General features: G+C 32.3%; 5 protein-coding genes across 7 annotated transcripts in view; 2 read left to right on the top strand and 3 right to left on the bottom strand.

Annotated features, from left to right (window-relative positions):
* The window catches only part of LOC108336354 (protein yippee-like), a 2,873-nt gene extending 1,528 nt beyond the window's left edge, over nt 1-1,345 (bottom strand). The window contains exons 1-2 of one of the 3 annotated variants that reach the window (XM_017572779.2): nt 1,219-1,345; nt 892-1,106 (exon numbers count right to left, since the gene is read on the bottom strand). In XM_017572779.2, coding sequence (XP_017428268.1) covers nt 892-987 — 96 coding nt within the window. In that variant the 5' untranslated portion in view covers nt 988-1,106; nt 1,219-1,345. Of the gene's footprint in view, nt 1-891 lie in introns of all 3 variants that reach the window. The other 2 variants (XM_017572780.2, XM_052879833.1) reach the window with 2 other exon arrangements.
* A 23,992-nt stretch (nt 1,346-25,337) lies between these two features.
* Nucleotides 25,338-26,634, bottom strand: LOC128197659 (uncharacterized). Its single transcript, XM_052879832.1, has 3 exons — nt 26,017-26,634; nt 25,779-25,892; nt 25,338-25,667 (listed from the first exon to the last, which is right to left on the bottom strand). Exons 1-3 carry the CDS (start codon nt 26,065-26,067, stop codon nt 25,527-25,529), a joined length of 306 nt encoding a protein of 101 aa, XP_052735792.1. The 5' UTR covers nt 26,068-26,634; the 3' UTR covers nt 25,338-25,526.
* A 13,702-nt stretch (nt 26,635-40,336) lies between these two features.
* LOC108336275 (cytochrome P450 90A1) lies at nt 40,337-44,902 on the top strand. Its single transcript, XM_017572665.2, has 8 exons — nt 40,337-41,036; nt 41,866-42,015; nt 42,108-42,353; nt 43,695-43,784; nt 43,902-43,980; nt 44,067-44,173; nt 44,260-44,390; nt 44,585-44,902. Exons 1-8 carry the CDS (start codon nt 40,515-40,517, stop codon nt 44,733-44,735), a joined length of 1,476 nt encoding a protein of 491 aa, XP_017428154.1. The 5' UTR covers nt 40,337-40,514; the 3' UTR covers nt 44,736-44,902.
* Nucleotides 44,903-46,255: 1,353 nt separating this feature from the next.
* On the top strand, nt 46,256-49,862 carry LOC108337371 (60S acidic ribosomal protein P0). Its single transcript, XM_017573889.2, has 4 exons — nt 46,256-46,462; nt 47,947-48,210; nt 48,338-48,406; nt 49,468-49,862. The coding sequence occupies exons 2-4, from the start codon at nt 47,965-47,967 to the stop codon at nt 49,717-49,719; spliced, it is 567 nt and encodes a 188-aa protein (XP_017429378.1). The 5' UTR covers nt 46,256-46,462; nt 47,947-47,964; the 3' UTR covers nt 49,720-49,862.
* A 3,130-nt stretch (nt 49,863-52,992) lies between these two features.
* On the bottom strand, nt 52,993-54,113 carry LOC108337857 (uncharacterized). Its single transcript, XM_017574460.2, has 2 exons — nt 53,685-54,113; nt 52,993-53,426 (listed from the first exon to the last, which is right to left on the bottom strand). The coding sequence occupies exons 1-2, from the start codon at nt 53,941-53,943 to the stop codon at nt 53,050-53,052; spliced, it is 636 nt and encodes a 211-aa protein (XP_017429949.1). The 5' UTR covers nt 53,944-54,113; the 3' UTR covers nt 52,993-53,049.
* Between the last annotated feature and the right edge of the window lie 17,976 nt (nt 54,114-72,089).

Here is a 72,089-nt window from a genome sequence, read left to right as displayed (position 1 = left end):
TTATATTCACAAAATCATGAAGAATCAAAATCCAAATAGCTTGGCTTTTCACAGCTTCTCTAAGAAATATGCTGTACCAGCCAAACCACGGTGGTTAGCCATTAATTTAGAGAACATCTTTCTCGGTTCTCCTCTGGGCATACAGCCAACCAGAAAAATATCTACTTTCACCCTCTCTTTTTAAGCAAAGTATCTATTATCTAAGAATACGCAGCAACGAGTTAATTGTTCAGAGTTAAACCAGCAAAGAAAGGTTACCTCCACAAGACTTGTGTCCATTAACTATTACAATTTATATACAAAAATACAAAACACAACAAATGACACAAGTATCTTCATGATTTACAGGATCTTAGCAATAAAGTTCATTTGCAAAAAGAATTGGTAAACAAGGATGCAATCCAGTCAAGGATTAAACTGTTAATCGCTTGATCGCAAAGACAGTGATACCACAACAATAACCAACCCTCCTAAAAGCTTTAACTAATAGCCATTAGGTGAAAACTCATAAGTGGTTTTACATCTATGCTATAGCCTTGGCACATGATGTTTCCCCCAGGAAATTGGGAAAAAGAATAAGAAAAAATCCCAAATTGAGCCAGAGGAATACAATACAAGTAAACAATAACTAAAAGATGTATATCAAATCAATCATTAAAATTAACAATTTGTACTCTCAAAATTGTATGGACAGACTATCAGAGGAAAAGAAAAAGAAATGCTTGAGAAGCAGATAAAGTGACTATTCAAACCCACATTAGTGCACAAACTCATCATCCAGCGGATAAAATTAACAGGGATGAGATAAAAACCCAGAACGAAGTTAGAAAAGCAGAAAAAAAAGTGAGTCATAAAAGTAGGGGAAAGAAAGAAAATAAATAAAAAGACAACCTTGGAAACGATGTCTTCATAGAGAGCAAGATGGGTACGGCAGTGTTTGCAGCTATAGACCTTCCCCTCGAGATGAACCACAAACAACCTCCCCATAGGTCAATTCGGAAAATTCTAGGCTGAAGATCAACCGGGATTTTCAGACGAAGGGTAAACTAAAGAAAGGACTCAGTCAAAGCGAAATCACGCAAAGGTCAAATTGAAGCGGTGATGATCTAGACATAGCGTCAATCGATGAAGGATAGAAGAAGAAAAAGAAGAAGATGAAGATTACGATGACGATGATGAAGAGGAAGGGAAATGAAAAAGGGAATCGTTGAAAATTACCTGAGAAGAGAAGAGAAGAGAAGAGAAGGAGAGGACTTGCAAGAAATGTGGAGAGAGAAACAATCAATCTTCGCTTTTTTCTGCGAAAAGAGAACCCGACAAGACGTGTCTGCTTCCCCCGTAATTATTTATTATTGTATTACGCTTTTCTCCTTTTTATTTCATTTTCTTTGTTTAATACAATGATAAAATACTAATGGAAGGGGAGAAAATTGTTCAAAGTGTAATGTTTAATGTTAATTAATATGTTTATGGTTATTTCTAATGAAAAAAATTGTTTATAGTTTTCTTTTAATATAATTGTAATGGCAGCGATTCACTTAAAAATAATTTAAATATTTTTAAATTAATTGCGATGAAATCAATAACCTTGTTAATGCAAGGTTCCTTTGCTTGCTTTACTTAACTACTTGCAAGACAATTTTGTTCGAAGTTCTTTTTCACTTTGATAAACTGTCACAGGATTATATTAAAACTTTAGATATTAGCTTAAGCAGTTTCAATTATTTTAAACTTATTTTTCAACAGAGTTTAACTTCCTTTTGTGAATACAACAAAAAATATTTAAGACTATTACTCAATTGCAACAGCAGTTAAAACATTTACATGCTCAAATCTTACATTATTAAAAGATTAAAAATATTTTTTAAGAATTAAATATATTTTAATTTTATAAACATCAATGTAAAATTAAAATTCATCAATATCTTAAATTTTATATAATTTGATTCTCACATTTTAAAATAAATAAATATAATTTTTTTAATTTAATTTAATTTTTTTTCATTTATTAAATAAATTTTATGTTAATATTTGAATAATTTATATTATTAATACATTTCAATTTAAATATTAATTTGAAATGTAAAAGAAAATTTTATATTATTAGATTAGGATGATATTTATTTAAAGGCTTAATACCCTATTTTGTCCCAGTTTCGTTCGAAAATGTCAAATTATTTCATCTTTTAAAAAGTGCGTCAATTACGTCCTTACTTAATAAAATTTATATCAATGAACGGCGTTAATTAACGTCCACTTAATTATTTTTCTCTCTCTACTTTTTCTGTTTTTTCTGTGTAACACAACCGTTTTTTTTCTCTCTTCTACTATTCTTCTTCTCTCTCTTCTACCAATTTTGTTAGTGATTTAATTTTATAACAAAAGTTAGTGATTTAAGCATAATAACTTAAAAAATATGTTTTATAGATAAAATTAAATAATTATCATTTTATCTTGATGATAAATATGATGTAAATTTAAATATAAATAATGAATATTATATTAAAATGAAATTGAAATTGTTATTTAAAATTGCAAATTATTATTATTATTATTATTATTATTATTATTATTATTATTTTATTATATTCTTATTATTTTCTTATTCTTATTATTATTATATTATTATTATATTAAAATTGCAAATAAAAATAATAATAATAATAATACTTTGCAATTTTAAATAACAATTTCAATTTCATTTTAATATAATATTCATTATTTATATTAAAATTTATATCATATTTATCATCAAGATAAAATGATAATTATTTAATTTTATCTATAAAACATATTTTTTAAGTTATCATGCTTAAATCACTAACTTTTGTTATAAAATTAAATCACTAACAAAATTGGTAGAAGAGAGAAGAAGAATAGTAGAAGAGAGAAAAAAAGCTAAAATGCTGCTGCGTTGCATAGAAAAAGCAGAAAAAGTAGAAGAGAGAGAAAAATAATTAACGCCGTTTGTACGGATTTAACGGAAGAGATTTCATTGATATAAATTTTATAAAGTAAAAACGTTTTCGAGCGAAACTGGAGATAGAATAGAGTATTAAGCCTTTTTAAAAGTAAAAATAATTTTGTCTACTAAGATGTTTTACATTTTTATATAGATGGATTCTTAAGCCAAAACAATATTGACAAAATACAACTATGTTAGTAAATCTTTGAAAACAATATTTGAAAAGATCAAAATAATATATTTAAAATTTATATATTTAATTATTCTCACTAATGCAAGATCAATATTCTCACTAATTGGATGCTTTTATCTGTTAAGCTAGTTTTATTCAATCTTCAAAGTACATAAATTAATTTAAAAAATATATTTCTTAATTATAATAAAACATCTTTAATCAACATATAAAACTAAATTGAAAGGACTACATGGAAATCACACACGAGCCATTTTGGACTGCATATTGCTTATGTTGAAGCTAACTCTTTTATGTTTATAAAAGAATTATTATACAAATGACTGGTGAGATAAAAAAAATACTGGACCATGAAAATAATATTTTACTATCAAATTGAATAAAAGAGAATTATTTTTTTCTTCAATAATGAAACACCATAGATGATAAATGAAAGTAGAATAATGAGTTTAAATTTATCTCTCCTTTTTTTTTACACATCTAATGATGCTTAACCTTATTTTAATTTTTTTTTTCAAAACACTCTAAGTGATTATTTTCAGCTAAAGTTTATGTGTTTTTCTTGGTTTTCTTTAACGGGGTGTTGTTCCCTCCACCACCCTAAATGCTTCTGCATCTCTCTACTATTTTTTTTATTCCAAAAATACTCTACATCTCTCCACAATTTTCTTTTATTCCAAAAATACCCTACACCTTCCCATTATATTCTAAAAATGTTTATATATGTGTGTGTTTTTTTTACATTTAATATCTATAAAGATTGTTGAATATAGTGGGGAGGTGTAAGGTATTTTTAGAATAAAAGAAAATAGTGGAGAGGTGTAGAGTATTTTTGAAATAAAAGAAAATAGTGGGGAGGTGCAGGAGCACTTGGGGTGGTGGAGGGAGCAACACCCTCTTTAACTTGGTACTTCGAATAATATGGACGTGCGGGCCTTTAAGCACATTGGGCTGGGCATAAGCTTTATCCATTAACCAGTAATTCTAGCAAGGGTGTTGCTCCCTCCACCTCCCCATCCTTCTACAAATTTTTTTTAATTACAAAAATAGTCTTTTTTTACTTTTAACCCTATTTATTTACTTTATTCTGAAACCCTAATTTCCTACCTATTTTTACTCACTCATTTTCACTGGCCTAGCCCCATCACCCACTCTCCCAAGTCTCACTTTCTCTCTTTTCAAATTCTCACTCCCTCCAACTTTCACTGGATCTGTTTCTTCTCATCTCCCAACTCTTACTTCTCTTCTCCATATCCGTTTGGTTCTTCTTCATATTCATGTCTCCATATCCGTTTGGTTTCGTGGTGCGGTGGTGTGGCTTTTCGTGGTGCGGCGATGCGGGGTGTTTGCAGTGATCATTCGACGGTGCAGCGGTTACAAGCGATAATGAATATTTTATGACTAACAATAATGAATATTTTATGACTAACATCATAAAAAATAATTTTATTGACATTGATAAAAAATTCTAAACGACATCAATGGAAACATATATCATTAATGTTGATAAAAACAAATGATTGCAAAATAAATCTGGAAATTAACCACAATCGATTGTTAACATGAGAGAAATATTCATTATTGTTAGTAAAATGTGTTAAAGTATATATATCCCAATTCCAAAACGATAACGGAATAAAAAAAAATGAAAAATGTATACATGAATTAATTAAAAAAATTTCAAAAGTTCAAAATTCTTACTATTTGATTATAATTTAAAATTTTCTAAATTTAAATTAACAAATTCCTCTCTTAAAGTTTTAAAATTTTCAATATTTTAATTTTTTATTTAAATGATTATATAAAATGTTTCAACCTTTTTATAAAATTAAGTATCCTCCACAATATTTTTTCTGACACATTGCAACATATATTTCTTCCTCACATATCAATATTTTTTTTATGTGAGATTGCTTAACTCTTCGTACGTTGGTGTGTGGGTAAGATAAACAATCAGAAAATTCAAAAGATACAACAATGGAAAGAAGCATAAAAAATAGAGAGATAGAGGAAAATGAAACATAGAAACATGGGTACACCATTAAAAATGGTTGTGTTGTTTGGGTGATGAGATCGAAGAGAGAAAGAAACAACATAACTGTCAATAACAAATGCTTGTTGGTTAAGCATAAACCAGACCATCGTATTCATGTAGGAGATTGAAGTGGGTAAAAATTAAAAATATTAACCCTAAAAATAAAATTGTAGTAAAAGATAAAATAGGAATAGAAAAATGGAGGGAGAGGAGAGGTGGAGGGAACAAAAGGTGGCGATGGAGGGAGCAACACCCTTCTAGCAAATGCATGGCCCAATTCATACAGAGGCGACTTTAATTATAGATAACGTTATATTTTTAGTCTTAATATATAAATAAAGTATATTTAAATAAATACTTATATATAACTATTTAATGAGATTCATTTGAGTCTCAAATTATGAATAAATAAAATGAAATTGTAAAATGTTTAATTTTTCTCATTAAATTTACATTGAAAAATCTTTTAAAATTACACTGTGTGTAAACAAAATTATACTACCACATGTATAAATTGAGTAATGTAAAGTTGTTTCGGCTTAACCTCTACCATTGATAGATTTGCTTATTTAGATCATCTTCATCAGTTTCTTCACAACTGAAACAAAATTTTCTCTAATGAAAGAGAAAAAGGTTACAATCTGGAAGACTTTTGTCAGACCCATAAAAACCTCAACTTAGTGGAGTACATGTGTAAGCGAAAAGGGTGTCTGAAATTCAGAAAGTGGAAGACAGGTGTGTGATGCAGATTGGACAAACGGTTTTGACGGTAGGAATAAAACTGAAACTTTCAAATTTTCGTGCCACTTCTTTGCATGCACCATTCATCTTCAACCTTATGAATCTCCTCCTTCTCTCTACCATCTCCACCTTCTCTCTAAGAAAATCTCATCTTTCTTCTTCCGATCACCTCTCAAGCACCGTTTGAACTCTCCCGACGTCAAGGGCTTTCGTTTAAACCGATCGAGTTGTGATTCTAAGCCGGTGAGTTCCTTTCTCCTTAGCACGTTCGTTTCTTTTCGCATGCAAATCCAGGTTTCTGGTTGCCTGAGCGGATCATCTTATTATGAGTATTTCTGGTCTTCTGTTTGGTTCAGTTTCTTAAAGCGTGACTGTCGAACGTTAAGGTCTTTGGTAGTGGTGAGCTATCTTCTGCATCTGTGAGCTTCGGTTACGTTTAGAGGTAAGGGAAGCTTATATAATTTGATTAAGATTCTTGTTTTGAACGTTTGTATGTTTGTATGATACTTTGTTTGATTATTTGATGAGTATGAAATATGCGTGTTACTGCATGTTTGGATGTGTGGATGGATGATTGATAAATGGTGTGAACTGAGTTGAAATAAGGTTTGATCTTCAAACTGCAGTATTCTGAGTAAATGTTGTAGTATGGTCGAGCGTCATTCGTGATCGTTCGATTCTCCATGGAAGTGCATGGTCTTAACTGATTTCTCATGCTTTAGGGATATTGTGTTAGCAAAATGATGAAGATGAAGTTTTGATGATGTCCAAATCAAGTCAAGAGAAATCAAGATTCAAAATGTTATGAAGACTTGTATTGCTATGGAAAGCTTTTGTAATAATTATAGTTTAGTATCTAGGACTTAGATTATGAGTGGATTTATGTTTGCATTCAAAAGAGATGTAAAAATAAGCCAAACAGCAAAATCTGTGCAGTGTTAATCGATTAACAGAGGGTGTTAATCGATTGTTCCAGTGCGCCATGAAGAAGCCCAGCATTGCAGTGTTAATCGATTAACACAGGGTGTTAATCGATTAACGTTAATCGATTAACAAGGGCTGTTAATCGATTAACACAGGAGCCGTTTGAAAAACTAGCCGTTTTAAGAGCCGTTGAAGTATCTGTTGGGTTGTTAATCGATTAACCACTGTAGCTAATCGATTAACACAGTGTGAAAGGCTGAAAACGAAAAATGGAAGAGTCTTTGGATGAGTCTATAAATAGACTCTCATTTCCTCTCAAGAAGAACCATCTAGAGACACAGAAACTCTTCCCTTGTGCTCAAAATACTCAGAAATTCTTGAGACTTGTGTGTTCTTGTTCGGCTTGTGAAACTCTTGTCTGTGGAGCTGGTGAAGTGCTGCTACGGTGACAGAGGAAATAGCCGGTTCATCCTTGGTGTGTCTAAGGAGGTGTTCGGAAGAGAATCATCCTTCGTGAAGTATTCGGAGGAGGTGTTCATCCTTCGTGAAGTATTCGGAGGAGGTGTTCATCCTTTGTGAAGACTCAAAGGAGGTGTAGTTTCATCTCTTGTGGTATCAAGAGAGGTGTTTTCTAAACTTTTACAAATTGTATCTTTGTGATTGTAGTTTGTAATTGTTTTGTGTTAGTGAAAAGGTTTATCTTGTTTGAGATAAACGACTGGACGTAGGATTGGTAAGATCCGAACCAGGATAAAATCATCTGTGCAAATTTCTCTCAACCTTACTCTTGCTTTATTTGTCTTTGTTAATTGCTAAGTAAGTTTAATTGAGTAGAAATTAAAAGGCACACGTTAGTATTAAAAACCCTCTTGGTTTGTTATTCCATGCTAACCATTCCGCTGCAGCCGATTCTGACAATTGGTATCAGAGCTTGCTTTGATAGTCATTCAAATGGCAGGATCATATCAAACATTTGCAGAGGGTGCATCAATCAATAGACTACCACTATTCACAGGTGAAAATTACGCATTCTGGAAGGTAAGAATGCAAATTTTTATGGAATCTATTGATATAGATATTTGGGATGCTGTTGCATTTGGTCCTTTTGTTCCAACTAACAATATGCAGGAACCAAAGCCCCGTGACCAATGGACTGCTCAAGATAAGAAAAAATTTGGTAATGATGTAAAAGCTCGTAATATTATTTCATCTGCTTTAACTGTTGATGAGTTTTACAGGATTTCTGTTTGTAAAACTGCACAAGAAATGTGGGAAGTACTGAAAGTAACCCATGAAGGTACAGATGATGTTAAGAGAGCTAGAAAGAATACCTTAATCCAGGAATACGAAATGTTCAGGATGAAGCAAGGGGAAACAATAGTAGATGTTCAGAAACGCTTCACCAACATCGTAAATCATCTTATTGGACTAGGTAAGTCTTTCGATACTGATGAGCTTAATATAAAAATTCTGAAATCTTTAGACAGGTCTTGGCAACCAAAAGTGACTGCAATTTCTGAGTCACAAAATCTCAACACCATGACTATGGCGGCACTTTTTGGAAAGTTGAGGGAACATGAACTTGACCTCGGAAGACTAGATGAAGAAGAAGCAAAAACTAAGAAAAAGAGTCTAGCCTTGAAATCTGAGGTTGAAAGAAGCAAAGGTAAATCGGAAGATGAAGACTCAGACGAAGAAGAAGAATTGAGACTCATGATAAAAAGGCTCAACAGGTTCATGAAGTCTAAAGGCAAAGGAAAATTTAGATACGAAAAGAAAGATAATCCAGTATCTTCCTCAAATTACCGATGCTATGGTTGCGGAGAAAAGGGGCATCTAAAAGCAGACTGCCCAAATCAAAAGAAGGGTGAAGAAAAGAAATTCTTGAAGAAAAAGAAGGCATACATTGCATGGGAAGACGACAATGAGACCATTTCAGATTCAAGCTACTCAGATGAAGAAGCAAACATCTGTTTAGTGGTGAACGACGACGCTGGAAGCCAAGTAAGTACATCTAGCGATTCTGATAATTCTAGTCAAATTAGTGAAAATGAGTTGCATGAAATTTATGCTGCTTTAATAGTAGAATCTGAAAAATTAGATAAAACCCATCAGAAATTGAAAAAGGATTTCAAAGAGTTAAAATTGAATTTTGAAAATACTCTTGAAGAAAATCAAAATTTAAAAACAAATTTTGAAACTATTATTGATGAAAATAAAACTTTGAAAAATAGAGTTTTACTTCTTGAAAAGGGTAAATTTACTAGTAGTGATGAATGTACATCTTGTGCTAATTATAAGAAACTACTAGATGAAACAACCTCAGGAGAATGTAGTAAAAATAATGAAAATAAGGTTGTTAAAAATAAGTATGTTCCTAGAATTAAAAATAAACATAATCATAGAACCCATAGAACTTGGGTAGAAAAAGGAACAACTTATAGGAACACAAATGTTATATCATGCTTTTATTGTATGAAAAAGGGTCATACATCTAACAAATGTAAAATTAAGCATTATGGTGTTCCAAGTGGTAGATATATTTGGGTTGTAAAATGATTTCAAATTTTCAAATTAACCCAAAGGACCCATACAAAATTGTTGGGTACCTATTGTTTAAAATTTAGAATTTCTTTAAAACAATATTTGAGAAATTTTTGTTTTAAAAAATTGTTTTTGTTCTAAATATTTAATTTTTATTCCAAGGAAGATGGAACATTTTTTTATACAAAGCATATATATAGTTTTCAAACGGAAAACAATTGAAATAGAAAAATGTGTGCATGTTGTCTTTGATGAAATTGTAGACCTTGAGGCAAAACCTCTTGAGTCATTTAAATTATTTGCAGGCAATGATGAAGATTTGTAGAAGACAACAAATGAAGTGAAGAATGATGTCAATCCTCAAGATAAAGATCTAAACAAAATGTGAAAACAACCTAGAGGATTCTCATTACGAAATTGAAGGCATATCTAAAGGGGTGCTTTATGTTTCTATGTTTTTATTAGTATGTGCCCTTTATATTTCATTGCATGCTTACCTCTTTAAAAATTCAATAAAATATATATTGTTTTTCCTTAATATGCATACATGCTTGTATTAAGGGGGAGTATATTTTCTAATAAATTTAGGGGGAGCAATTATACATCTCTTTTTAATAATGATCAAAAAGGGGGAGAAATATTTAAAGTCTTAAACTTATTTCTAAGTTTACTAACAATTGTTTCTTCCTTAAGTTGTATTTTAAAAACAGATTATTATCAAAAGCTTTAAATCAAGAAGGTTTTGATCATCATCAAAAAGGGGGAGATTGTTAGCAAAATGATGAAGATGAAGTTTTGATGATGTCCAAATCAAGTCAAGAGAAATCAAGATTCAAAATGTTATGAAGACTTGTATTGCTATGGAAAGCTTTTGTAATAATTATAGTTTAGTATCTAGGACTTAGATTATGAGTGGATTTATGTTTGCATTCAAAAGAGATGTAAAAATAAGCCAAACAGCAAAATCTGTGCAGTGTTAATCGATTAACAGAGGGTGTTAATCGATTGTTCCAGTGCGCCATGAAGAAGCCCAGCATTGCAGTGTTAATCGATTAACACAGGGTGTTAATCGATTAACGTTAATCGATTAACAAGGGCTGTTAATCGATTAACACAGGAGCCATTTGAAAAACTAGCCGTTTTAAGAGCCGTTGAAGTATCCGTTGGGTTGTTAATCGATTAACCACTGTAGCTAATCGATTAACACAGTGTGAAAGGCTGAAAACGAAAAATGGAAGAGTCTTTGGATGAGTCTATAAATAGACTCTCATTTCCTCTCAAGAAGAACCATCTAGAGACACAGAAACTCTTCCCTTGTGCTCAAAATACTCAGAAATTCTTGAGACTTGTGTGTTCTTGTTCGGCTTGTGAAACTCTTGTCTGTGGAGCTGGTGAAGTGCTGCTACGGTGACAGAGGAAATAGCCGGTTCATCCTTGGTGTGTCTAAGGAGGTGTTCGGAAGAAAATCATCCTTCGTGAAGTATTCGGAGGAGGTGTTCATCCTTCGTGAAGTATTCGGAGGAGGTGTTCATCCTTTGTGAAGACTCAAAGGAGGTGTAGTTTCATCTCTTGTGGTATCAAGAGAGGTGTTTTCTAAACTTTTACAAATTGTATCTTTGTGATTGTAGTTTGTAATTGTTTTGTGTTAGTGAAAAGGTTTATCTTGTTTGAGATAAACGACTGGACGTAGGATTGGTAAGATCCGAACCAGGATAAAATCATCTGTGCAAATTTCTCTCAACCTTACTCTTGCTTTATTTGTCTTTGTTAATTGCTAAGTAAGTTTAATTGAGTAGAAATTAAAAGGCACACGTTAGTATTAAAAACCCTCTTGGTTTGTTATTCCACGCTAACCATTCCGCTGCAGCCGATTCTGACATATTGTCTGAGAGTCATTCTGTAATACTCTGCAGAATTAGGTAAATTGTAACCGAGAGTCAGTATTAGCCGTTCAGTTTTCCTTTTTAGCGTCCGTCTAAAATAAATTCTTCTTCTGGAGAGAATTTAGTTAATGACGATCGTTTTATATTATTAGATATATGTAAATGAGCGTTCGGCCTAAGTGTAGTTCTCTTTTAGGTTTCCTAAACAGTTTAGTTAATGTATTCTATACTACTTAAAGTCGTAGATGTTATCGTTATTTTTCATTAAAAATAAGTGTGGCGCAATTGTGTGTGTGTGTATATATATATATATATATATATTCATTCATTTTATGTAAGTTTATTAATGTTCGGTCTTGGACCAAGCGTTCGATCTCAGTGGCACTCGTTCTTGATAAGTGCTTGGTCTTGGACCAGCGCTCGTTCAATAGTGTTCGTTTTCTACAGGGCTCGGTCTTAAACCAAGCGTTTGGTCTCGTTTCAGTAATCTATTATTACCGTTTTTAAAATAAGAGTCTTCGGCCAAACTCAATAGCGTTCGTTTCTTCTTAGTATCTCATCAGTTATTAGTATTTGGTGTCAAACAGTATTGGTCTTTAAAAAGGGTGTTCGGCCTAGGATCTTAGTACTCGGCCTAGGCTTCGTGGCGTCCGGTTTGAACTCTTAAGGGTCTGTTCATTGAAGTGGATAAATTAATAAATCGCGCTCGGTCATGTTAGTTTCTAAGAAGTGTTATTCCATTTGGACTTGTGCTATGATGAGAAAGTGTGATCTTATTTTAGTTGAATATATTGATGATGAAATATAAGAGAATTTGAAATGTGATGCGAATGAAATAGTTTGGTTATGAAAGAGTATTCCAGGGAGGAAATCTCAGAAAGTGGTTATTGATTGGTAAAGTATGAATGTGGGCAAAGCTTAGCGGGCGTTTATCCTGATATTTCGTGATTACTCATTCTCACGTAGAGAGGAGTAAGTCATATGTGAGAATGGCAGTGGAAGCTGTTGAGGGTATCCCAGTTATTACATCACCCGGGTGCACAAACGTCGTAGCTACACAAGATTCATACAGTCCGGACAGTCAGAGTCAAGTGGTCGGTCTTTGCATGCCATGATGTATGAATTATGATTTGGTTGTTGTTTGATTTAATCACGAAAATTGTATGTTTTATTGAATTAATTAAATTACATAAGCTTACCCTATTTCTTGTCTTGTCTGTGTTGTACGTTCGGTTGTTTGTCCTGTTGCAATGATCATCCATGTGAATGTGAGCAGAAGGAGAAGAGTTGCTGGAAGAAGCACTGGAAGAGGTGGAAATGAAGGTCGAACCTTAGGAACGTTTGGTTATTATTATTACTTATGTTCTGTAGAACCGTTCGTTATTGGTGTTTTTGGAAACCGTTCGTTTTAGGCGGTAGAATTTGTACAGTTTTAAATTCTGTAGGATTTTGTAAGGTCGTTCGGCCATAACTGTGCTTCCGATGTTTTGTAAGACTGATCTGTCATATTATTAATATGTGATTATTCTCGTATATGGTTTATACTGTATTTTTGGGATGTTACAATTTTTTCATACCACTTGTAGAAAGAAGAACGAAAACAAAGAAATAAAACAAAATTTTTTGTTAACTAAAATTTTGAGACTTTTTTTACACAATATTTATTGAATATCCTATAACCTTATCCATTTATAATATTTAAATAAGGACAATTTATATATTATAACTGTAAAAGTAATTAAACTCAATCATTTATTAGTAACATCTAAAACCATTTAACATATGATCGAATATATTTTGATATAGAATGAAGTATTGGATCTATTAAGGAGAAGATTCTACATAGAGATACAATACTAATAAAATTTAAATTCAATCATATTATACCATTTTTCATTCAAAACCTTAATGAATCTTTATTGTTCTACTTTGTATTTTTACCTAATGTAGAATTTATATTCATACTTGGATTCTTAAGACAAAACTCGCAATGAATGTTTTTTACTTCTTCGTGCCAAAAACAGAGTAAAAGAGAAACCTGAGCCGAGACCGTCATAACCAGACAAAGAGAAATGAAATAGTGATGTTGTGGGACTAAGCCGATCATGCAAGAACACCACTTTTTTAACTAGGACTATATCCACAAAATGCATAGGAAATGTCGGAAAGAAACAGAAACATGGAGCTATGATGGCACGTGAAGCAGCCCTTCCTTTTGTCACATGCAGTAGAGGTAGTATATGAACTGTTATGGCCCAGTAACATGTATGTGATTTCATATCATAAAATCAGGTCCAATTATTAAAGGAAAACCACTTTCCAAGCCCATCATTATTCGACTACTTTTTTGTGAATAGAGCAACATAATAAGCTAATAGGTTGTAAAGAGTGTAAGAAGAATGGGATCGATCGATGATCTATTTCGCTCAAAACAGTCACAAATCAGAAATTGCTTATTATCAAGTGTTTGATGTGAGAACTCAGAGAAAGAAAAGGCATTATTAACACATGTTGATGTCGGACTATGTCCCTTAAAATTCAAGGTCCCAAGATTGCACCCAAATGGAATATACACTCATCACCATCATCAAAAATGGAAAAAGCTTTGCATAATACCTACACATTACCCATCATATACTCTTTAGTAATGCATACATCATCATGATCTAACAATTTGTGTGCTGTTAATTATGATTTACATTCTTAATTTCCCTTTATTAAAAACCTGTTGCAAATCACAGTTATCAACGTTAGTAATGATTCCCATGTCTATTGCAAATTGTACCAGTTTTCCGTCATTAATATATATATGATAACTAAAATGAAAAATATTCCTATAGGAGTTGTTGAGATATTATTGTAAGACTGACACGTATTTTACTTGCTTTTCTTTCGTAATTTTTATGTCAATTTTCGGTTTGTTGTTATGAGATGTCTTGACCAATGTGAGAAGTATTTATAAAGACACTACACCATTTAAGTTAAGATCTAATAATGTAAATGACGATCTTTCATCACAAATAAAAAGAGTATTGGCTCTCTAAACTTTTTTTAAATTATTTTTAATATATATATATATATATATATATATATATATATATATATATATATATATATATATATATATATATATAAAGAAACTAAAACTGCATTACTATGGGTTGGATTATGATACCCTAAATCTGGTAAAAAGAAAGAGATGGCCACCATGAATGATTATTTATGAAACTAGCTAAATTTTTATTCTACCCATTTGTTTTTTTGTTTTTATTCCTTTAAAGATGTGGGAGGATATAACTAATAAAAGTGGAACCACGTTAAACTTTTTTTCCTTTTCAACTTTCAGTCACTTTCTATCATAAGTTTGGGAGAGGGAGAATAGAGAAACTTCATTGATTCGAAAAAAGAAATGGTAAATAGCCGACAAGAGAATGTTAAGAAGTGAAAGAACCACTTGGTGAAATTGCGGGTATGTTTGGCAAAGAGAAAATAAAGAAGAAGAAAAACAGTAAGTAGAAAAGTAAAATTTAATCCGAAATATAATTTTGTGAAAATTTAGAGATAAAAATGTAACATCCCAAATTTAGTAATATAAAACTACTAAACTGAACATTATATGTATAATGATAGAACAAAAATTACAGATTTGATGAATAAAAATTTCAACCTAAATAACAAAAGTAATTACCTATACTATAAGTTTCACTCCCCACCTTCAGCTGCGTCAACTGAAAAAACTGCATCCCTAAGCTCACAACATTAAGGTGATCATCGCAAAAGAGAAACAACATACAAAGACAAACCATAGAAAAATAAGGGTAAGCTAGAGTATCAAAAGATTTTACATACTATTTAAAACAATAACAATATACATGCATATTATGAATCAAACAACACATCAACTTGTCCAACCCACTTGAAACACTTTTTACTATCCGGATAAATGCATTGATATCAGACTTATGGGGAACCTTCACCTGTGTATGGTGGAGCAACCTAGCTCAGAAAAATAACCATAACCACATCCTCAACCACCACCAATAATACCATACACCAAGGTTAATCCGTCAAACATCTATGGCCCTAACTAGTGACTATAGACTAAGACCTCCTGCTACTCTCCACGACATAATCACCCATCTCTACATGAAATGGGGTTATTGAGAGTGTTAGGATCATTCCCCAATCAAGGAGCTCCTACATCGATACATAATACCACATAACCAACTTAGGATATTCCTCCTTGGAATTCCTTTCTCACATGTTACTTGAAATCCATACCTCACACATTACTTGAACATCATCATCACATCACACCCATAATCACATTCATAATTTTTTTCCATACGACATTTGCATACTATCACTGACCATATAATTTCATGAATACTTATACATCATTCCCCATGAATTAGAACATAACTCAAATCAAAGACAAAGAAGGAAAATGTGAACTAAAACCTGGACCAGTCGCTCAGCGCATGCACTCGCTGAGCGACTACAGAGTTCTCTCACTCAGCGACACAACTCGCTGAGCGAAAGTCCTCAAACAGAAAACTCATCTCTACAACCACTCGCCGAGCGAATCCACTCGTTATCCGAATAAAACTGACAGTGCTCCCAGACTTCAACCATTCGCTGAGCGAAAGTCTTTAGACAGAAAACTCATTTCTACAAACACTCGCTGAGCGAATCCACTCCCTTAGCGAGTCTGCATAATCTACAGAATTAATTATGCAAAATTACGCAACCTACACTAATTTTTACCAATTCTAACTATTTTTCCCAACTTCTAACTCTCCTAGATTGTGTTATACTCTCAATTATACTTAACCAAGTGTGTCTAAACCTTTCTAAACTCATTTTTAACAAATGACTACAAGATCTTAAGCAAAAACTCACAAAACTCAACTTAGAGACTCAAATTGAATTCTTCCACTTGTGGCACGATTCCAAGTAACTTAGGGACTCTAATAAGTCCCAAATGACTTACTAAAACTCTCAAAAATGACCAATTGAGCACAAAATCTCTAACTCAAGTTTTCACTAGTTCACTTCCTCACTTTGAGTTCTAAACCAAGTTGAACTCTACACAAACACCACCACTCACTTCTAACTGAAATCTATACCAATTACAGTGTTTGAACATAACTCAAACCAGTTCATAAACAACCCAAACTTCATCAAATCAATTCACCAACCATTCCTATCATTTCACTACCTTAAACCTCCATTTTATACCAATAACTTACAACCAAGACTAACCCTTTTTCTTTCACAATTCACTCAACACAATTAGTTTCAACTATACACAATTCAACATCAATAGCACAAACAAGCAGATTTCACATGTTCTAAACCATTCAACCTCACACCAATTATCAATTAACTCATCACCACAAAACTGCAATCAAATTCCCATTTTCTCAACCTCTTCATACATACACACATATACATTCTCACTTCATTCAACATAATCGCAATTAAAAGTAAAGATTCTAGCTTCCCTTACCTCGACTCAAATGCTCCAAAACCTCTAAACGCTCCACAGATTTCTTACGGCTCAAGGAACTTCAAGAAAACTTACATTGATTGGTGATTGGAGACCAGCCTTAGAACCACAAACGGACCGATAATCAAGGGAGAGGGATTCTTGATCCATGCAAAACAGAACCACTTTACATTATCAAGAACCCTAAACACTATGGAAAAGGGGTTTAACACTTACTTGCTCAAATCAACCAATTGATCGGTCAGATAGGTAACGCTTGACACAAGGATCGCCTAGACACCTCCTGATCGTCGAACAAATAATCCAATAGTGAAAAATTGTAGAGAGAAACGAGAGAAAACAAAGAGAATGAGTTTTAGAGATATCCTGTATTTTAGATAATGAGACGAGCTTACAAAATTCTATTTATATTATAAATTTATTTTATAATAAAATACTCGGTATCATTATTTTAATACACCTACCAACTCTAATACTATATTTTCTAGAATCTTAAAAAAACATAATGTTTTATTTATTTTTTGATGAGATAAATTTGTATGTATAGAAAATGAAATAGCTTTCAGAATAAGATAGCAGGAAAATGAAAATGTTGAATTGGAAGATGTAGCCTAAATGGGTAAATACATTGGAGTTGCAGAATGAATTTTACGGTAACAAAAATGGAAAGATGGAGAAATGCATAGAGGAGAAGTGAAAAGGGTGGAGAGGGATGATTGGCATATGAAAGAGTGAATGCATAGAAGAAAAGGTGAAAGGGCAATGAATATTAATGAGAAGATGTGATTGCACGTGAAGTGGTATTTATTTGGATAAAAGAAAGGAGAAAGAAAGAAAGAGAGCGAAAAAGGGGCATTCGTGCGGAGAAGTGGGTAGACATGGGAAAATGTGAAAGAGATCAGAGGATACGTATGGTGTGGAGCAGGCCCCGTGTCTCCTCACTCACCACAACCACTTTTACTTCACTTTTCAATTAAATTTATCTTCATACTACATAATGCATTTTTACAAACAACTACCATGCATTACACATTTCGCAAAACAACACACCATGAATCACTCCAACTATCACCAAATGGGTTTCTTTCTTTCGTTCAACTTTTTTTAAAACTAAATTTTTTAAGATCTTGTTTCACATTTTTAACTTTCCGTCTTTTTTTAAATTTAAATATCTCTTTTTATTTATCATATGTATAGTATGATTGTTTGATAAACTTAAGATTCGATTAACTAGTCGAATGGTTAGGTTAAACAATAATTAATGTTAAGATACTTAAGTAAGATTATTATCAGTTAGGTATAATAAAAACAGTATTGAACTGAAATTTATTTTAAAATTTATAAATATATATTTCAGATATTATAATAAGTTGATTAAATTTATTATTCATTTATTGATAGTATTCGAATTATCACAATTTTTAGTATAAAAGTATTTTTTGTAGGTAATTCTTTAACTTAACCGAAAGATAGTGCAAAAAAAAATAAATGTTGTCAATTACTTGTTTTAGATACTTAAAAAAATTTCTTAGAATCAGATAAAAAAACTACAACAAATTAGTAAAAAATAAAAAATAATTAAAAAAATCATTAGTAGTGATGTTCTAAATTATTAACAATCCTTTCGTATTTAAATACTCTTTTTTTTCATATGATAGTAAGTAAATATTACTACATATTTCTATAATGGTTGTACATTTAAATAAACAATTACTACTACATATTTCTATAAGTACATACATAACATATTTACCTTATCTTTTCATTATTTATAATAGTTGCGCATTTAAACAAACAATTATTACTGCATATTTTAATACGAAACAATATATACCTGTTTAAACAATTAACTTTTAAGAATATGAATATAAGTGTGAGCATCATTCTTATATCAATTAGAAATAAATTGTTTGATAATTAGTAAAAAATTTATAAATTTAATATCTTAAAATTTTAAATTACAAATTGAATTTATGGTAAATAACTTATGTTTGATATTTTATCTTAATTATAAATAAGACAAATTTTTAGTATTCAAATGAATATAAATCGAGTAAAATTTAAAATTTATTTCTTAAAATAATATCAAAAGTTTTTTAAGTTTATCATAATTATATTATTTTTTGTTAGATTTATTATGTCATTTATTATATAATAAAATTTATTATTTATTAAATTTATCTTTTCATCTATAATCGAAATATGTGTGAATAATTATATATATATATATATATATATATATATATATATATATATATATATATTAATGTAAAAAGATGTATTGAAAATTAAAACAAATTTATAATATAAATAGGAATGTAAATTTTATTTTACAAATTAATTTTGTAAATTTAAGATTAACTTGGATTTAAAGTTAGAAGTATAATAATTATTATAATGCGATATAATGTCGAAGTTGGAAGTGTAATCTCTCGAAATAGAAATTTGAAAAAAAATATTATAGTTTAAATAACACTTTATTGAAATAGACTCAGATTTGTAGATTCCCTTTCATTGTACAATTATTATACTCTTAACTACTCCACTAACATTATTATAGATACATTTTGCCTTCTTAGAGTGAGAAAATCGAGAAATTAAATTATATTAGATGATAGAATCATGAAAACAGCTATAAACGAACAGAGGAAAGATGTTGACAAAGGTCTTATTGGCGTTGCAATAACATTATATAATATAATAGGCGATTAAATAATAAAAGTAACATGGTTTTGTAATAGTATTGGTATAAAAAAAGATCAAAATTACTTGAAATAATTGAATAATTAATAGAAGTGATTGGAGCAGCATTCCCAATTTTTCAGATTCCTATGTTCCGGCAGTGAGAAAAGATGGTAAGCCATGGTTCCAACTCAAAAATTGTCTCTAAACCACAAACCTACCTATGCTACTACTCTACACATACTGTGGCAAATTACATAACCCATTTTCTATTCAACACCTATTAATACCAACAAAATATGTTTTTACTTTAAAATATAAATCAACTAGAAAAGTAAAAAAAATCCTATTATGTATTGAAAAGGAATATAAAAATTAAGAGATGTACATGGAAATTTCCAAAAAAACATAATGATCAATACTTAATATATATTTAAAGAAAGAATAAAAATAATAAATTTGTAGAATATATTTTAGAAGTATTATATTAATTAATAATAAAGACAAATTTATAGGATAAGAGTGAATGCAAATTTTATTTTATAAATCAATTTTATAAAATTAAATTAGATATAAAATTCATTACAATAATGAATTTAAACCTATCTTATGAAAATTATAAAATCAATTTAATATATATATATATATATATATATAAAAGTGGATACAAGTTTAATAAATAATATAAAATAAAATTATTTATTATTGTTCAATAAAATAAAAAGAAAGAGAGTGAAAGAATGTAATATAAAATGTTTGGTTGAAAAAAAAAATAAACGATGAAAAACATTACTCTCTCCCGTAAAATATGCTACATGTTCATTATTGTTTTCTTCATCTCACTTTCCAGTGACTAAATAAGAATTTTATTTTTTTCACGTAATTTAAGGAAGAATTAATTAATTTTGATAAATTTATATATTTTTAATTAAGTTTTTATATTTTTAATTGAATTTTTTTACTTCAATTTTTTTAAATGATGTGATTTCTAATTTCTTTTACATTGTTAAATAATGCTATTTTATTTGAGCCATGAAAGTTTGATTAAAAAATAAATCTTATTTTAATATTTAAAACTTAATATAAAAGTTAAAAATGATGATTTTATCGATTTTTTAAAATTTTACATAATCCTTTAAAAGGATAACATTTTTTTGAATTACAATGAGCCATTTTAAAGTGCATTTTGTCTCAAGAATTTGAGACAAAAATGTCTATCATTTTAAAATTTAAGACTTGATAATATAATATATTTTTTTGTTGTTGTGATTTTTATTTTTTGTACAAAAATTATTAATTACTATTTAAAATAATAAAATAGTGGATACAGATGTAAGTATAAATATAATAATTATTTGATGAGAATGAAAATGAGACAAAAAAAATCTATTATTTATAATGTATGAACATAAAGATAAGAATACATTTTCACTTTAAAATGATAATAAGATAATTACACTTACACCCGCATCCATCATGTTCCATTGCCATCTAATCTCATGAGAAGATAAAAACTCCAATAGCTAGTTAACCATAATGACATGCTGAATGAGGAAATTAACCATAATGTTTCATATTCATCAAACATGCATGTCATGAATCACTCATCACTTTATAACACGATGGTAATGCAAAATTTAGTTAGCACAAAACACAATTCTTATTACATTGGGATTAGGAAGGGAAGCATACACCATACGACTTTTGACTTAATTTGAGTATATCGTGATCTCTAACAAATGAACACGTATATATAATTATCAAACCTTATCAATGGAATAGAAAGAAGAGATTTTGATATTTCGATATATATGGATAATATAAGAACTTCATGTCTAGTGGGTAGAGAGCTTCATGTCTCTTCATGGGGACCATGTAGTTGAAGTAATATGTCATTTTTCTCTTCATCATATTTTTTTAAGAACTTTCGTGAAACTTTCTCCGTCACTTCTCTTAAGTTTGATTGGGTAATATGATTTGAAGGGTTGAGATATTACAAAGAAGTTGATTATTATATTTTGAAGGTTTGAGATATGTGTCAACGAATGTGATTCTTGGGTGAAAAATCGAATGCAAAATTGTCTAAGGTTATATATGTGACGGTAAAGAATTGAACGTTGTTGGTGCAAAATTAATATGTTGCAATATATATATCATGCGTAAGAGTACACAAAATCAGTCAACTTTGACAGGAAATAGGATAGTGTAGACTTAGAGTAATTAATTATTCAAATGGATTTAAAAGATGAATGTGCTATAATGGAAACGTAACTAAAATTTTCAATGTAAAGGAATTCTTGAAAAATTTATCCAAATATAAGCAAAAAAATATATTCGTGTATCAAATTTTGAAACTTAATGAGATTTCTTTGAAATCTTATTTATATGAAAGAAATAATAAAAAAATCATATTTTAAGAACCATATATTTTTAACGTTTTGTGTCTATATTATTTATGTGATAATGTTATTTGTTTAAATAACGCTGTTATTTGGTGCCCACATTTCATTCTTTGAATGTAAAAACAAATTATTAAGACACTTTATTATCTTTGATATTAATTATGAATCTATGTTTAACTTGATCAAATGTGAAATTAAACATGCATTTTTGTGACTAAATTAGATTAAGCATATTGTTATTTTGCCTAAGAAAAGTTTACACGTGTAATCACAAAAGCTGAAAAAATACAATAAGAAAACAACCTAAAAGAATCTGTTCTCAAACAAAAGTGTTACTACCGAGTAGGTTAGACCGACCGGACATGCTTAAGTTACTACTGAGTAGGTTAGACCGATCGGCCAAGGACGATGGAAGTGTTACTACTGAGGTTAGACCGACAACCGATCGGTCATACAAGGACGATGGAAGTGTTACTACTGAGGTTAGACCATACGCAGGGGCGATGGAAGCCAATCATTCCCGGTCGGACACTAGAATATTGATCGTCATTAAGAGCTAAATTAATGGATGATATTCCTTGAAACCCTATAAATAACAATGGATTAAAAATGTAAACTCTCTGATTTCTGATTTTGACTAAACTTGTGAAGATAAATTCTGACTTGAGAGAGGAAGACCCAGGAGGTAAGACCGGAGTAAGGAGGACCGATCGGCGAAGGCGAAACATTCCCGAGCGGAAACAACAGACATTTTCCTCGTCCCATTCCAGCATAAACAAAAAGATAAACATAAAATAATTTCGATGTATGAAAAAACGCACAGAAAGACTTTTATCCTTTACTAATCACTTTAAAAGATCACAACACAACATCGTATATAAATCATTCAAACACAAATACTCCAAACAACGTTGGATTTTTCCTTTTTTAACTTTCTTTACCAAAAAACAAACTCTTAAAATATGTAACTACATGTCTGCCGACAAGGAGAAGTTTTTTTTTTTTCTATTTATTTATTTACAGGTCACCGCTGCAAATAGCAAATAATTGAAGGAAGGATAGAATTTACTATTGTGTGAGATATCAGGGAAATAATTGTCATTATCCTATCTTTTTTTTATTTTTTATGATCAACTGTACACCAAACAAAACACTAGTGTCATCAAATCAAGTATCAATTAGGACAAGTCAACAACATTATATGAACATTGGATGAGAAAGTGTTTTCAAAAGTTTAAATTAGACATTATAGAAGGTTTATGATAGGTGTATTAATCCGGTTCAATTATTACAATTCTTTTTGGTCAAGCTTATGACTAAGATGCATTATATTTTATGAACTTTCTTTTACTATGAACAATACTATAGAACTTAAACATGTTACAAATAAGTAGATGGATATATGAGGGAAGATGATATCTAAAATAAATCATAAATATAATTGCCCCGAAGATTTAACAAATATGATGTTTTCATCATTTTAATCTCTCAAGTTAGTCTAATGTAAATAAATTTTTTATTATTTTTAGTTTCTTGGAGCAGACTAGCAAAATCTTTATCTTAACATATAAAATATTAGATTATTAATATTCTTTTTTAAGATAAGTAAATTTAATTCAACTTCACAAAATTAATATTAATTACATTTATTATATATTTATATGGGTTTGTTAATGCGCGTACGCCTGTTTATGTTTTCCAGGTACATTTTAGCAATGTGTATCAGGTTTTAGTAGACAAAAATACTCTTATATATTATGAGTTCTAAGTTTTAAGGTTAAGGGTATTTTACTAATTTTCATTCTCAAAATTAAAAAAAAAAGAACTTCAAACCCTAATTGAAAAAATCAGAAACACTTGTCGTTAAACAATTTGCCTTTGTAAAGAGTTGAGTCATTGACATATTCACCTTCAGACAAAAGGTTCATTCAAGATCTCTTCAATTTCACCATCTTCACTAACCTCTCTAATTTCATCATCTGCATATGAATCATCATCTCTAAAAAAAACCCTCCAGGCGAATAACCAATTCCTTCGGATGTCATTATGCTTGTGAAAATTAAATAAAATTAGATAAGACAAAAATTATAAAATGAAAACTCATTATATAATCATTTTTTGTAAGAAACTATTTAACAACGAGTATTTCTGATTTTTTCCAGGTCAATTACCAATTCCTTTATGCTTGTGAAAATTGGATAAAATTATATAAGACAAAAATTATAAAATGAAAACTCATTATAAAATCATTTTTTGTAACATTGTTTAACTGCCCCTGTTTCTGATTTTTTTCAATTCGAGCTACCATATAGGATGACAAAGAAAATGTTGGAGAGAGATGAAAGAGAAAGGGTTGAGAGGAACGAGGGAGGTGAGCAAGAGTTTAGGGTTTTTTTTTAGTTTTGAGAATAAAAATTATTAAAATACCCTTAACCTTAAAACTTAGAATTCATGATATATAAGGGGATTTTTGTCTACTAAAATCCGGTACAAATTGCTAAAATGTACCAACTGAAAAATAGGCGTACGCATGTTAGCAAACTCCTATATATATATATATATATATATATATATATATATATATATATATATATATATATATATATATATATATATATATATATATATATATATATATATGGAGAATGTATCAAATTTTAGTTAACAAAAATACCCCATACATTATAGATTATAAGTTTTAAGGTTAAAGATATTTGAATAATTTTTGATTTTTTTTTATTTTTTTATTTTAAATTATAAATAAAAATTATTAAAATATTCCTGTGTTTAAAGTATGTTTTTTCTTGTAAATAAGGATATTTTTGTCAACTAATATATATATATATATATATATATATATAAATATAATTAATTAATTAAACTTATTTCTATATAATACTTTCAACCGTATTTTTAATTTGATAATTTTTGTCAGTTTCCCTTATTTCTTCTAAATAGTAAATTTTGTTGACTTTTTTTTGCAATATTAAATAATTGTATAATGACTTTGAGATCTTTTTAACAAACATTCTAAATATGAAACACACATGTGTTTGGTCTTCTTATAAGACTTGCCATCAAACAATTGTACCATAGTTTAAGTGTTAGACATATACAAAAAAGATAAACTTTTTAAAAATGAAAAATAAAATCAAACTACAAAAGATGTTACAAAGAAAGAAAAAACATTTATACAATTGCATCTCATAAGTGTCGAGCTAAACATTTCGAGAAAGTTATACCAAACGCAAACTAATTAATTATTGATTTAGGCCTCTGATTTATTAATTTGATTCATTTTTATTTTTGAATTTAATTTAATCTTTCAAATTTTTATAATAGTTTAGTTTGGTCATTTTTATTAAATTGATGTACTTTCACATTAATTAAATGTTTTAGAAAAATGATAGAATAACATCCAATAACACACAGTTACATAATAAAATAATGGGTTAAATATGTTTTTAGTCCCTAAACTATTGGCCATTTCTGGTTTTTGTCCCTCTTCCAAAGTAAGGTACACTTTAGTCCTCATACTTTTCGAAACTTTGGTTTTAGTCCTCCAAAACTAACACCGTGAAAAATATGCTGATGTGGCTAACGGAAGACTGACAGAATTTTTTTTTTGTCAGAATTTATCAGCTTTTATCCAGTGTCCTCTCTCTTCAACTTCTCTTTCTCTCTCATTGCTCCAAACCCATTCCAATTCTCACTCTCATGGGTTGTTACTTCTCTTGCAAATGACCAATCCACAATCGGAACCTGCGACCAAACTAATCCGCCACTCTGCACCGGGAAAAAGGAATTAGAGGAAGGGTATCTATTTCGTTCAAACTTTAGCAATGATAATAATATGGTCAAGACAGGCAGCCAAATCAATTGCAGTGAGACTTGTACCTCAAAGGTAGGAACCAAATTAGCAATATTGCGAATCATGAATGCTTCTCCTGGTTGAAATCCCAGGACAGTAGAGGGGCATACCCTAGAATCTGCACAAGCAATAACCATGAACTGTTCTGGCAATTGTTAGTAAAGAAGGCTTATTTGTAAATGCTTCAGTAGACAACTTGATATGAACTGAATGGAATAAGAAACAAACCATAAATGATAAATTAATAAACAACCAAAGACTAACCGCCATTTGGTAAATCAGCGTTTGTATCTCTCTACAAGGTTCTTCTACCATAACTAACCGCCATTAGCAGAAGAACATAGCAGACGTTGCAGCAGTGTGAGCCGTGAAATGTTTCTTTGCTCTCTCTCTCTTCAATGCGCTATTGATTTAATTGTTGAACTTTATTTAATCGCTTCATGATTCTTTCTCACTTCATCAACGTTCTTCACGTACCACCGTTTCCTCTCACCACAAATGTGGCGTCGAAGCTTCTCCAAATTCGCCATTAGAGCTTCCGGTTTAGGGTTTCTAACGCGATCTTTCTCACGCGTGGCGGGAAAGAGGTTCGCTGCGCTGTGGGGGAACGGCGATTACGGCAGATTGGGTCTTGGCAACTTGGATTCGCAATGGAAGTAACAACCAGTGAGAATTGGAATGGGTTTGGAGCAATGAGAGAGAAAGAGAAGTTGAAGAGAGAGATGACACCGGATAAAAACTGATAAACTCTGACAAAAAAAAATTATGTCAGTCTTCCCTTAGCCACATCAGCATATTTTTCACGGTGTTAGTTTTGGAGGACTAAAACTAAAGTTTCGAAAAGTATGAGGACTAAAGTGTACCTTACTTTGGAAGAGGGACAAAAACCAGAAATGACCAATAGTTTAGGGACTAAAAACATATTTAACCCTAAAATAATTATAAAAAATTAAATTTTATAATTTTAGAAGTAAAAGTCAACAAAAAAATTATTAAATAAATATAAAAAATTTATATCAAAATATTATTTTTAAAATTTTGTTTAATCGTTGGTAAAGCAGAGCACAAAGAGATTTGCAGGCAGTGGAAGTGCAAACAGCGGAGATGCAGCAGAGAAAGTAAATCGGAAACGCTCTTTTCTTGGTGAGAAAGAGATCCATGATTGATTCTAGAAGCTTGCGCTGTTTGAATCTGAAGTTGGAATCTTTAGGATCTGACAAACGAATTTTGTTATTGGTGTGTTGGTTTATCAAACAGAAGATTCATGGAAAAGATACCAAATATTAATAACATCTGAACCTAACGTATAAGAGATTGATACTTTTTTCTATCTAAAACTTAAAACAATAAATTTTTCATTTTTATATAATATTCTTTTTTTCTCATTTTTATATTTAGACATTTGCAAAGGTGTGGTTATCGGTGAGAGCTTAGAACGCTCGCTTTGTGTAGGTGATGAGCGCAATGAGGTAGTTAGAATCTTTACACCACATTGCTTCAAGGCGGTGATGACTCAGTTGAATCGTAGTCTCACTGCAAGTCTTAACGCTAACAGGCCTCGACAAAACATTTCACAACGTTGATGTTGTTGGTATAGAAGAGGAGGTTGCAACATGACTTTATGCCGGTGATAGTGTCAGTGAGAGTGAGAACCTCCTCGATCCGTCTAACGAGTTTGTTTTCGCAACTTTTCTAGTATTGATCTGTTGTTTGAAGAAATTTTAATCATGCATTGACTCTAAACTAAAGAAATTAATGTCACAACATATTTTAATTGGATCCACAAGTACCAAAATCCTTAAAGAACACTGAATCAACTTCCCTTTCTAAATTACAGATACATATTTATATATTAATTTTTAACAATATATTGTATTGTATATATTTAAGTAATTAAATTTGTTTGAAACGCGAAAAGGAATGGAGTAGTGTGCATTCCACTTTTGAAGATTTGGGGAATACTTTAACTTGAACCCAGGTTGGCATTAATACTTTAATTAGAAAATATTGTGGAATATTTTGGACTAAAAAAGAAGCATTTTTTTAATAGATCACTACTTTGTAACACGTTAGATCTATGATGAATATATGGGCATTTTCTTGGAGACTATGATGCAAGCTGCAACGTGCAACGTGCAAGGCTCACACGTGCTCCCAAACTTGATGAACTATGGAAGGTCTGAATACACTCTTTTGTTTATGATGCTATAAACCATAGTACACAGAGAGGGAAAAGTGTGCACCCGCTTAGTGACTTTTCTACACTTACTTTCCTCCTTCCATGCCTTCAAGTGATGTGCATGTGTATGGTTTTGCCCCACAATATAAAAAATTAAATAAAAATGGTGAAAAGTTCAATGCACAACGCTTTGGCCTTGCAGCATCACACTATTTTTTAATTATATCTTTTCAATAATGTGTGTAATAAGCAAATGTTCTTTTGTCTATGTTTTAGTTTTAGTTGTTGTTTGTAGTCAATTCAAAATGATGATTTCTTAATTAGAAGTTTTGAAACAATCTCAATGGATGAAATTATGTTCTTTATCTTGATATCTTCACATATTTCATGATAATAATTTATTTGGATTTTTATATTTTTATCTTCAATAATATTTCAATAGTAATTTTCTATGATGAATTTTTGTTTGACAACATATCCAAAAATATATTTAAAAATCAACAAATTTCAAATGTCTTTTGCTTTTTAACAGGAATAATTTACATCGAACAAGTCATTAGACAGTGCACTAAGTAGAGTGTGTCGACATACCATGTTACATAAATCAAATTTTCAACTTGTTTTGAAAAGATGATGAAGTCGGGGTTTGAAAATGATAGAGTAGTAGCAACTTCATACATATTTAATAAGGTAGACATACGTTATGGCTAGTGCTTAAAGAAACTCCAATTTTTTACATATCCAGAAGGATTTCTGTAACATCCCTAAAATACAGTAAACACCATATAGTAGAATTAATTACATTTAATGATAAACAATCAGTCTTAATTAACGAAAGCAAAGGTTCAGGCCGAACGACCTTAAGAGAAATTAATTACAAAACCACGCTCGACCTAAGCGTACCCAACCAACGGTTTACAAAGCAAAGATACATACCGAACGGTCAAATAATATAAAGGTCGTTCTAAAATCAGTACAATGAAATATCTAATCTAAACATATAACCGAACGTCTACTATTCGGACTTCACTTCAACTTCCACCAGGTTTGCATCCTCCAAATTTTCTTCTTCTAGCGTTTCCTCAAGTAACGCCTCCCCATCTGCTCACATCCACACGGATTGTAAGACCCATTTAAAAAAAAAATATAATAATTTATATTTGTTGTGGTTTTGAATAATTAATTATGGTGTGAAAAATGTATAGTGAAAGTTGTTTGACCCAAAATTATTGTGATAAGATGTGTTATTTCATTTTGTTGCATAATTAATAAATATTTATTGTTATATGATAATAATATGATGTTAAAATATTGAATATATGATTTTAATATTTTATTTTAATCTATTGTATAACTAGAGTATATATATCAATATTTTTTCAAGTTAGAATATACATCTAGTATATGAGTTTTCTATAGTAAAAATACTCATTATTTTGACTAATGAAAATATACCATATTAATTTTCTCTCTTCCATAATGAGACTTTATCTTCTTTTTTTTCCATTCACTCATAATGCATTTCTTTTCACCTAACAACTTTGAAATGTTGACTCCACTCCAAACTTCTACCCAATGAAACCAAATAGGACAAACTTACAAAAGTAGAAATAATGGTGTGGTGATCATTAAGCATAGACTAAAGGGTAGTGGTTTCTTTGTGGTAGGAACCACCAAACACTAAGGTAGGCTGCTGATTTCAAGGTTAAATGCATGGTTTCTTACCTTAATAAAACTTAAGAACACAAACTAAAACTTAGGAGAGATTGTTGTTGGAAGTAAGCAAAGGAGGAAGCTTGAGATTTAAAGCACCAAGAGTTGGAAAATCTTCATTGGAAAAGAGGTAGGGGAGCTAATCCTTTCTTGTTATGATCATGAATATGAGTATGAATGTGTTAAAATTTGGTAATGGTAGTTATCTATTGACTTGTGTAAAATTTGGGTTTCATGATTATAATTTCTTATTTTCGAGTTACTGTGGTGAAAAATTTCTATTAATTGTTTTCACCGTTGGATTTAGCTAAAATTTTAGTATGTGAATCCTAAGACCTATTACTAAACTTTGACCGTTCGGATTTGAAAATAAAAGTCTGTGCTTGGAGAAATAAATACTGCAAGTTTGAGTAAATTAGTTACCCCTGTAGTTCTGTTACTGAGTTGTCTCGGTATAATATTGATTCTGACCTATTGGACCGTTTGATCAACCTCAAAATTTGATATATGATCCCTAAGACATATTAATACACTTTGACCGTTCGGATTTGTAATTAGTAGTCTGTACTTGGAGATATATATCCTGCATGTTTGAGTGAGTTAATTACCCCTGCAGTTCTATTACTGAGTTCCCTTGGTAAAGTATAGATTCTGACTCATGGGACTGTTAGATCAACCTCAAAATTGGATATATGATTCTTAGGACATATTAATACAATTTGACTGATCGGATTGGTAATTGAAGGTCTATGTTTAGAGAAAGAAATTTCGAAAGTGTGAAACAATCGGATGAACACTGTATTGCTGTTCTTAAGCTATCATGGTAAATATTTCATATATATTTCATCTACCGTTAGATTGAGCCCAAACTTTAGTATGTAGTTTATAAGACATAGTAGGTGATTTTGACCGTTCAGATTTAGAATTGGATATCTGTGCTTAGAGGAATTAATTCCGCATTTTGAGTTAAACCGAGAACCACTTAAATTTCTGTCTCTGAGTTGCCTCGGTAAAACCTCCATAGCTACTTAGTTAGCCGTTGGATTACCCTGAATTTTTAGTATGTTGTTCTTAAGAGATAGTGGAATACTTCGACCGTTCGGATTCTAGATCGGAGGTACAAATTTAGAGATATTAATTTCGTATCTTCTCAGGAATCTCAATACTGCTTAATTTATGTTTTTGGATCATTTATACAAAAATTGTGATTTCCGCCTCATTAACCATTGGATTGGACTGAAAATTTTATCATATGAGATAAACATGATGATTATTAGTTTGATTGGTTCAGATCTGTAATTAATGATATGAGTGAAGAAAAATCTTTTCACGAAATAGTAAATTTATTTGCATTGAGTAAAAACTTGGATAGTTATATCCTTAAATTGTATGTGTAGTTGTAATTTGGAGATTGGAGGATGAGTAATATAATATATTCTATATTATACAATTTAGTTATATTGAACATTCTGAGTTGTCATAATTATTTGAGTTAAATCATGAATTGTAAATAAGTTGATGGTAAATTTGGATGGGTAGTATAGACATTATTGCCATAATTGTAAATCTGAATTTTTATTTATTTTCCTACGACTTTGGTAAGTCGAGAGAGGAAAGGTTTGAAGCCGGACACTACTTTGGTAAGTAGGTGGGAAAATGAGAGGTGAATTTAACATAAACCGTACTACTTTGGTAAGTAGGCTGAATATTACCTTGTTGTGCTACTTTGGTAAGTAGACAATATCACCTTATTGTGCTACTTTGTTAAGTAGACAATATCACCTCATTGTACTACTTTGGTAAGTAGACAGTATTACCATGTTGTGCTACTTTGGTAAGTAGACGATATCACCTTATTGTGCTACTTTGGTAAGTAGACAATATCACCTTGTTATACTACTTTGGTAAGTAGATAATAAAAATCACCTTGTTAGATTACTTTGGTAAGTAATCAGTATATCATGGTTATACTACTTTGGTAAGTAGACAGAAGGATGGTTGACTGCTGTGCTTTGGTAAGTAGGCAGATTACTAATATGTTGTATTAACTCGAGTAAATCGACTGATGATTTTGACTGGAGAAATATTCTAAAGTATCAGTGTAATAGTTGGTTTTTGAGTATGTTTAAGATGCATGTATTTGCCTGATTGCCACACTTGTGATGTTAGTAAGATTGTGGATGATGTATATTTCTTGAATCGGTTAGCTCACCCTGTTGTTTGTGTTTGTGCATGTGAATGCAATGATCGTATAATGTGTGATATTATACGGGAGCAGAAACTATATCAGATGAATTAGCAGATGGTTCTGGACTTGCTTAGAAGATGAGAGATCTGTGGGGAAAAAAGGAGACATGGGGAATTTCTAAAATAAATCTATGTTTGAATTTCCGAACTGTGTGAAATTTTAAATTTCAGAAGTTTATGAACTGTGTGGACTTTTATTTTCAGAAGACTTGTGCTGTAATAAAGAACTTAATCTTTTATGGGTGTTGAAATTACATATGTATTTTGTGGGAAATAAATTGTAACGCCTAAATCGGGGTGTTACACTTTTTGGTATCAGAGCAATGGTTTTTTTTCGAAAATCTTTTGGGGCTTTTGGGAAGTGAGCTCGTTAACTTCTATTGTGTGACTCTGTGATTGGTTGTGATGAGTTTGTAGCTCTTTTGGAGAGCACTGGTTTGAAAGGTATAGATATGCATTGTTTTGACTTGTGTTTGAATTAATAGAGAAGCTCAGAGATATGAACTTGGGATTGCAGTTGAGCCAAGATCACCTTTGGTGTTGTCATTTAAAGATCACAAATGATTTCTTGGAAAAGATCAAAGTGGGACAAAAGGAAGACACATGTCTACAAGATACGGTGGAGTTATTGGGAACGGATCAAGCTAAAGACTTCAATTTGGGATTAGATGGTATTATTCGTTTTAAAAATAGAGTCTGCATTCCAGCAAAGGATGAGTTGAAGAAGATGATTCTAGAAGAAGGACACAAGAGTCGTCTTAGCATACATCCTGGTATGACTAAGATGTACAAAGACTTGAAAGAATCTTTCTGGTGGAGTGGGATGAAAAAGGATGTAGCAAAGTTTGTATCTTCTTGTTTGGTATGTCAAAAGGCTAAGATAGAACATCAAAGGCCAGGTGGAATGTTACAACAATTGGATATTCCCCAATGGAAATGGGACATCATCTCGATGGACTTTGTAACTCACTTACCAAGATCATTGAAGGGTCATGATTCCATTTGGGTGATAGTTGATCGATTAACGAAAAGTGCTCACTTTTTGCCAATCAACCTGAGAATGTCAATGCAGAAACTGGCAGAGTTGTATATTCAGGAAATAGTGAGATTGCATGGTGTACCTAATAGCATTGTTTCAGATCGGGATCCAAGGTTTACGTCAAGGTTCTGGCAACAATTGCAGGAGGCTTTGGGTTCGAAGTTAAGGATGAGTTCAGCATATCATCCTCAAACAGATGGACAAACTGAAAGGACTATTCAGTCATTGGAAGATCTGCTGAGAACGTGTGTATTGGATCACTTGGGAAGTTGGAGTGAGGTATTGCCTTTAGTGGAGTTCACATACAACAACAGCTTTCATGCGAGCATTGGAATGGCGCCGTATGAAGCATTGTATGGGAGAAGGTGCAGGACACCTTTGTGCTGGTTTCAGGATGGAGAAACAATTTCAGTAGGTCCCGAGTTGTTGCAACAAACGACAGAAAAAGTCAAGTTGATACAAGACCGGATGCGTGCAACACAAAGTCGACAAAAATCTTATGCAGACAAGAGAAGAAGACCTCTTGAGTTCAACGAAGGAGATCACGTGTTTCTACGTGTGACACCGATTACCGGCATAGGTAGGGCTATTAAATCAAGGAAGTTGTCACCAAAGTTTCTTGGTCCTTACGATATTCTCAAGAGGATTGGACCAGTAGCATATGAGGTAGCATTACCACCACAGTTGGCGAACTTGCATAATGTGTTCCACGTGTCGCAGCTGAGGAAGTATGTCTCTGATCCGACTCATGTTTTGGAAACAGATGACATTCAAGTACGTGAAGATCTTACTATCGAAGCGAGACCAATAAGGGTGTTAGAAGTTCAAACAAAGAAGTTACGGGGAAAGGAAATTCGTACAGTGAAGGTGCTTTGGAACGAGGAAACCCAAGAGATGACATGGGAGCTAGAGGATTATATGATAGCAGAATACCCTCATTTGTTTGGGTAACATCTTAATTTTCGAGGACGAAAATTTTTGGAGTTGGGGTGAATGTAAGACCCATTTAAAAAAAAATAATAATTTATATTTGTTGTGGTTTTGAATAATTAATTATGGTGTGAAAAATGTATAGTGAAAGTTGTTTGACCCAAAATTATTGTGATAAGATGTGTTATTTCATTTTGTTGCATAATTAATAAATATTTATTGTTATATGATAATAATATGATGTTAAAATATTGAATATATGATTTTAATATTTTATTTTAATCTATTGTATAACTAGAGTATATATATCAATATTTTGTCAAGTTAGAATATACATCTAGTATATGAGTTTTCTATAGTAAAAATACTCATTATTTTGACTAATGAAAATATACCATATTAATTTTCTCTCTTCCATAATGAGACTTTATCTTCTTTTTTTTCCATTCACTCATAATGCATTTCTTTTCACCTAACAACTTTGAAATGTTGACTCCACTCCAAACTTCTACCCAATGAAACCAAATAGGACAAACTTACAAAAGTAGAAATAATGGTGTGGTGATCATTAAGCATAGACTAAAGGGTAGTGGTTTCTTTGTGGTAGGAACCACCAAACACTAAGGTAGGCTGCTGATTTCAAGGTTAAATGCATGGTTTCTTACCTTAATAAAACTTAAGAACACAAACTAAAACTTAGGAGAGATTGTTGTTGGAAGTAAGCAAAGGAGGAAGCTTGAGATTTAAAGCACCAAGAGTTGGAAAATCTTCATTGGAAAAGAGGTAGGGGAGCTAATCCTTTCTTGTTATGATCATGAATATGAGTATGAATGTGTTAAAATTTGGTAATGGTAGTTATCTATTGACTTGTGTAAAATTTGGGTTTCATGATTATAATTTCTTATTTTCGAGTTACTGTGGTGAAAAATTTCTATTAATTGTTTTCACCGTTGGATTTAGCTAAAATTTTAGTATGTGAATCCTAAGACCTATTACTAAACTTTGACCGTTCGGATTTGAAAATAAAAGTCTGTGCTTGGAGAAATAAATACTGCAAGTTTGAGTAAATTAGTTACCCCTGTAGTTCTGTTACTGAGTTGTCTCGGTATAATATTGATTCTGACCTATTGGACCGTTTGATCAACCTCAAAATTTGATATATGATCCCTAAGACATATTAATACACTTTGACCGTTCGGATTTGTAATTAGTAGTCTGTACTTGGAGATATATATCCTGCATGTTTGAGTGAGTTAATTACCCCTGCAGTTCTATTACTGAGTTCCCTTGGTAAAGTATAGATTCTGACTCATGGGACTGTTAGATCAACCTCAAAATTGGATATATGATTCTTAGGACATATTAATACAATTTGACTGATCGGATTGGTAATTGAAGGTCTATGTTTAGAGAAAGAAATTTCGAAAGTGTGAAACAATCGGATGAACACTGTATTGCTGTTCTTAAGCTATCATGGTAAATATTTCATATATATTTCATCTACCGTTAGATTGAGCCCAAACTTTAGTATGTAGTTTATAAGACATAGTAGGTGATTTTGACCGTTCAGATTTAGAATTGGATATCTGTGCTTAGAGGAATTAATTCCGCATTTTGAGTTAAACCGAGAACCACTTAAATTTCTGTCTCTGAGTTGCCTCGGTAAAACCTCCATAGCTACTTAGTTAGCCGTTGGATTACCCTGAATTTTTAGTATGTTGTTCTTAAGAGATAGTGGAATACTTCGACCGTTCGGATTCTAGATCGGAGGTACAAATTTAGAGATATTAATTTCGTATCTTCTCAGGAATCTCAATACTGCTTAATTTATGTTTTTGGATCATTTATACAAAAATTGTGATTTCCGCCTCATTAACCATTGGATTGGACTGAAAATTTTATCATATGAGATAAACATGATGATTATTAGTTTGATTGGTTCAGATCTGTAATTAATGATATGAGTGAAGAAAAATCTTTTCACGAAATAGTAAATTTATTTGCATTGAGTAAAAACTTGGATAGTTATATCCTTAAATTGTATGTGTAGTTGTAATTTGGAGATTGGAGGATGAGTAATATAATATATTCTATATTATACAATTTAGTTATATTGAACATTCTGAGTTGTCATAATTATTTGAGTTAAATCATGAATTGTAAATAAGTTGATGGTAAATTTGGATGGGTAGTATAGACATTATTGCCATAATTGTAAATCTGAATTTTTATTTATTTTCCTACGACTTTGGTAAGTCGAGAGAGGAAAGGTTTGAAGCCGGACACTACTTTGGTAAGTAGGTGGGAAAATGAGAGGTGAATTTAACATAAACCGTACTACTTTGGTAAGTAGGCTGAATATTATCTTGTTGTGCTACTTTGGTAAGTAGACAATATCACCTTATTGTGCTACTTTGTTAAGTAGACAATATCACCTCATTGTACTACTTTGGTAAGTAGACAGTATTACCATGTTGTGCTACTTTGGTAAGTAGACGATATCACCTTATTGTGCTACTTTGGTAAGTAGACAATATCACCTTGTTATACTACTTTGGTAAGTAGATAATAAAAATCACCTTGTTAGATTACTTTGGTAAGTAATCAGTATATCATGGTTATACTACTTTGGTAAGTAGACAGAAGGATGGTTGACTGCTGTGCTTTGGTAAGTAGGCAGATTACTAATATGTTGTATTAACTCGAGTAAATCGACTGATGATTTTGACTGGAGAAATATTCTAAAGTATCAGTGTAATAGTTGGTTTTTGAGTATGTTTAAGATGCATGTATTTGACTGATTGCCACACTTGTGATGTTAGTAAGATTGTGGATGATGTATATTTCTTGAATCGGTTAGCTCACCCTGTTGTTTGTGTTTGTGCATGTGAATGCAATGATCGTATAATGTGTGATATTATACGGGAGCAGAAACTATATCAGATGAATTAGCAGATGGTTCTGGACTTGCTTAGAAGATGAGAGATCTGTGGGGAAAAAAGGAGACATGGGGAATTTCTAAAATAAATCTATGTTTGAATTTCCGAACTGTGTGAAATTTTAAATTTCAGAAGTTTATGAACTGTGTGGACTTTTATTTTCAGAAGACTTGTGCTGTAATAAAGAACTTAATCTTTTATGGGTGTTGAAATTACATATGTATTTTGTGGGAAATAAATTGTAACGCCTAAATCGGGGTGTTACACGGATGATCATCGCATAGACAGGACGAACGTACAATGACGATCGACAACGCAAGGAAAATACACAGGGTAAGCTTATTGAATTTAATTCAAGTAAAATACACATTTCATAAACATAACAATCAGATCGATACTTCTCAACATATAATTTAACTCATTCAATTACTCAATCAATTCCTGATACTAGACTGACCGTCCGGACTGTATGAATCTTGTGTAGCTTCTACGTTTCGTGCACCCGGGTGATGTAATAACTGAAATTCTCCTCAGCTGCCACCCGAGGTTAGTTTCCGTCCAAAGTAACCCTAAGGACTAGGACCTCCTGCCATTCCCACACATGACGTACCCCCTCTACGTGAGGACGAGTACTCACGGAACATCAGGATGAAACGTCGGCCAAGCTTTGTCCATATTCATACATTACTAAAATCTCAACTTTCATCCAAGAGTCGTTCCTCCCTGGAACGCTCGTTCAAAATCAACAACCGTTTATTCATCACATATACTGTTCATCATTTATAATCTTTCACTTTATTTTTGTTTTTGGTCTTCCAGTACAAGTACATAAAATCACTAACGTTCAGCCCTCTTTATAACGAGGACAAACGTGAGGAACGAGACCTAAGAATTTCCCCCGTTCCAAAACAGAATAGGACCGACTACAAGATATATGGACGACCTATATTAACATGGGTGTTCAACATGGTCGGTCGACACAGATGGATGACCTGTATTACAAGGTGACTCGACATCGTCGGTCGACACAGATGGATGATCTGTATTATCATGGGTGATCAACATGGTCGGTCGACACAGATGAACGACCTGTATTAACAAGGGTGCTCGACATGGTCAGTCGACACAGATGGATGATCTGTATTATCATGGGTGATCAACATGGTCGGTCGACACAGATGAACGACCTGTATTAACAAGGGTGCTCGACATGGTCGGTCGACACAGATGGATGATCTGTATTATCATGGGTGATCAACATGGTCGGTTGACACCGATGAACGACCTGTATTAACAAGGGTGTTCGACATGGTCGGTCGACACAGATGGACGACCTGTATTTCGATTCGTGGAATATCAAGGTTGGTCAACTTGTCGGAAGGACCAGTTGGTAGAGTTTACATACAAGAATTCCAATGCTAGTAAACGACTGAGCACGGTAGAGAACACTATTGAAGTTAGACCAACACTATTTTTCATCAAGGGATTTTTCAAGAAAGGAGTAAGAGCGCTTGGTGTAAGACCGGGCACTACTCAATACGATTGCTAGGTATAAGATCGACACTGTTCATTATGAGCTCTTAAGTAGAAGACCGACACAGCTCATCCTCAACCAGAATTCTTCCCAAATGAAAGTATTCCAATTCAAAGAAGTTTACTAGAACACCAAATGGTCAAGAACCGTTTAATGTCGAACGTACGTTATCATAGGGGAGTTTATATTCAAAGTTTCACGTACATTCACTCATTTCTCAGCATATATATATTTCATATTTTCAAATACTCATATCATAGTACATTTCATATTCACCATGTATCAACTCATACTTATGATCATATATTAAAATCAAATATCACAGATCATGCTTCATGCAACTCTCAGAACATTCATACAGCACAAACAAAAGTATACGAATTAAATTTAATAAGCTTCCCTTACCTGGATTCGTAACTGAAACGTCTAATAATTTGACTTGTACACAATAGTTTTCTATCCTCAACGATTCTCTTTAGTTCTTCACTAAATCTAACCAAAAGAAATGTAAAAGAATTTAGCTGATACCCTTGCATGCAGCAAACTGTTGGTTTGCATGTAACATAGAAACAAGCGTCCAGAGTCGAGCAACTTACCGGTTACAAAACTTGGATCTGTTCGGTTCAGATTGAAGTTCACAGTGCAGGGAAACGTTCCTACGGCTCTGAATGTTGAACGGAGAAGAAACGGGTGAGTAGCAGTAGAGAGAAGTTGAAAGCTTTCTAGAGAGAAGGTGGAGAAAATGAAAAGTTGAGTTTTGAGGAAGAAGAAGAATGCATGCAGAGAGTGGGAAGGAGGTTTTTCAGAAAAATTGGTTTTCTTCCCAAGTCAAACGGACGTTTTCTCACACACGGACACTTGTCTTCCACTACAAATTTCAGAACATTCCCTTTGTGACACTTGGCAGAAGTTGCAGAGTTAAGGTAGTGAGTTTTTAATGAATCAGAGAAGGATTTTCAGTGCATTAATTATGATTTAATAGGTGGAGGCTGGTTTAATTTTCCAAGGTCTTACAATTTCACAAATACTGTTTGAGTTATGAAAACAATGTTTTAGTTCTCTAAATTTAAGTTATTGTTGTTATCATCCATAAGTCTTTAGGATTTATGTAAATATTGATAAAATCATGAACAAAATTTAATTCTTAAAGCATGTAAATTTATTGTCCTTGATAACTTATATATGTGTATCCTTGATAACTTATATATGTGTATTATATAAGGTTTGTAATATATAATATAAACTTTTTGAGTTTTCTAAAGATATCAAAATCAATAAGCAACTTTAAAAAAGAGTAAATAATTAATTCCAGAATAATAAAATAGAGAAGGATGAGAGAAAAAAAAAAGTAAGTTGTATTTTGGAAGAGTCAAATAGATCTATTTTATAGACCTGTTTAGGAAGCCACTTAGCTTTGATTTGAAGAGAAAGAACCGCTCTTTGCAAAAGAAGGCTCGATCCTTGTAAAAACGGTTCAACAAAATTTATTATAACAACACGACTAATATCTAAAAAGATAATAATAAAGTAATATATATCTACATTTATCTAACACATATTACAAGAATAAAATACGATCATACAAGCAATAAACTTTTCTATTTCTAGAAGAAGAAAATTAAAATGTAAAAAAATGGGGTGTATGAAACTATCATATCTCTGTATGAAAAGAGATTGGAACAGCTCAACCATTATCTAAAAAGAAAAGAGACCACGAGACTTGTAAGTATATATATATATATATATATATATATATATATATATATATATATATATATATATATATATATATATATATATATATATATATATATATATATTAATTACTAGTATGCTAATTTTGTCAAAAGAAAGAAAGAAATAAAGGGTTAGCAAAGTACCCCACCCAAAGCAAAGTCTTATCCTGACAGGAAATTAGTAGAAAATTGGAAGAGGAAAGGAGAAAGTTGCTGACATACCAAAAAGATCACTCCTTTTAGATTCTCATATCACACATTCCATAGACACCCCCTGTGCTCCCTCTTCTCCTTCCATCGATTTCTTTTCTTGAAACCATCACCATTCATTCACCACTCCCTATATCATACTCCTACACACACCATACACCATAACATTCCTGTATATATATATATATATACACACACGTACACACAGTACCATCGCTCTCATATTATTACTTCAATGGCATCTTTCATTACTCCACTCATCCTTCTCTTCATCTCCGCTATCTTCCTTTTCCTCCACCGCCGATCCCGATACCGCCGACTCCGCCTCCGCCTCCCTCCGGGCACCCTCGGCCTCCCCTTCGCCGGTGAGACCTTGCAGCTCATATCAGCCTACAAGACCGACAACCCCGAACCATTCATCGACCACCGCGTCCACCGCTATGGCCCAATCTTTACCACCCATGTCTTTGGCGAACCCACCGTCTTCTCCGCAGACCCGGAGACCAACCGCTTCATTCTGCTCAACGAAGGGAAACTCTTCGAATGCAGCTACCCCGGTTCCATATCCAACCTCCTCGGAAAACACTCTCTGCTTCTCATGAAGGGCTCTCTTCACAAGAAAATGCACTCCCTCACCATGAGTTTCGCCAACTCTTCCATCATCAAGGATCACTTGCTCGTTGACATAGACCGTCTCATCCGGCTCAACCTCGATTCCTGGTCCGACCGGATTTTTCTCATGGAAGAAGCCAAAAAGGTTAGCTTTTTCTCGCTGTCTTTATTTTCAACTGGTACGAGATTGTTTCGGTTCAAACGGTCGAGTTTGAGCTCGAACAATGTTATCAATATTAAGAGTCTTATAGCTTATGACGATTTAATCTTATTCGGATAAGATTTCTATCTGTTTCCAATTCTGTCATTGATACGATGTATCGCCAACCGTGTCGATGACCGAAGCATTTTCACATGTAAAAGGAAATGAATTTGATTTAGCTTTCCCAAAATCGAGTGGGTGAGTCAAGCAGGCTGTGAATCGAGTGAAGCTCACTTGCCACCATGATACGATCGTGAATGATATTGGGGAGGTGGTGGACCAGCTTTTTGTGCCTCATAATTTTTTCTGGATTTTCTTTGTTTTGTTTATTGAGTTCAAAGTTCATCAGGGGTGTTGTCGTCTGTCTATTTTTCCCTTTTGGTTCTTACTTCGTATTTTATTCCACTGTTTATTTTTTTGGTTGATTGGTGCTGAAAAGTTTGTGGGTAGATCATGTGAGTGTGATTTACGTGAGGGAAATGGAACTGGAGTTGGTGACTCAGATTCCATGGTTTGGTATAATGTGTCCAGTTCCGTGCGTACGAGGCCCCACGTTAACTACAATGGGTTTACGGATGCAGAAGAATATTAATCATTCCCTGTATAAACTATAGGTTAGCATGCACATGTATGATTTTGTTGTTCATGTGATATTTTATTTGAATATTATATTTTATGCTTTTATACATGTATGGGCACATACACGCCACGCGAATAGTTTAAATATATTATTAAATGGGAAAATTCATTAGGTTTTATGGATTACTTGCAGATAACGTTTGAGTTGACAGTGAAGCAATTGATGAGCTTTGATCCAGGTGAATGGACTGAGACTCTAAGGAAAGAATACGTTCTTGTGATCGAAGGATTTTTCACTCTTCCATTGCCTCTCTTTTCGACCACCTACCGCAGAGCCATCAAGGTGCATGCTCTTTCATTTGTCTAATACATTTAAATAAGATAAAATAGTTAGAAATTATAGATGTTTATTTGAGATAATGTGTAATGGTGTAGGCCAGGACGAAGGTGGCAGAGGCATTAACGTTGATAGTGAGGGAGAGAAGAAAAGAAAGCGCAAAGGAGGAGAAAAAGAATGACATGTTAGGGGCGTTGTTGGCCTCCGGCAACAACTTTTCCGACGAGGAAATAGTGGATTTTATGTTGGCTTTGCTCGTCGCCGGCTATGAAACCACCTCCACCATAATGACTCTTGCCGTCAAGTTCCTCACGGAGACTCCTCTAGCATTGGCACAACTCAAGGTTCGTCATAAACATACAGACTTTTAACCATTGTTTATATTATATCCATTTTTCTTTATTTGTCGATATTTTCTAATGAATTTCTAGGGTGGTGGACCATATAGATGTAGCTTCTTCCTTAGGATTACCCCACCATCGTGTGCATGTCCATGTCCATGACCACCCTTCATGTGGTGTGGTCGCCTTTCAAATCTCATTTTCGTTATCTCTATACAATTGCCCTACTCTAGATTGGCCTATATTTTTTGCCTGGAGTCACATTTATTTACTAATGAATGCATAGCTAAAAGTGAAAAAAAATAATTAGTGTCTTGGTATGTAAATAGCTAACCAAACTTAGTATTTCATTATTCGAGAGAGGTTTGTTCTTGACGGTGAGACAAGGAAAGCAAAAGATTTGACGGATGGTTTTGTTGTTTTGTGCACGTCTAATTGTTTTCATTGATATTGAAACTTGCTTGTGGTCAAAGGATGTCTGCCTAAACTTTTACAACGCGGTTAATACGGTTGAAACTTGTAACTCATGCATTGGCTTCCACAGAACAATCATCAACTGAGACCATTGGTGGGTAGGTGTGTTACATAATGTAATCTTTTTAAACTCATAAAAATTGATTCGTAAACTTTCTCGTTACTCAAAGTTGATATGAACAAGTAGGTCTGTCTTTAAATTTGTCAGCAGTCTTGTATTGATGTTCTCGATATGTGACAACCTTAAAAAAATGTTTTTATCGCTTAACGACGTTATTATAGAAATTAATCAGCTTATTACAGAAGCTATGTTGAGACTCGGTCAAAGTTCAAGGGTTATCTATCTATGTATCTATCTACACCTCTAGTCAAACCCTTGGAACCAACGGACAAAATTATTAGACCCGAACTGCACGCTTCGTAGTTTTTGCTGCCAATTGTCAATTTATCGCAAAAATTCAGAGAAAAATAATCTCAACAGTGATCACACTTTGCGTTTAGACCGGACTGTCACATGAGGGGCATATGCGTCACTTTGCGTTTTGTTGCAGAGTAATGTCTCTGGTCCCCTCACATGCCACGAGAAATTAAATCGTGTTATGATGATTTCGAGGATAATTATGCGAAATGGTCCCTATTAAGTGAAAGATGATGGTTTTGGTGATTTGGTCCCACTGTTATACCACAGCATAACTTTCTTTTTGCTTCAGCACAACTTCAATTAATAGCATCAGACCGTACATAAAACTAAAAGAAGATCATGTGATAAATTATTAAACTGATTGTTGCATCGCTTCTGCAATTATTGCGAAGTACAAGTACACCCAAATGGAGGGTTTGACGGGGGAGTTGTCTGTGTTGTTTTGGCAGGAAGAGCATGACCTGATCAGAGCCAAAAAGAGTCACCCAGAGGAACCACTGGAGTGGACAGATTACAAGTCAATGGCGTTTACTCAATGCGTAAGAATTCTTGAACTCTAATTCAGCTGCATAAACTAATCACAGATACAAAATGCACAAACAGGTTCTATCAGCTTTCATTATTATATACACTCGTTAATCTTGTGCACAATATAGGTTGTGAATGAAACTTTGAGGGTGGCAAACATTATTGGTGGGATATTCAGAAGAGCAATGACAGACATAAACATAAAAGGTATCAGCTACTAACCACTAATTATAATTACCAGTTATAATTACAGACAAATTAGATATCATATCACAATTTAATTCTTCCCTTAGGTTACACTATTCCAAAGGGATGGAGGGTCTTTGCTTCATTTCGTGCTGTACATCTAAACCCTGATCACTACAAAGATGCGCGCACCTTCAATCCATGGAGATGGCAGGTCTCTCTTTATATATATCTCATACTTCATTGCTCTATGTTGAATCACCCTTAGTATCAGTTGCTTAGTTATGTATAAACATGCAGAGTAACTCAGAAACAACAAGCCCTGGGAATGTATATACCCCTTTTGGAGGAGGCCCACGTCTTTGCCCTGGTTATGAGCTTGCCAGAGTGGTGCTCTCTGTCTTTCTTCACCGTACTGTTACCCGTTACAGGTACTGCACCAAACAAAAGTATCAACACTATTAGTAGACTTTAAAGTGGTTTTTTATACTGTGACATTGTCACCTATTACAACGTCAAACCAGACATTAGTTTTAAATATTATAGATATGTTTTTTGTTTTTGATTTCCTTACTTTAAACATGTCCCGAAGTGTGTGAGTAATGTTATTTCCCTTTTATGGCAGTTGGTTTCCTGCAGAAGAAGACAAGTTGGTGTTTTTCCCAACCACTAGGACGCAGAAGAGGTATCCTATCATAGTGAAGCGCAGAGAGGAGTCCAGACCAAGTAATCAAACATGGAAGGGCAAAGAAGAAGAATCAGAGATTGTAGATTAGTTTAATGTTCATTGTATTAAGCAATAATATGTTATATCCAGTAGTTAACAGTTTATATATGATTTATTTTTAGGGGTTATAGAAAGGAAGGAATGTCTTTGTAGACCTTAGGGACATCACCCTAATATAACACTTGAGCTAAATCCACCTCTGTATATTATATCATCCATCTTAAATCTTCATTATCACTACAAAAAATCCTTTCACTTGTAGCATAATAAATTACTATTAAATTTAATGGCACAAATGGTGAGTGTCGATTTATTTCAAAAAAAGTTATATTAACAGGATTTTTGTGAAGATAATTTGATACATGAGAATGGAAAATATTAACTTAGGTGTAGATGTATCTTTCATCTATTATATGTGTTAGCAATTTTCGGTAATACGATCTTTATTTTAGATATATTTTCTATAATAATTTAACAGCGTAAGTGTTTGAGCTGATAAATTTTTTAAACATTGTATTTTCTATAATAATTTAGTAACACAAGAAAATAGTGAAACACAAAAATAAAAAAGGTCAATATTTTTAATGCAAAAAGTTATCATAAAATAATTACTCTTGTGGGGTGCCTATTTCTGCATCTCCGTGTTTTTCTTCCTTCTCCTCTGTAAAAGTTGAACTCCCCAAATTACCTCACATTAAAAATATAAAAAAATTTCTCACGCCTTATTTTTAATATTTTTTGAACTAAATTTTTCGATAGATATTTAAGGATGAAAAAATATCTTTTAAAATATTCAATCAGAAACATTAGAAAATAATTTCCAAAATAAGTGTTGGAATGTATATTTGAATTCGAAAATATTTTTCGAAATACTCCTTCCACAAATCTTTTTTTTTTTTTGTATTCTGGATTAAATGTTTCAAAAGTTATTTTTTAATCTAGAAATATATTTCGAAAATAATTTTTGGTATTCTAAAATGATTGTTCTGAAAGATATTTTCATCGAAGCATCAATTTGAAATACAAAAAGTAAATTTCTGAAACAAGTGTTTCAGAATAGATTTCATAATCTGGAAATAACTTCTGAAACACCTATTTTTTTTTTGTATTTCGGCATGTAATTCTAATGTATTTCTTAGTTTAAAATATATTTTCGAATCCAAAAATACTTCATGAAATAGTCATTTTGGAATAGAAAAACCATTTCCAAAATATATGTTCTGAAAGTTATTTTCAAATTCAAAAATACCTTTCAGAACACCATTCCGATATGTAAAAAGCAAAATACATTTCGGTTTAATTTAATGCAATATGAAAAAAAAAAGGAAAAATGTTGATTTGGATACGAGGGAGGTGACGTTTAGAGACTGGTAGGTGATGATGATTTCGAATGGGAGAGGTGTGACATGGAAGAATAAAAATTAAATAGTTAGAGTTTTAAATATTATTTAAATGAGGGGTTGAATGGAGATTAAAATTTTTATGGGGGTGCAAGAAGAAGAAAAATGGGGTGCAGGAAGTAGTAACCACTATTATTACTAAATGGTAGATTTGGGCCAACCAAGAGAAAAAAAAAAAGACAATGTTCGGAGAGAATCCTAGCAATGCAATTGCATTGTACGGAAGGATACTACCACCGTAGTGTAGTCGCGCGGTCTGTGTCGTCGCATCGTGATAGCCTCTCATTGACGTGCTGGTGTTGGCTCCGCCGCTGAATCTCCGTTGCCCTGCGACTTCGCTCTTCTATCGCGGTTGCTGGACTTCGCTCTTCAACAGGTTTGTTGCTACTGTTGATTTAGCTGCGACGACTACTGGTGGCCAAAAATAATGAATTGAAATAAACTTTCATACCAACATACATATAGTTTCGCCTTATTTTTCTATCAAACATGTGCACCGGTTTTTGTTGTTTACACAAAACCAGTCTAATTAATTAAAAATTTCAAAACACCGTATTTTGTTTTTGGATCATACCTTTTATCACAATTTAGAGGGATTGGTTTTGCTGAAACAACAAACGATACATGTAACTTGTCCCTGCATTTATCACTTAACAAATTGAAATTTTGGAAGGGTTTTTTCACTTGTTAAGTATAGTATTGTGTGTCTGATATTTGATCCGAGTTCCTTTATCACTGCAAATTTCAATCTGTCTTAAAATCACTTGGTCCTACGAATTGTTCAATGTGTTTGAAGTGTGTGCTTTGCTCAACAATTATTGACACCCAGATAAAAAAATGGGGTAGAACCGTAAAAGATAACTGCCATCGAAGTATTGGTATTTTGTGCTTCAAATTAAATCGAAATTCTTCAATTGAGATTAAGAGTTTATTTATAAATTGATTCAATTTTATGGAATGATTTTTAGCTTTAATATTTGATTGTGAGTCGAGTTTAGAATTTTCTAGCCTTCAGCGAAGGGAAAATGGTCAATCCTGTTGTAAGTTTGTCAGTTCTTTGACAATGAAAGTATCCCATTTCTTTAATCTCCGCAATAAAGAGTATTATCTATCGAATCAGGTTCTGGAATATAATGCTGCACTCCAATTTAATGGTTATGAGTACTTTTCCATGAGCGCTCATGTTTGCGATAGATTACCAGATATGAGGCAATATTAAGATTAGTATTTGATTATATAACACACTTAGTGTTGTTAGCTGCTTTCTTGCTTATGGTTAGTGATTCATTTTTTTCTCAAAAATTTATCAGCTACATCAACGACCATTGGCCTTTTTGAGGTAATAAAGACAAGTTGATGGAGAGAACTATTGGTTTCATAGTAGTTGATGCATGATTTCTTACCATGTTTCAGGTTATATCCTCCAGTCAATACTTTAGAATGAATTTGATCTTTATTCTTACTTGCCAGACATAGTGTTTCAGTGAGTTGTAAACCATCAAGTTGACTTTGTAGAATTTCGATTCTCCACTGTTTTTTTGTACCGAAAATTTGGATTCTCTACTGTTTTAATATATCAATATTAGTGCTCTCTGGACTCGGCTTTGCATGTATTGTCATATCTTCCATTTTTCTGTACTTCTTTAGTCATGTTTTCTATTTAGAAGAACGCCAGCAATTCCCTACAGTGATTTCTTACGATTTCAATTTTGTTACAGTGCTAGTATAAATTTTTACAATGCCAATTACGGTTTTTAGAAGTACCTTGTTGTCCTTGGCTAAATAGTGACGCTGCTAATAACCAACCACTATGCAATGAAATTTTTGACAACTTATAGTAAGCCCACTCGTTTTTTATAGCTATAGTGATCAACAACAATGGCGGGGAAACTGGCAAAGGCAGCTTATGATGCAAAGATGTTGAAGCTTCTGAGAGAGTATAGTCAGGTACTGGTGGTTTCATCTGACAATGTGGGTTCAAACCAGCTTCAGGGGATACGGAGGGGACTCCATGCTGATTCAGTTGTGGTGATGGGAAAGAACACCTTGATGAAACGCTCTATCATCATGGATGCTCAGAAGACTGGCAACAAGGCCTTCCTTAACCTTGTCCCCCTTCTTGTGGTAACTTTGCTTCCTTGTTTTGGTGTCTCTTGTACCAGAAAATAATTTTGATAATAATAGGAAAAGTGAAGTAATTTCATTAAATTTTGAAGACAGTTTTAATGTTTAAGGTTGTTTCCTTAATCAGGGGAATGTGGCATTAATTTTCACCAAAGGTGACGTAAGAGAGGTCAGCGAACAGATTGCCAAGTACAAGGTCAAGTAACATGTTTTGTTTATTTTATGTTCAATAATGTTCTAAATTACTGTTATGTAAGTGTGAGGTATCTCTATGTAATAAGGTGAAAAGGAATGTTTGTTATAGTAGTTTAATCCTTTTTCAATCTTTCCACACTATCTATGTTTAAGTAATGACAATTATTTACCGCACAGCTGATGGTTAAGCTCATGTAAACAACTTACACATACACATTAAGAGAGAGGAAAATTGTGTTAATTTTATACATCTCTTGGGAGTTACCCTTTAGTCTTGTATTGCAGTCCATGAAGGAAAATATCTATGGAGAAGCAACAACTGAAACCCCTATCCTTGTATGGCACACCTGTGATTCTTTTTTCCATTTTCCTGAGTTGATTATCTAAGTGAGATTATCAATCGCAATTTAGGTTATTTGCTTTGGAGTCATGTAGGAGAGAAGGCATGTTATTACAACTTAGTTTTCTATGTTGCTAAGTTCACATACTAGGATTCTGCTAGTTGGTTCACCAGAAAGAGTCTTTCATACATTGCATCATCGAAGATGTATACGTAAAACTGTTCGTTCGTAAATGTATACACATTAGTTTTTAGTTTCCTTCAGTGTCATTCAATTCTCGGAATATGGGAAACAGAGGGTCAGACAGCTAAAAAAGCATTGATCTTCTGTCATTGTTTGTTGATTTTACAGTATATTCTACTCTTTAAGATTTAGCTACATTATTTGCTAACCACTTCTACTGTTTTCAAGTTGGATGAGTTAACTTCATGCTGCAGTAAATAAACCTTTTAGTAATGTTCAATATGTCCAAAATTTTGATGTGAGCGTGCCATGCATTGCATTAGGACTAAACATTATGTTAAATAATGTTTGTTTTATTTAGTTCTTAGTAGCATGATGGAGAACTCAGATTTTTTTCTCTCTTTATTGGACTAACCTTCTGACATAATCACATTAATATTAGTGATTTGCACATTTGGAAGATTTGCTTCTTTATGAAGGAACCTATTAGAAGGCCTCCTGATCAAAAGCCTTATGTTTTCACTATCTATTTCTGCAGGTTGTTCAACCGATTCTAATGTGCCCCAAGTATATGTCACATGACACATACCAGAATTGTTCCTATATGCAATCTGGACAGTTACCTTTGGGCCTCACATGTTGTAATCAACAGCAGTCTTCGCAGGTTTCTGAGCCTTTTCTTGTATGCTCAAAATTCCAGCCACACCAACATTGTTTCATGATGAGATCAAGGCAGTTCTTGATGACAAGTATATGGTCTCCTCTTCTCCTTTTGGCTGGCAACTTGTGACATCGACCAAGTATTTGATTTGGATCACATGGTTTGTATTACTCTTTTCTTTGTGCATTGTTGGCTTTCAAACTCTATTTAGTTAAAATTCTCCCATTTCAGGGATTATGGAAAATGAAATGATTTTGATAACTGAGATTTCTGATACTTGGAGTTTTAGTTCACCCAAGAATTTATCTTCTTTTTGAATAAGAATATGACAACATGTTTGTTATCTTCATGTTAATCAATTTATCTGGTACGTACAGCTTCTTGTGAAGGTCTATTAACGTCACTATTTTCACAATTTCAGAATCTCTTAATTTCAAAAATATATATATTCCAATGCATTTACATCTCTTCATTATTTTTAAATTGCATTTACATCTCTTATTTTTATTATCTTTACAATAACTTTTCAAGTAATGTAAAAAAGGATTATGTGTAATACTTTTAAAATTTAAAGAGTAGTATGAGTTATGTAAAAAAAATGACAATATAAGGTTTTCAAAACAAAGGGGAGGTATGTGTAAAATTTGAAATAAATTGAGATGTCCATTTAATTCAACAAAACCTCAAGAAATATTTGTACGATTCAGTTTAATACTTTTTAATTATATGTCGCATTTTAGTTTTAAGAAAAAAAAGACATGAATTAAAACAATAATTAGACCAAGTTATTTATGCTCACTTTTAAGCTGAAATTTTTACATTCGTATTAACCCACACATAAAAAAAAGATGTGTACGATAAATACATTTTTTTTTTCTTTATCTTGTTTTTGTTGTTTGAACGTGTTGAAAAATTTAAGATTTCATTGATTAATATGAAATGATATTATAGTTAATATAAAATCACAAATTATTTTATTATTTTCATTAACAGTACACTTGATAATAATGAGACCGTCATCATTTGCATTAAGATGATGATTATGACAATTCATTAATTGTTACAGGCGATATTGACAATGTTATTTATTTTAAATTAATTGTAAAATTTTACACTTTGGGACAAATAAATAAAATAATACATAAAATAACATGCACGTCAAAAAATAGTACATAGAAACACTTAATTAAAACTATACAACTATGAATACTCAATTACAAAAATAAAAAATAATAAAATTCAATTAAATTATCTAAATTTATAAAATACTTAAAACTTAATTAAATTTAATAATATATATATATATATATATATATATATATATATATAAAAGATTAAAAAAGATATTATCTTCACTCAAATGTAAATCACAACTATTAATATTATAAGCCTATTGTTTTAATATAATTATTTTCGAATTTTAATTATATCAAATAATTATTACAGAGGTTGTACTATGGTATTCGCAACCACACCCGTCACACAAAAATTTATGGATAAAATATTCATCCCTACTTAAATTACACTTACAAAACAAATCAATAATCACATAAGGGAAATTAAAACAAAAGTCTTTAAAGGTAAATTTTAATGGGAGAGAAAATAATAAATCTAATATAATATTTAGTTAAATAGTAAACAAAAAGTAAAAGGAAATTTGATTATTAAATACAAAAAATCAAATTTCTATTTCTTATATTTTCTATTTAAATTTATTTTAAATTTCTCTCTCATTTTATTCTGACTTTCAAAATATCTTCATATTTTTTTACCGAGATAATATAAGAAATTGAAATATATATATTTTTAGGTAGATTAGAACTAAATACAAATGTATATTTTTCAGAAAAAAAAACTAGTTTGAATTTTTATACATTCAAATTCAAATAATTGAATCGAAATTTAAACTTATACCTTTTCAAAGAAAATAGTTTAAATATTTATAAATTGATTTGATATCAGTTTTGCATTCATATATTTTTTTAAAATTATTATAAATAAAAAATAATTAAAAATAAGGATAAGTAATATGTTTAGTGAATATCAAACTTAATTCAATGTAATAATTGATAATATAGTGTGATAAAAAATTATTAAAAAAAACATATATTGTGAAACATCTTGAAACATAATTTATTTAAATAAACAGTAATTAAAATTCAATATGCTCTCTGTTAATACTTCACTTAATTCAATTTTATAATTATTAAAATAAAAAAAAAAGTATGCATGAATATTATCTCCATACTCACTTTTTACATAATATTAGGTACTGATTTTTTTTAATTTAGTGCAAAAAATAAAACAATAAAAAATATACTTTATATCTTCTGTTTCTTTTTAATAGCTCGTGTAACATTTTTTTTTCTTTATATAAAACTAAACAAAAGCTTTTGGATGAACCTAACTAAATTATCTTGTTGTATTACTGTTGTATACTTGTTTATATTATTGTATTAAATATAACGTGTACCAATATCAAATACAAAAACTATTTTATTTTTAGAATATTAATTATTTGCATATTTTGTGAAATATGAAGACTCATATTCCTAGAAAATGATATTAAAAATATTGTTAAATTTAAATTATTTATGATTTAAAGTCAATTTATAAACATTTAAACTATTTTATTTTAAAATATATATATTTGAATTTAATCCAATATAATTATTTGAATTTTCTTTCCATAAGACTTCGTTTAAAAAGTATATCAATTTAGATTTAATTTCGATCTAATTACATAGATTATATTTGGATTTTGGGATTATATTGTTTGAAAAACTAATTAATTAATTCCAAGAAAGCATAGACAAAATATTGAGAATTTATTTATTTTTAAATTATTAATTAATTTCCCATTTTAATAAATATGAAATAATTCAACAAATTCTGATTCTAAAACTTATTCATAGAAATTATATAATAATTTAAAATTATTTTAAATTTAAACATTCTTTTAAAATATATCAATTTTAAAACTATAACAAACTAATTTATAAACTTAAGAATATCATGTTTTTAAAAGTGTGAATTGGATTATATTCATGCCCATATCTAATATTTGTATTAAAAGTGACCTCTATACAAAAAATTGTAAACATGTATACAAAATTTTCAACTAAAATATCATGTTCAAGGAATGAACTGACGGTGATTTTGACCTACCACCATCCAAGTACCACTAAAACAAAAAGAAAAATGTTCATTAATTTTGATGAAGAAAAATATAAAGTTGAGTTATGAAATGGTAATGATCCATAATATCTAATTAATGGGTGGAGGATAAGATATGCAAAGTATTTAATTAAACCATATTAAAGTGTATATTATCACAACATTTTCATGGATCAAAATTACACAAGACTTTTTAGAAAATAATTGAACTCAATCAATAAAGAAAGGGAACCCATTTTGAAATTTTCATCAAGAAAATCATGTGATGCACAAGTAGGTCAATCATTTACAAGAAAACAAGCAAATATCATCTTTTTCTTTTTCTGTTTTATCATGTAACGAAACAAAGTAGGAAGAAGAACAAGCTCTTACACCTTCAATGTCAATTTTGTAAACCAGAAGCTTCTTTCTTTCTCTGCAACTTGTTCTGTAGGCAACAACCACATGTAACACTGCCAAAGAACACGACCACACGAAGAGAGTTATCTGGGAGCCTCTGTCGTACCTTAGTAATTCTGTTTCTCCAACACTTGTGTCGTAGCCAAACAAGTAAACAACTTTGAAGCAAACAAACATCAGAGACATCACAGAGCATAACATGGTCACTCCCAGATAAGGCCCACGTGAAAGCTTTGGTCCATCACAAAAACTATAAACACCTACACAAAACCCACCACCCACCAATCCCAACACACAGGAATCAATCGGAATCTTGCATTAGACAGCTTTGGTATCTTTTCTCTGATTGTAATCAGAAATATTTTATCCAAAAACTGTTCTTTTAAACTAAACTGCAAGTATCAGTACGAAAGAAAGATTCAATTTTAATTAGAAAGTAATGCTAAAACCAGTTTAAAAAAGTTTGATGAAGCTTAAAATTCAAAAGGGTATTCGGAAATGGAAGATTTGGTACTTACAGAAAATGAGAAGTGATCGTGCAATAGATAGAAGGGGTATGTCAATGAGAGAGTATCCGAAATGGTAGTTCTGAAAATGGGAGAAAAGAGAAGAGGAAGAAAAGGCTGAGAATAGAACTGAAGGAACAAGTGCATCGACAATGACCAATAGAACTGGGGCAGAGAAAATAAGAAGTGAGAAAACCATCGTGATCAAGAAGAACACAATCTTCACACCTCTCAATACCCTCTTGGATTTCTCTTCCTTTGGATAACCCATCTTCTTGATAACTTAGCTTTCTTTCTGATTCGAATACTTCAAAACTACTGTGTTTATTATGCACAAAGGGTAGAAGCAATTCACAAGAAAAAATGAAGGAAAAACCTTAAGAAAGAGAAACGGCAAAAAATGATTAGAACTTTAAACGCACAAAAATTAAGACTTTCTATCTTTTTCTCTCACCACAAAACTCTGTTTTCTTCGTTTCAATGTTCTTTTAAGTTGGCGCTTTGGGAGGGTGATTCTCTATGAACCATGAATCGTATTGAAAATGAATCTTTGTTTAGATTTTGGCACGTGTCCCCTGATTTGAGATCTAACGTAATGGCTCTGGTTTTGGTGATTTCAGTTTTCAATATTTATATGCTAATGGGCGAATGCATGGTAGAACCCGAAGATCAAACGCATGTAATTACATGCTCTGTTTTGTCTTTACGAGTCACATAGGTATAATTAATTAATTTTTGTTTTCTACCTCCGTACAGTTGAAAACATTTTTTTTTTAGTTTTTCTATGAGTATTTATAAAATTAAAACAAAATAATGTTATTAAAAAACTAAAATTAGTTTATAGTATGTGTCTCCATCATTTATTTTGTTGCAATTTTCATTCTTTTAAAATTAAGCATGCTGATAATTCTTTTAAAATTAAGCATGCTAAGAAGGAGTATATTACTTTAATTTCTTTTATAAGAGTAAATTTATATAATTTGAGTAAAAAATAGATTTAACTTTTTGTAGAGGGTGATGGTTAGTTTAGAAAATAAATATACTCACAATGGTAAATTAGGAAACAAATAATTAGAGAAAAAAATACAATATATTAATAAATTATAATTTCAATTATTGAATTTAAATTAATATTTACCATTGTCTTTTATCAAATGTTTTTTTTTGTTTCCGTATTTAAAAAGATAGTTTAAAACTATGAAAGAAACAGGCTATTTTAAAGTGCAGGTTGAATATTTGTTATCACATTAACAAGTTTATCCTATAAAAATTGTATACAAGAAATGAGTTCCTTTAAAATTTATATCCTTTTCCATTTCTAAATAAAATATTTAAACATCTCTAAGTTATTTGGATTTTTTTTCTACTACTCGTGTTCTTCTTTCGTATCTTTCTCAATTCTCACTCTCTATTCTTTAACAGTCTACCATTTCTAATGAAAATATAATTCAAAGTATGATATATAAAATAAAATACATTAGACACTACCATTAGTTCAAATTTTAATAATTTTTGAGCTCCACATTTTATTTTATTTTATTTTAAAAACTGAATTCTGCTTGATAAAAATTTTGATTAGGAAAAGTATTATATTATTTTAAAATCTGAATTAGTTTCTAGAAAAGACATAGTCATATTTTACTAAATGCGTGTTGACGAAAGGCCAAAGATTTGGTAAAAAGTAAATATAATACATAAAAGGATATCGCATTTCAAAACTTGGCATGTATATGATTGTGGGAGAGAAGGAACCATCAATTTGCTAAGACTTTTCCTTCCACAGCAAACGTTCACGTAGTCAAATGATCCAATAATTTTATTAATTAAAATATGCATGCATTTGTTTAAGAATAAATAGTTAATTAAGGAAGATGTAACTGTTTTTTATCCTTTGTAATTCTTCTAATTTTAAGTTTTAATCATTAATTCATTATAGGAAAGAAATGGTATAGTTTTAGTTACAAATTAAATCATCTTTACTACTATTAATTGATTCTACTAATGGTCTTTCTTTGACATAATTATAAAAGTTATGGAATTTTTTTTTTATACTTATTTTTTTTATAACATTTTAATATAACATACGTTGTATTTTTTACTAATTTATTATTTATTTGTTAATTTATTAAAACAATAACACCTATATTGTAAGGGTCTGATAAATTATTAGGCCATTGGGCCTTACATGGGGGCAAATAGGCCCATCACTCTAAGGCTAACCAGACCTTAGGAAGGGTTCCTCAGATTTCTAACTTTCCTGAACTCTTTTCTCTCTCTAAACTCTTGTGCCCTAAAGCTTTCTCTGCCTTCTCTCTAGATTTCCAACTCTCTGAACCGTAAGAATTCGAGATAGGCGCTACCCAAGCGTTCGCGGCATATAGAGCCTCATTTCTACCGAACGTTTTCTTTGTTCCGACCGGTAAGTCGTTTTTCCCTTTTTCATTCGCTGTCTTTGAGCCTAGGGCATGCAACGTTACTGGTTGCATGTCACCAGTGAAGTTTCCTTTTCATACTCTCTATCAAATCAAGCTCTAAGAGTTGTTGATGTCACCACTTGGGTGGTTTATAGGGTGTGGTGGAATTTTCGTGGTGTGAGACACCATAAAGGAGTGTTCCTGTGAGCTTGGTAGTTCAACTTTGAGGTAAGGGGAGCTAGTTCTACTCTTGATTTTACTGTGTGGAGTGAATGCATGATAAAATTTGTAGTGGTATGTTGTGGAAGCATGAACTTGGTTCTAGTTAAACTTGAAATGCATGTATGGAAGTGTGTGTTATGTGAATTTGGTGATTGATGGTTATAAATTGTTTGGAATGACTTAGAATGATGGAATTGTGCATGTTGGAACTGTTTTGGCATGAAAATTTTGTGGCAGTGCTGGTAGAAAGGGAATCAAGTGTCTTTAGGGTCAATTTTAGGCCATTTTAGAGGAAATGAGGTAGTGATTTTGAACAAATGAGGTCTGCAGCATTATTGGGCTATTGGGGCAGTCTTACCAAGTGGATTGTGACTTGTTTGAGTCACCAAATTGGTCAAAATAGGTACAAAGTGTTAGAATTGGGTTTGAGGTCCTCTAGTTATTGAGTTAGATGTTTTGGAGTAGAAATTGAGTTGGTTTAGTACATCTAATTCCTATCTAAATGACCAATGCAATACTTTACTTTCATCTATAAACATGTTTCATATCAATATTAATGTTACAGATTTTAGTTTGTTCATTTGGATATGTCTAAGATGCACCAAAACTAGAAAAATCACGTTGTTGTCAAAAACTGATAAGAATAATCGATTATCTCACTTGATAATCAATTATTTTAGTCAGAGAGTTGTATCCTCTTCAAAGCTCTCGCAAATAATCGATTATCACATATGATAATCGATTATTGTCATCGGAAAATAATCCAGGACAGTTTTGGGTGGTTTTCGGGGTTCCAGATATCATTTTTGGACGTTCTTTAGGTCGTTCTGGGAGGTTTTGACCCTTCTGGAGCCATTAGTAAGGGTCTCCAAGCTGTTTGAATTAATTAAGTATTGATAATTAAAAGTCCTAAAGAAATTTGTGTTAATAAGTGATGGTTTTGTGAAAGTATGTAATGTATGAGTTGTTTTTATGACATGGTTGATGTTATATGATGGTGTATGGGTTTGGTATGAGACAATATAGTAAGAATGCACTTGAATGACTATGAAATTTTATGTTTGATGAATCAAAGTGGTTTATGAGGTACATTATTGATCCAAGAGGAATATCATGTGATTTAAAGTGGTCAGATTGAATATGAAATTAAGATCTCTCGGGTGGATCAGTTAGTGTATTGAATGAATGTGAGAAGCTTCCATATGGGGGGTTATCCCTAACACTCCAAAGGTCTTTCCTTCTCACTTAGAGAGGATTGACGCGTGTGGTGGTTGTAGTGGGAGGTCCTAGGGTAGGCGCTACCACTGAAGGTCTATTCCGCGGTAACGGACTAGCCTTATGTATGGTCGGGTGGAACCCCTCGGCAAGGGCTTTGCAAAGCAGTAGGGGTCATCACAAGTGCACAACCCGCCCCAGCTCTACATACATTCTATGTCCGGACGTGTCTAGGAGTCTTAACATGATAGGATGCTTGCTTTAATGAGTTTTGTGAAATAAATACTTATGTTTATGATGACTTACATGTTTATGTGTGTATGGACGTTCTTGGAAATGCTAGGTTGAATTGAAATTATCTGTATGTTTGTTTGAGACCTAGCTCACCCTTGCATTGTATGTGTTGTATGTGTTTGTCTTTCCCTTTGCGATGGTCATCCAATCCTTTGGATGTGAGCAGTAGGTGATGATGTACCATTAGATTAAGCTTTGGAGGTTGAAGAAAACCCAGCCCCTAGTACTTAGGCCTTCTACTAGCTCTTAGTTGATTAGCTGGTTATTTTGAAAAACTCCTAGCTTTTATTTTATATAGTTCGACACTTTTGGAAAACTTTTTAGGTCTCTTTAAAATTTCAATAGCCTTGTATTTTGGAGAACTTTGGAAACTTGTACTCAAGTTTGATTTCGTTTTAATTCCCTCTATCTTTTGGATGACTGTGTACATATTTAAATACTATTATCTCTATCTCTCAATTGCTTTTACATATTATAATAACTGAATCCTATTATATTTTATGTGTATATGATATTTTGGGATGTCACATTTATGGTATCAAAGCATTTTGTCCTTAGGATGACCTGTGAGTTGTGGGTTTGTCGTGTCTTCTCTATGAAGAATTGAGTCTAAATGGTATAATTTACCATTTCCTCTAAGTCTAGATAGTAGATTATTGTTTCTAACTAGAGGTTTTGAGAACAGAAAACGTCTTGGTAGGAGTGATGAGGGTGCACACTCATGACTTTTATCAAAGATGATTTTCCTTTCTTAATTCTGAAAGTTTGGAAAACAGTAAAGGTGGTGATTCTAGTATTGTTGTCAATAGAAATTCTTGTCTTGTTCTTGCCTTTGTGATAATGTATTGTGCTCTATAGTGATAGAGAAATGCAGATTCAAGGATAACTTGACTTGTATACCTTTATTAGAACTGGTTTAAGCCTTTGAGACAAATTCTTGCCTCGAAGATAAGGAGTTAGAAGACCAGAATCTTGGTTTCACAAGACGAGTGAAGATATTGGAATTTAGAAGTAATGTTTTTGGGTGAAGTAAAAGTTCTCAAGAAGAGAGTCAGAAGATCAACTATCGTACGTTCCACAAGAAGAGTGGGGTTCGAAGGCTAGATTAAGAGGAGATTTGGATAAGCATGGGTGTAGCAAGGTTTGAGAAATCAATTTGGTTCAGTATATCAATAACGTCAGAGGTTAGAGGAAAGGGAAGTGTTGGTGAGCAACAGAGTGACATTGGGTGAGATTGGTATCTTGAGTTGGCGTATCAGCAATGTTTGAGATCTGAATAAGAAAAGTGGTGGATAGTTTGAAGTTTAAGTTAAGAAAGGAATAGGAATTCTAAAGTGGGTCCAAAGGGAATGAGTATCAAGAAGAGAAGAAGAGTTTGAGAAATTGTCATTTAAGGCATAGAGCAGAGTTACGGAGGAAATAGTCGAAGGCAGAATTGCCAAGTTGAGAGAGAGCATGAGGTATTTGAAGAAGAATGAAGTATTGTAAGGGTCTTAAGTTAAGTGAATAATTGGAAGGAAATAGTAAAGTTTTCTCAGGAAGTGGATGTTTAGAGTCAAGTTTAGAATGATGTTTCAAGATAAGTGGTTCGTATAGAAGAAAGGTTTGATCATTGACTGAGATGAGAGATTTCAAGTGTTGAAGGAAGGAGTACATCAGAATGTCAGTTTGGTAGGAAAGTATAAGGTTAGAGAACTAAGATCACAGTGGATGAGGAAATGAGAAGAAAAAGTTTTAGAACATATGGCAAAGGGTGGTCACAGTATAAGTTGTGAAAGAGGGTATCGCGAATGATCAGAGTTATGAAGCTGCACGTTGTGATAAAGTCAGTTTTCATCGAATGTGGTTTTATGGTGATGTTCAGTGACCGGCTGAGTTCGATCAAGATAGAAGTAGATGTTGAATAATGGGTTGCAAAAGGTAGTGAGTTGGAAAGTTCAAATAAGGTCAGAGGATTGGTGTTGTTGGTTAAGGGTATCTTGAGATTTAGAGGATTCAAGATAGGGTCTGTATTTCTGAAGATTCTGAGTGAAGAGGGCAATTCTTGAAGAAGAAGGTTTTAAGTTAATTTGGTCGAAATGAGTGCATGAAGAATTCTAAGTGATGTGGCGTTTGTGGAGTTAACCTAAGGGCTTGGGTTTGAAGTCTATATGGAGTGGTCTTGGCAAGGACGGAAAGCGAAGGTGGTGCGTCAAGTATAGTTGAACAAAAGATGGAAGCAAGTGTTATGAGAATCCAAGATGTTTGAAAATTGTAAGGGAAAAAGAGATGGTGTTGTTCTTTCATAAATTTGAGGTGTGATCATAAGGGAGGTTTGATTGTTTCAATTCGATTTTGGGTGGTTATGGTCTTCAAAAGAAGTATGGTTTTGAGAAAGAGAACAAATGGGTATGTATTAGACGTGGTTTAAGTTATATATGAGAAGAGGAAGGGTTGTAGAAGTCAGATGATTCTAGTAAGGATAAGTGGATAAGAGAAGATAAATCTTTTGGGTGTAAGAGTTTCGGTTAGTGTTCTGTGACAAGTATGGGATTTGTTTTATAAATCTTGAAGAAGTGGAATTCATTTTGGAGTGAGGTCTTAGGCAGCACCGGTGTCAGTAATCTCTTTATGGATTGTGCATGTTAAAGTTGAGTAGTGTAAGAGGAAGGTGGAGTTTTGGTTAAAGCAGTAGTGTTTGGACTCCGTGTAATCATAGGGAGGACTACAAGGTTGAAGAATCTCATAATTGAATTTGACGATAGGTTGGAACAATCTAGTATAAGTATTAGCAAGCTGAAGTGATTTCGAGCATGGAAGTTTTGGAAGAAGGTTTTTTCAAGGGCAATCATTTTTCGAGTTACCGTTGTCATGAAGAAGTGTCCTTTAAGTCAACTAGTGAACAAGTAAGTATGAGGATCAGAGTAGCGTAGCAGATAATGGTGGGCATGTTCTTATCAGTAATAGGTATGCGTGAAGAGCTCTTATAATCAAGTGCTAGTAGTTTGGGTGATGATGTCATTATTTGAGAATGAGTTGAGAATGTGTAGTGATCTTCAAAAGTCAGAAGTGAGTTCATGTCGGCAAGAAATAAGTAAGAGTTAGAGAAGATAAAGTTAGCCTACGGTTTCAAGCTGCAACGTCAACCTTAAAGTGGGAAAGTATTAATGGACGATGAATAGAGTACGTGCGTTAGGGGATCAAGGAGATGAGTTGAGTTACGGTTTCGAGTTAAGGAGTTACTCTTGAGGTAAGAAAATGTTAACAGATGGTTTGAATAAAGAGAAGATTCAGGTTCTTGGTTTGATAAGGATTGAGTAAAAGTTCGTTGAAGACTATGGAGACTACGGTCAGAAAGAAAGTTGCAAAGAGATTTCATTAGTGTAGTTGTAATACTATAACTAGTGGGTTTCTCAAAATGGTTGAGAAAACGTAATTTGGATGATCTTAGTTGAGATGTATCATAAGTTGGCTTGATATTGATCAAGTTAGTGATCTCAAGTCGAAGAGGTTATGACTCTAAGTATGATTTCAAGCTAGTGGATCAAGAATTACATAGAGTTCAGGTCAGTAAGGCAACATAGTGAAAAATGGAGTGCTTAAATTGGTTTTGTCGTTGCAAGGAGAAGAGTTCTATTGTGCTAATGGGATAACATAGTGGGAAACTATACTACTCAAGAGTGTAAATCAGTAAAGTAATGTGAAGTCCTCAAAATGTGTATGGTTGAAGATGATCAAGAGCATAACAGTTGGTGGATTAATCAGAAGTGGTAATGATAAAGTCAGTGGTGTGGTGGTTCTTAGAAGAAGCAAGAGGTGGTAAAAGAGTGTCAGTTAAGGGTCAATTTGAAGTCAAGACCAGTAGGGGTTTTAGAATAGTTTTACAAGAAGTGGCAAAGGATGGGTGAGGAGTTGGCAGCGTGGTTGACACAACATGATTGGTTAGCCGAAGGAGAGAATTCTCAAAAGCTGAGGTCTTGGGGTTCAAATTTATTTTAAGAATAATGGCTGAACCAATATACACTATTGAACATTAGAGCATTTTAGCATAGAGGCAGAAACCATTAGTCTAGTCAAGGTCGTTTGGGATGCTGGGACAGGCGACTCTAGCTGGGAGCTGGAGGACAAGATGAAGGAATTTTGTCCCCACCTATTCACTGGTAAGTTTAATTTTCGAGGACGAAAATTTTAAATTTTTGGGGAGAATGTAAGGGTCTGATAAATTATTAGGCCATTGGGCCTTACATGGGGGCAAATAGGCCCATCACTCTAAGGCTAACCAAACCTTAGGAAGGGTTCCTCAGATTTCTAACTTTCCTGAACTCTTTTCTCTCTCTAAACTCTTATGCCCTAAAGCTTTCTCTGCCTTCTCTCTAGATTTCCAACTCTCTGAACCGTAAGAATTCGAGATAGGCGCTACCCAAGCGTTCGCGGCATATACAGCCTCATTTCTACCGAACGTTTTCTTTGTTCCGACCGGTAAGTCGTTTTTCCCTTTTTCATTCGCTGTCTTTGAGCCTAGGGCATGCAACGTTACTGGTTGCATGTCACCAGTGAAGTTTCCTTTTCATACTCTCTGTCAAATCAAGCTCTAAGAGTTGTTGATGTCACCACTTGGGTGGTTTATAAGGTGTGGTGGAATTTTCGTGGTGAGAGACACCATAAAGGAGTGTTCCTGTGAGCTTGGTAGTTCAACTCTGAGGTAAGGGGAGCTAGTTCTACTCTTGATTTTACTGTGTGGAGTGAATGCATGATAAAATTTGTAGTGGTATGTTGTGGAAGCATGAACTTGGTTCTAGTTAAACTTGAAATGCATGTATGGAAGTGTGTGTTATGTGAATTTGGTGATTGATGGCTATAAACTGTTTGGAATGACTTAGAATGATGGAATTGTGCATGTTGGAACTGTTTTGGCATGAAAATTTTGTGGTAGTGCTGGTAGAAAGGGAATCAAGTGTCTTTAGGGTCAATTTTAGGCCATTTTAGAGGAAGTGAGGTAGTGATTTTGAGCAAATGAGGTCTGCAGCGTTATTGGGCTATTGGGGCAGTCTTACCAAGTGGATTGTGACTTGTTTGAGTCACCAAATTGGTCAGAATAGGTACAAAGTGTTAGAATTGGGTTTGGGGTCCTCTAGTTATTGAGTTAGATGTTTTGGAGTAGAAATTGAGTTGGTTTAGTACATCTAATTCCTATCCAAATGATCAATGCAATACTTTACTTTCATCTATAAACATGTTTCATATCAATATTAATGTTACAGATTTTAGTTTGTTCATTTGGATATGTCTAAGATGCACCAAAACCAGAAAAATCACGTTGCTGTCAAAAACTGATAAGAATAATCTATTATCTCACTTGATAATCGATTATTTTAGTCAGAGAGTTGTATCCTCTTCAAAGCTCTCGCAAATAATCGATTATCACATATGATAATCGATTATTGTCGTCGGAAAATAATCCAGGACAGTTTTGGGTGGTTTTCGGGGTTCCGGATATCATTTTTGGACATTCTTTAGGTCGTTCTGGGAGGTTTTGACCCTTCCGGAGCCATTGGTGAGGGTCTCCAAGCTGTTTGAATTAATTAAGTATTGATAATTAAAAGTCCTAAAGAAATTTGTGTTAATAAGTGATGGTTTTTGAAAGTATGTAATGTATGAGTTGTTTTTATGACATGGTTGATGTTGTATGATGGTGTATGGGTTTGGTATGAGACAATATAGTAAGAATGCACTTGAATGACTATGAAATTTTATGTTTGATGAATCAAAGTGGTTTATGAGGTACATTATTGATCCAAGAGGAATATCATGTGATTTAAAGTGGTCAGATTGAATATGAAATTAAGATCTCTCGGTGGGATCAGTTAGTGTATTGAATGAATGTGAGAAGCTTCCATATGGGGGGTTATCCCTAACACTCCAACGGTCTTTCCTTCTCACTTAGAGAGGATTGACGCGTGTGGTGGGAGTAGTGGGAGGTCCTAGGGTAGGCGCTACCACTGAAGGTCTTTTCCGCGGTAACGGACTAGCCTTATGTATGGTCGGGTGGAACCCCTTGGCAAGGGCTTTGCAAAGCAGTAGGGACCATCACAAGTGCACAACCCGCCCCAACTCTACATACATTCTATGTCCGGACGTGTCTAGGAGTCTTAACATGATAGGATGCTTGCTTTAATGAGTTTTGTGAAATAAATACTTATGTTTATGATGACTTACATGTTTATGTGTGTATGGACGTTCTTGGAAATGCTAGGTTGAATTGAAATTATCTGTATGTTTGTTTGAGACCTAGCTCACCCTTGCATTGTATGTGTTGTATGTGTTTGTCTTCCCCCTTGCGATGATCATCCAATCCTTTGGATGTGAGCAGTAGGTGATGATGTACCATTGGAGCAAGCTTTGGAGGTTGAAGAAAACCCAGCCCCTAGTACTTAGGCCTTCTACTAGCTCTTAGTTGATTAGCTGGTTATTTTGAAAAACTCCTAGCTTTTATTTTATATAGTTCGACACTTTTGGAAAACTTTTTAGGTCTCTTTAAAATTTCAATAGCCTTGTATTTTGGAGAACTTTAGAAACTTGTACTCAAGTTTGATTTCGTTTTAATTCCCTCTATCTTTTAGATGACTGTGTACATATTTAAATACTATTATCTCTATCTCTCAACTGCTTTTACATATGATAATAGTTGAATCCTATTATATTATATGTGTATATGATATTTTGGGATGTCACATATATTATATCAAAATATTTTAAAAAAAAATCTGTTATATTATTCTAAAAGTTTTTTTGTAAGTGTAAAAGTAAGATACATTATAGTTAGGATATCAATAGAATATGAACATTTTATCAAATTTCTTAATTTTATATATTATAATTTACCATAATAGTATAAAATTACTTGTTTTCATAACATATAATAAATAAATCACATTTGAAAAAAATATAATCAATAAAATAATATTATAACATATTTAATATTTTCTGCACTATATATTCTAAAAATAAAAATTAAACAATTGAAATACGTGTTAGATTATAAATAAATGTTGTTTAATAAATGTTGTTTGAGTAAGGTATCACTTAAGCATATTTTTCTTATATGAGAGACAACATCCATCTCATTTATTATAAGCATATGGTTTAAGTGACTTTTAAATATTTGAGTGACATTCTTCCAACAGATAAATGATTGATAAAATTCATTTATTTTTGTTAAAACTATAATCCACGTGGCTTGACAAAGAAATAAAAAATAAAAACACAACTCAATTCTTCCTGCATATGTATAATACCTAGTTTTCTCAAAAAGTTTATTATTTATAATTCAAAATCTGTTAATTTATTTTAGGTTTAAATCATCGGATAATTTTTATATTTGTTAAAAAATATCAATTCGGTCTTTTCATTTAAAACGGTTTTATTTGAGTCTTAAATTTCATAAATCAATAACAATAGCGGTCTCACGGTAGTTGTGCGAGAAAAGAGATGTAGGCGGCGCATGAAGGTGAGGCTGTTGCGGAGGAGATGATGGAACTTGCGATTTTAGGGTTCTCTCTGTACACGATGAAAGATGAAAGGTCTCAAATTCACTCCTACGATGGTTTTTGGTGGTGTCGTGGTGATTCTATTTAGGATTGGTCGGTTTGGTGGCAGCTTCTGAAGTTAAAGATGATGTGTTAGGGTGTATGTGTCGAACAGGGAGAAAGAGAAAATTTTGTTCTCCTTTCCTTTTGCTTTTTTCTTTTACTTTACTAAATTCCACGTCATAATTTAAATTTTATTTCTATATAATAAAATCATTCACGTTAGTTAATTTTATGCAATTTCTTATACTTAATGAAAAAGATTTAATTGTTTCTAATTTACAAAATTTAGACTTCAAATTGATATTATTGAAGAAAGGTCCACAAGAGAATTTAAACCTTTATTTTATCTAAAAATATTTCAGTCATTAAAGAATCACATTTTAATGATTCTCTAGTTTTTTTTTATCTAATTAGGTCAAATTTAACAATCATATATAATCATAGATTTTTTTTGGTTCAAATTATAACGTGTCCTACTAAAAACCACGTGGATAGGAAAAAAATAAAATCTAAAAGAAAAAAAAAACTTATCCTAAACAAAGTTAATTTAAACGCAATTAATATTACATGGAATTATTTCTTAATCTATAAATTCTAAAAACAAGGAAGAATATCGACAAAAATATTTAGTAAAAACATAGAAAGATAATGATTTTAAATTTAGAAAACTAAATATTTTAGATAATAAAAAATGATTTAATTTTTTATTTATAACTTTTAAAATTCATCTTAAAAACAAATTTTTTATTTTGTACTAACTTTAAACTTCCTTATTTACTTATTATATAACAAATTTCTTACAAATACTAAATAATAAAGCTGAACTTGACATTTTACTTAAAACTATGATTTAGTCATTATATATATTTTTTGTTTTTTATATTATAGAAATTAAAATATAGTGAATAACATAATATACCATTCGTTAAAAAAAAGTAAAATGAATTTATAAAATGAGATGAAATTTATAATTTTTTTTACCTAACATAGATAATTGAATATAAGTATTTTCATTTTAGAGATGACGTATGGTTTGTGAAGATGAATTTGAAAATGACTTAAATGTTTACTTCAAAGGATTTGAGCTAATTTGAAAGGATGAATTCAAGAGATCCCAATATTTTCATCCCCTTATTTTGAATAGATCAGAAAGAAGAAACATCATAATGAGTTTTACATTTTTACCCATAATGTTTATATATTTTTTCTTTATCTTGTTTAACAAAAGCAAGTTTCATTGTATTTTAAACTATTTTTACCAGAGAGAGAATGGTCACAAATGGATAAATTTTATCTTTTTTATCCTTAATATTAATTTGGGTATTATATTTTTGGTATATATATATATTAAATGATAGACATAAATAAATTTTTGTTTTTTATTATTAAGTTTTTAGTATAAGATTAATGTTTGTTTGGAGGATCAAATAATTTTTTCAAATTAATAAATAAAAAATTGATTTAAATATGTGTTAGTTTTCTTCTTCAGTTTTACTATTCACTTATTTTTTTCTCTTTTTGTTATCTCTAAGTATTGACATATAATAAAATTTTTACTTTTTATTTTATTAAATAAATGCAAACTCTAGTTATTGATAATGCTAATTCTTACCATTATCTAAGCATCATTTTAGTAGCAAAATCAACTCTTCTTTAGCTTATTACTTGCTTAAATCCTCTCTTTTATTTAGTTTTAGTATTTATCTATATTTTGGGCTACATTACGTAAATAATACTCTAATCCCTTGTTTTCTTTGATCTATTTTGATGTTAGGAAGATCCTCCATTACATTGAAGAGCCTCGATGATCCAGGAAGTCATTGATTTAACAGTCATTTTTGCTTAAGCGAGAATAATTTAGCTTAAGCGAGAATGACTATCTTCTCCAAGAAGAATTCTCGCTTAAGCGAGAATAATTTAGCTTAAGCGAGAATTCGGGCAATATATATACTCACGAGGCAGAAAGAAAAATGGTCTTTGGTTCTTTGGAGGTGCGATTTCACGTCTGGAGCTCATGGAGGACGCGAGGAGCTTGTGGGAACATCTCCTCCTCTTCCTTTGGGTCTCCTTCTTCTTCCATCTTCCATGTTTGTAAGCTTTAGGGTTCTCCATGGAAATGGAGAACCAGATTCATCTTGTTAGGGTTAGATGTAGCCTATGAACTCTTGTGTAATGAATGATTGTTTCGTATTTATAAATGCCTTTTCTATCTATTACTAGTATTCTTGTTTCCGATCTTAAAGCTTGCGTGTAATGGGAACATTCATGACTTGATTTTAGGGTTTCATTGAGCCAGGGATGGGATATGAAATCTTGAACTGAAACAAGAGTCCTTGTGGGTCATTGAGCCAGGGATGGGATATTATTCACATGTTGTCTTAGATCCTAGTTCTTAATGCGGGTTTGCTTGTTAGATTGTCCAAGGGATTGGAGTTTGATAAGGAAAACCTGGGCTCTTTCACCTAAGGGATTAGGGCTAGAGTGTTTTAAAGGATTGACTTTAGTAAATTGATAGAGAGGAGATGAAATTGGTTATACACAAGAGTGCATTGGTGAAAACTAACCTTAACAATGTCATTTCATACCATTTCTAGTCTTTTCCATTTCCAAGTGCCTTCAATACCAAAGTCCAACCTTGTAATTACTTGTGAATTTATCTTTTTGCACATATTCTTAAATGATGAGTTGTTCTTGAGTCTAGATGAGTTGTTAATCGCACAATTTTCTAGTATTACGAGTCTCTTGGGAAAACGATACCTGGTTTTACCACGGTTTATTACTTGAACGATTTGGTGCACTTGCCAAAGGGTTTAACAGTTATACAATGTGTAACATCCCAAAAATACAGTCTAAAACTATATAATAGAATAATCACATTTAATAATATTACAGTTCAGTCTTACATTAAAGAGAACGTACGGTTATGGCCAAACGACCTTACAGAAAGAGTTACAAATTTAAACTGTACAAGATAAACAATCCTGACCGAATGGTTTAATAAAGTCTATACCGAACGGTCAAACAAAAGCAAAGAGAAAAGGGTGATCGAACGACCACCTTACTATCAAACTAAACTACTGACCGAACGGTTCTACAGTTCGGTCTTAACTTCCACCTCTACTAAATTATTTTCCTCCAACGTCTCTTCCAGCAGCTCGTCTCCTTGTGCTCAATCCACACGGATGATCATTGCAACAGAAGGACAATCGAACGTACAAAACAGACAAGACAGGAAAACACAGGGTAAGCTTATGTAATTTAATTCGTGTATAAACATATATTTCACACAATCAACCAAACAAGATAATTCATCATTCGTTCATGCAAAAACCTAATACTAGACTGACTGTCCGGACTGTATGAAATCTGTGTAGCTACGACGTTCGTGCACCCGGGTGATGTAGTAACTGGGATACCCTCAACAGCTGCCACCCGAGATTAGTCCTATCTGTCCAAATTAACCATAAGGACTAGGACCTCCTGCCGTTCCCACACATGACTTACCCTCCTCTACGTGAGGACGAGTAATCACGGAACATCAAGATGAACCGCCAGCTTAGCATGCCCACATTCATACTTTACCAATTCCAATATACATTCATGAGTCATTCCTCCCCAGAACGCTCGTCCATAATCCAAAACATTTCATCCATATCATATTCTCTTCATCTTTCATTATTAATCATCTCAATTTCACCTTAATACCAAGACTATTAAGGACACCAAATATCGAACGTTCAATCCTAACTCAGAACGAGAACGAAACTTGGAGCGAGACAGAGAAGTCTCCAGTTCCAGAATAGATTAAGACCGAGAGGGTTACTATCGGGTTGAGAAAGAAACCGAGTACAATCATATATCACAAGAACGACTAGAACGAACGTTACTTACAAAGTGAGCCAATTAAATGAACTGACTCTTGAGAGCTCAAACCGAACACCGAAAAGACCACGCCCCGTACTAAGACTCTAGGCCGGAACCAATGGATACAGACACTTCAAGACATTCAAAGAATAATGCTTAGAGAATTCACATGAAGAAACCGAACTCTTATAAATACTTAGCTTATTTGAGTTTAGTATCAAGAAAACTGAACGCCAGTTAATGACCGAGTACGGTAGAGAGAGAACTCTATTGAATTTAGACGAACGCTATTTTCATCAAGATAGATTATAGGACAGAGAATGAGTGCTTGGTGTAAGACCGAGCACTACTCAGTACGAGCGCTTGGTGTAAGACCGAGCACTACTAAACTTATATTAGAATGCTTGATAATTATAATAAGATACTATTGGAGTAGTGTTTAAGAATAACAAAGATATACAAATACAAAGATATACAAATACATATATATATATATGCTTAAGTTTATAAACGAATACCAAGAACCAACTATGCTTGGCCGAACGCTCATGCACAGTATTTCGAAACAAAAACGCTCGTCCTCCACTAGGATTCTTCCCAAATGAAAGAATCCAATTCCAACTAAGTTTACAAGAAAAACCGAACGGTCAAGGACCGTTCAGTGACGAACGTACACTTTCATAGGGGAATTTCATACTTAGAAATCATTTATCTCAATTCAATTTCTCAACATTTATCAACATAAGTTCATACATCCATATCATAGAAATTTCATATTTTTCAAACATCAGAACATAGCAACCATCATATTTCATAATAATTCAGTCAATTCAGCGAACGTTCATGCAATACAAGTAACATACAAATTAAATTAATAAGCTTCCCTTACCTCTAAGCGTGACCGAACGTTCACTGAGGCAGAAATATGGTTCACCCTACTATAAGTCCTTCTACCCTCAACGCTCAACAATTCTCCAAAACTAAACCACACAAAAGACCAACAATGGCTCAGAACGAGATGAACTCAGGCAACTAGAATATTTGTTTACATGTACCAGATAACGAACGGCTAAAGAGAAGAAGAACTTACCAGTTTAGAGCCCGAAACCGATCGGTTTAAACTGAAGCTCTTGACGCCGGAATTGCTTCTACGGTGCTTGAATGGAGATCGGAGAAGAGAAAGGGTGAGATTTCGTAGAGAGAAGATGAAGAAGATGTAGTGAGAAGGAGGAGAAACTGAGATTTTTCAGAACTGGGAAGAAGGGTGCATGCAGAGAGTGTGACGTGAAGTTTCAGAAAATCAAGTTTTGCTTCCCACGTCAAAACGAGCGTCCGCTCATCTGCCGACACCTACCTTCCACTATCTGATTTCTGGATCCTCTCCGCTTGACACCTGACGTCCGTTCAGAGGGTTTTTGGGTGCGTTTTAAATGGTTCTGACACAATGTAAATTATTGAAGAATAATAGTATTTTCTTTTTCTAATATATATTGATATATAATAAAAGATATATTAATTATTATGATAAAAAACCTGAGAAATTAATAAAAAAATGTAATAATATATCAAACATCAACTAACAAAGTAATATAGTAATAAATAATAATAATAACAATTACATTTTATTTTATATCAATTTTAATCATAAGGACAAAACTATAATTTAATAATTTAATTTGTTAAAAAAAATTTATTCAACACATTTATTAAATCATTAAAAAATGTTCACAAATTTGATCTTGAATCCTATCACTTTCATCTCTCCATCTCTTAAAACCAACAATCTCGCCATCTCCTTCCTATTTTTTAAATGCATTCACTTACTCCGACTCCTTCAAATTTCAAATGTATCCTTACACATCTCAAATTTCAACTAAAAGTTATATGTTTGATGTAACATCCCAGATTATATAAAATTATATAATATAGTAGTCCATATTTTAATATAATAAAACAGTTAGAGAAAGACTTGCAGATAAAGTCTTAAGGTTATAATAATCCCAAAATGGCTATAATTTAAAACTTTTAACACAAAAGAGTATTTCCAAATACACAAAACGCCTATGGATCCTAACTAGGCTAAGCAGCGGTGTCATCTCCCTCCAAGGCCTGCTTCAGAAGCACTTCATCTACCTTTGCTCACATCCAAATGGATGATCATTGCAACAGAAAACACAACACAAAAAAAAGGACAAACACAAGCAGAAGGGTGAGCTAGATATACAAAAATCATGTTATAACAGTCACACACAACATGCAATTTAATTCACATATACATAGTTACTTAATACAACTTGTTACACTTTTAAACTTGACTCGTCTGGACTTAGAATGATTGCTGAGTTATGGCGGGTCATGCACTCGTGGTGGCTTCTACTACTTTGCAAAGCCATTGCCAATGGGTTTCACCCTACCACACTCACGAGGTTAGTCCGTTATCACTCACCTTGGGTCATACTAGAAGCACCCAAGACTAGGACCTCTTGCTACTACTCACGACATGTTTCAACCCTCTCTATCTGAGAATGATTGACCATTGTAGTTTCAGGATAACCCCCAAGACTGAGCTTCCATGCAAATCATTCTAAAACACACCAAGGGCACCACCATGGATCTTCTCCTTGAAGATCATGGAATTACGTCCAATAACATATGGTACCACCATGTAACCTCCCTTTGAGATCCATGGAATTACGTCCATCAACCATACTGTCACTTTGAAACTTAACTTAAGACATGAACAACCAAGTACCATAATACTATCACATTGAATCCAAACATATAACCTCACTGATCATACACTATCATAGATACTTCTACACCATTCTAATAATCAAAAC

This window comes from Vigna angularis, chromosome 7, assembly GCF_016808095.1.
Source record: "Vigna angularis cultivar LongXiaoDou No.4 chromosome 7, ASM1680809v1, whole genome shotgun sequence".
Lineage (NCBI taxonomy): Eukaryota > Viridiplantae > Streptophyta > Magnoliopsida > Fabales > Fabaceae > Vigna > Vigna angularis.
This window is presented reverse-complemented; position numbering and strand designations above follow the sequence as displayed.

What these genes read in the sequence shown, in the direction of transcription:
- LOC128197659 (XM_052879832.1), bottom strand. Translation starts at nt 26,067, where the DNA reads ATGGTAGAAGAACCTTGTAGAGAGATACAAACGCTGATTTACCAAATG. An exon ending in CGCTGATTTACCAAATGGCG is followed by an intron (nt 25,893 to 26,016) that starts GTTAGTCTTTGG and finishes TTGCCAGAACAG; the next exon opens with TTCATGGTTATTGCTTGTGC. An exon ending in ATTTGGTTCCTACCTTTGAG is followed by an intron (nt 25,668 to 25,778) that starts GTACAAGTCTCA and finishes TTCCCGGTGCAG; the next exon opens with AGTGGCGGATTAGTTTGGTC.
- LOC108336275 (XM_017572665.2), top strand. Translation starts at nt 40,515, where the DNA reads ATGGCATCTTTCATTACTCCACTCATCCTTCTCTTCATCTCCGCTATC. An exon ending in CCTACCGCAGAGCCATCAAG is followed by an intron (nt 42,016 to 42,107) that starts GTGCATGCTCTT and finishes GTAATGGTGTAG; the next exon opens with GCCAGGACGAAGGTGGCAGA. An exon ending in CAATGGCGTTTACTCAATGC is followed by an intron (nt 43,785 to 43,901) that starts GTAAGAATTCTT and finishes TGCACAATATAG; the next exon opens with GTTGTGAATGAAACTTTGAG.
- LOC108337371 (XM_017573889.2), top strand. Translation starts at nt 47,965, where the DNA reads ATGGCGGGGAAACTGGCAAAGGCAGCTTATGATGCAAAGATGTTGAAG. An exon ending in ACCTTGTCCCCCTTCTTGTG is followed by an intron (nt 48,211 to 48,337) that starts GTAACTTTGCTT and finishes TTCCTTAATCAG; the next exon opens with GGGAATGTGGCATTAATTTT. An exon ending in AACAGATTGCCAAGTACAAG is followed by an intron (nt 48,407 to 49,467) that starts GTCAAGTAACAT and finishes CTATTTCTGCAG; the next exon opens with GTTGTTCAACCGATTCTAAT.
- LOC108337857 (XM_017574460.2), bottom strand. Translation starts at nt 53,943, where the DNA reads ATGGGTTATCCAAAGGAAGAGAAATCCAAGAGGGTATTGAGAGGTGTG. An exon ending in ACGATCACTTCTCATTTTCT is followed by an intron (nt 53,427 to 53,684) that starts GTAAGTACCAAA and finishes GGTTTTGTGTAG; the next exon opens with GTGTTTATAGTTTTTGTGAT.